At 43.7% G+C, this 72,089-nt stretch overlaps 1 protein-coding gene across 1 annotated transcript; it reads left to right on the top strand.

The window, feature by feature from the left end:
* The first annotated feature begins 18,679 nt into the window (after window positions 1-18,679).
* LOC105695863 lies at window positions 18,680-45,619 on the top strand. Its single transcript, XM_023434831.1, has 4 exons — window positions 18,680-18,736; window positions 19,036-19,153; window positions 19,397-19,560; window positions 45,551-45,619. The coding sequence occupies exons 1-4, from the start codon at window positions 18,680-18,682 to the stop codon at window positions 45,617-45,619; spliced, it is 408 nt and encodes a 135-aa protein (XP_023290599.1).
* The last annotated feature ends 26,470 nt before the right edge of the window (window positions 45,620-72,089 follow it).

The following is a 72,089-nucleotide window of genomic DNA, read 5'->3' as shown; positions in this document are numbered from 1 at the left end:
GTGCACGGCCGACACCATGTTGGTTCTTCGGTTCTCTCGGAGTGAAAATTTAATTGACCTGGAAATCACAGATGGCGCAGGGGGTCCCTCTGCAGCCAATTACGGCCACAGAAAGCATGAATCCAGAGGATTTCTGGAGTTTTACTTCGATCTCTTGATATTTATTGTATGAAAACGACAGGTGGAGTATGCCACTTGCTACAATATCCAAAACAATACGACACAGCAGTCAATATAAAAACGGACGTCGGCAACGTAGGTATTTAGAAAAATCTCTATCGACGTAGATCAAGTTCCTCGACGTGTTTCACTTCACGTGAAGAAGTTTCCGATGCACCGTTATCAATCGATTCCTCAAACGGGTCGTTATCCAGCGGAAGTGGAATACGACGTCTTCGACGCGGCCATATTGTTCCGGCCATTACCTGCAGGCCGAGCCGTAGAGACGCGGACATAATCGTAAATATAAACACAGGTTTAGACTTATCGGGGACGCAACGAGGCGGCCTGGGCATCGGATCGGTGCGAATCGCACAATCGAATTACGGACGCGTGCAGACTAACGAGATTTCCGTTGTAACGCGACCAGCCGGAGCCCCTGTTGGTGCCTTTCCCTGTAGCCTGATGGAGATCCTCTTAGTTCGGCCAATGGCGACGTTCGCGACGGCCAATTAGGCGGCGGGCCCTGAAAAGGCGTCGCGTTAAACGGGCCGAAGGCACTTCCGGTCACGTACCGGCTCCCTTCTTCCCGGACTTTCGGACAAAATGAGAATTAACTCCGGCATTAGCATATTAAGGGTCACTTGGCGCGGCCCGCCGGAAATTTATGCGATAGTTAGCCCGGTCCTGACCGCCTGCAGGTTAACGCGGCCCCGGGATGTATGCATTTATGGTTAGGCCAACTATACCAGCCAGGCTCGGAGTGGACCGAAATTTAACGTCTTCGACGACCCGATGAAAGCGCCTAACTGTTGGCTAATTAATGGACCACTCTGTGATTAACTCGGGAAAATGCGCGGCTGCCCTGTACCACATCTCCCGTGAAAATTTGCCGTACTTTTAGAGAGAGATGAGGATATACTATCTGGAAAGGGGTGGTCCGTCCCGGAAGAGCTACTTCTCCTGGCTGAAAGACTACACTGAAAAAAATTCATGGAAATTTGCATACATTTTTACCCCCTACATGATTGAAGTTTTACATAAAAGAAGCGTAAACTGGAAAAGTTGCAAATCACAATATGTATAAATGCCGGCGACACTGTATATTTGCTGCATTGCTGCATTATTACTCGAAAGGGAGACACACCGTGCAATGACTTTAGATCCCCTAAAGCAACGTAAGCGGGGAATCTTTTGCTACTTTTTAGGATCTTGTTAGCTTACGGATGTTACCGTTTAGCCTTCGTCGGAAGTGTCCTGGGCTCGGGTAAGGATCTCGTCTCGAGGTACGAGCGTAAGCGGGATGTAAGCGCACATGTAAGCACGCGTGCACGCGCAGATGCTCACTTCCGGGTGTCCCAGTGCACTCCCGTATGAAATAGTGGGAACGGAGCTTAAAGCTGCGTACGTCTCCGGTGCAGCCCGGCGAGCTTAATGTCTCATAAACAATTTTACGTCGTGCTGTATAGAAGTAACAACCCGTAAGTATACTCAGAGGCGTGTCGTAGGATTCTTCTCGCGAAAGGGGATGGTAAAAGTTTTACGGTAAACTGGTTGTAGAGTTAAAGGTGTTTTCGTGTGACCTCGTTCATCTTGTCTCTCGATGAGTAGGTGCTCTTTCGAGATGGAAACTTTACAATCCTCGCCCGTAAATAAACGTTAAAAGGTTCCCACCCAAAATCGCTTTATACAAATACCCGCGCCCCCTGTTAATGGATTCGTTGGCACTAAACATTTGTAAACTAGCCATCGACCCCGAGGCAGCTGTATATCAATCGACATATGAGACCTCGACGCCATTTTGGTTCTGGTGTAGACTAAGTTAAGAAATTTGTTTAAAAAATCCGAATTTTGATAGTGTCAGGATAATTCCTAGGTGCTCACGAATCATGTGTCAAAGTTTCAGACGTTACGATTCAATACCCTTAAAAAAAGCGTCTTATTCGAGTCGACTGCTCTGAGGAGGGTTTCACTTCACCTTAATTCCTGAAATTAGAAATCAACCTCAAATAATAAACGATGACATTCTATCGAATTTTGCTCATCGGTCCAAGACGTTGAGAAGGAAGAGAAACTGGAACACCGCGACCGACTCGTCAAAACGGAATTAAAATCCGCGTTTGAACGAGCCGGTTTTACTGTAACCATTTTATGAGCCACTTTTATACGCCCTGAAGAATTTAAAGGTGACAGTTATATTCCAGGGAATACTAAATCCCTCGGCGTATTTCCAATCCCCCTGTCACCGCGGATTCCCCCGTTCTCAGGGCGCAAAAAGCCGGCCGAAAATCTCTTAACGATCACTCCAGATGCAAGACACGACTTAAGCGATCAGTTAGCAAGCGTTCCCACGCAGAGGGAGGACGGTAAGCGACCCTCGCCATTTCCTTCAGTCGTCGGTCTTAAATCTCCCAGAAGACCCCCGAGGCCTCGGGCACCGATTTACTGGGAGAAAGAATTTTCCGTAGGTAATTCCTCGCCCTCCCCTCTACCTCTGCCGTAAGAAAGAGCCCGGCTGACTTTTTCACTTGACAATTAGCTAATGAAGAGGATGACGACTAGTTCTTCGTCGCGCCCTTCCGCGGACGTGGTCGCGGCTGATTCGGCGCGTTTCCACGGCGTTCTTCATCAGCGTCTACTCGTATCGCCACGTACTATTATCCGGGATCAAAGGACGAGTCGTGGAGAGCACTTGGGCCAGGTCCTGCCAGTTTGACGTTTTCATTTGCTCCATTAATCAACGTTACACAATGTGCTCGATAGACTTCCAGAAAGCGCGTCTGGGAGAGCCAAGCCATGGTAATTATTCCTCCAAGCCGAGTCGATCCTGGCACAATGAGACGTCTATGAAAAGGATCGATTCGGCACGTGGAACGGACAGGAAGCTCCTTCGACTACTTCAATTCCCTTGTATCCCGTTCTCAATCGACAGCCACGCTCTGCTACTTCCGTAATCTCAAAAGTTGATAACGTTAAGATGATACGAAAGGTGCTGAGACATTTAATCGAGGTCGATAAATTCAAATTCATCTACTCCCTTTTGTTGGTAACGCCATTTTGAATACTCAAGTGGGAACATAAGCTGGCGGGTCACGTTACTTTTGTTGCTCTTTTACAGCCTTCGTTGAGAATTACACGAACTGAAGCGATTCATGTGTCATTTCGGAACAATCATGATAAAAAGATCGACGTAAAACTGTCGAAATCCCACGAATTCATGACTATTTATATTTCGACGGACCAACGTCGCCATGTGTGACGTTTAGCTGTAACTCAATTTTTGCTCTAAAAACACGCGTTAGCCCCGAGAGAGACATCCTCTGGTAATCTTTAGTGAAAGTATTTTCAATATTTTCCCATATAACTCTGTAATGTTCCATTTCTATGGTAATCTAAATTGTTCGAGCTAGGTCCTGAAACTCATTTTCGATTCTAAGCCTCCAAGAAGCGTAAAACATTGAAAATGTGCACTGACTACACCATGTTGGTTCTAGCCGATGGTAAGTAAATCAATTTTTGATGAAAAATGAAATATCATGAGTTTCAGGACCTATTTTAGGGCCTCCATTTTCAGGCGGTAAAATTTGAAACGAATCGGTACATCTAATTCGGAGAATACTATCACCAGCGATTTGACTTCTCATATAAATAAATANATATCTTTTATATCACCTTAAGGTGACTTGAAAGTGGCACCTGAGAGGTCTCGTTTATAAAACTTTTCTCCGAACTGGATGTACCAAATGGTTTGACTTTTTATCACGTGAATATGGAGGTTCTAAGGAAGGGCCCATGAAATTGCAGTTTATAAAATTCGTTAATTAACATCTTGTACATTTTTTATTAAAAATGTACATTCATGAGTGACAGGACCTTTCTCAAGGCCTTCGTATTCACGTGGGCAGATTTCAAACGATTCGGGACAGTTCGCAGAAAAGTTTATAAACAATTGACTTCGCGCATGCCACTTTAATAACACTTTATATTTATCGAGGGAGAGATAAAAATTGTGTTCCTCTCTGTTGCATAATTTATTTCACGGTGTTCGTTAGCGCTCCATAGGAAATTGCATACGGCACGAGTTATTAATTCCGTATAAGTTATTTCGCCCACGTGTAGAGGCTTATCCTTTACGCGTTAAGTACGGCAAATTCCGGGTGACGTGGATGGCATAATTATTCGTTTGAAGTATTTGAATAAGTGAATTTTTGCTGGCCGTGCAAACGTTGCCGAGCGGGTGAAATTTGAAGAGCGAAAGGGAGATGAAGTTATCGTCATTATCGGGAAGGACGTAAATCCATTTCCGGCAGAAGAGGACGTCGTTAGCCCGAGATAAAATTCGTCATCGCGGGGTCGTTCCCGTTCGTTTTCGCGAGAACTGACCGGCATAAGGGTGAAAACCACGGAACGGGGAAAAAGCTTAATGACCCGTCATTTATATCGAGGGAAGGGGAGGAGCCCGGGCAGAAACAAAGAAAAGATAAATAGGTATGATCGATGGTCTCTCCCGGGGAGCCGAAAAGGCAGCTCCGACCTATTTTTCAATTCGCGTTAGCGTCTTCCACTATTCCTCTTTTCCGCGACGAGTAGATGTACCTCCGGAATGCGAAATGCCGTCCAATTCTGGACGGAATCGCAGGCAGTTCGATGTAAATATCGGTTTGAAGAGGGGACGGATGCTCCGAGAAATTTTCTATGAATTTTGATGCTTCGAGTGTTTGCCCTGCCGAGCGTAGAGAAATAAATATTTCCTTACGGTTAGGCGAGGTCGAGGATGTCTTCAGTCTCCCGTAGTCCGTCGAGGGAGACGAAAAATCAATTTTAGTTAAGGAACTTCCTGTTCTCCGAAGTACGGGGTGATAACGAAGGCGCCGTTCGAAAGGGTTGTCCCCATTTTTGCACCCTCCTCAAAGTGGTCATGCAAATGATTTCAACGAAATCTTTTCGTTGAACGTCATTAAGGTGATATGAAAGAGAGCCTGTATATATCTGAGAAGTCAAATCGTTGCGGAAAGTATTCTCCGAATTGGGGGTACCGATTCGTTTCAAATTTTACCACGCGAATATGGAGACCCTAAAGTAGGTCCTGAAATTCACGAAATTTCATTTTTCATCGACAATTTATTTATTTATCATGGACTAGAATCAATATGGCATAATCCGTGCACGTTTTCAGTGTGTACGCTTCTTGGAGGCTCAGAACCGAAAATGAAGCGTTTTAGGACCTAGCTGGAACAATTTAAAGTACCCTAGAAATGTCACACTACAAAGTTAGATGGAAAAATATGGAAAATACTTTCACCAACGATTGCAAGAGAATGATGGCTTGTCTCGAGACTAACACGTGTTCTTAGAGCAAAAATGTAATTGCAGCTTTCGACAGTTTTACGTCGATCTCTTCATCGTTACTTTACCGAAATGACATATGGAACGCTTCAGTTCGTATAATTCTCAAGGTAAACTGTAAAAGACTTGAACAATAATATAAATGTCGGTAACGGGACGCGCCAGCTAAGTTACGACTTGAGTGTCCGAAATAGCATTACTATCAAAAACAATATAGATGAATTTCATTTAATCAACGTCGATGATCTCAGCACCTTTCATATCATATTAAGAAAAGAGCACGTACATACTTCGCAACTAAGGGAAAGAAATGAAAAGAAAAAAGCAAACGACGGCCATACCGCAAAATTAGGTATGGCACGGAAATTCTGTATTTAGTACTACTACTAACAACAAGTTATATCGCATCTATTCAAAGAGATCAGGCTAAAAACAATAATAAGAAGAAGATAAGCGATTCCGCAACTTTTTGGTAGAAACGCCGAAATCTCTCGGCCACAGCTTCGACGAAGAAAGTACCAGAGGGCTGTCCGCAACTTAGGATCAACCTTGTAAACAGCGGGTCGAAATGAAAAGAAAAAAAAGCAATTTCACGGGAGCGACATCGGGAATACAGAAAAAGGGAATCATAGCTCATAAATAGAGTATCGCGTCCGCGGGAAGGGATCCCGGGATCGCGGGGGGCACTCTCGGTGGAAATGTTCCCCTCGGTTCGGGGATTTCGAAAGGCGCAAATCATTCCGCGAGAACAGTTCCCTTATTTGCGGAGGTAGGCCGGGACCAACGGAAAGAGGATTCTTTGATCGATCGGCGGACGAATCGGGATTCGATTTCGCGACCCTCCCGGCTCCAGGGGAAGTCCCCCCAGGATAACGCGTCGACTTGGGCAAACAAAATCAAGGAGCGTCGCATCTATGAGGCGACCTATATTCTCCGCTCGAGTCGCTCCATCGATGGGACACTAATCGGGTTGAAATCTGGTTTGCCTTAGCAAATACTGCGCGAGTGTATTCATGGGACGGCGATCGCGGATTTCGGGGATTACTTCGAAGGCGGGACTTCTTTCGCGACGAAGACGGATCTCAAGCGATAAATAACCACTCGGTCCTCCCCTTCCTGGTTCCTTTGCACGGATCTATTCCAACTTGACGTGTCATTTGACCAGAGAGAGTCGATTCGAGCTGGCTCGACTTCTGAGCAGCTGATGCACCGATGCCCAATTCCGTAGCAGGAAAGGAAGGAACACAAGGGAGCGAGAGATTACTGTCCAAAGGCCGGCGATTTATGAAAATCATCATGAACGAATGATCGATTCCCTCCGATAAATAATATTCTTAGTGGATATTACAAAATGGCGTCATCGACTTCGATCCTCCCGAGATTTATCTCTCTAAGGTGCTTATGTGGATGTGAGAGTGGCATCCGAAAGCTCAATCGTTCATAAAACTTTTCTACGAACTGGGTGTTTCAAATCGTTTCATACTTTAAAACGTGAATATGCAGACCCTAAGTAAGGTCCTGAAACTCGAGAAAATTCATTTTCTACAAACTATTTTTAAAATACCTATAAACAAATGTGAAAAGAATTTAAATTTCATGAGTTTCATGACCTTCCTTATAGTCTCCCTATTCACGTTGTAAAGTTTCAAACCATTCGGTAAACCGAGTTGGGAGAAAAGTTTTATCGCGTTATGTAATAAATAACGGAATAGAGGCTTTCTTGGGGATGATTAACCCCTTGCCTTACGATTTAAATTCCAATAGTGCGTGCCATAAACAACAAAAATGTCGGTCATACATCGGACCATTTCACAGTTTGGCTGAACGTTCAACATCTCTCATACGTTTTATTTACATTTGGCCCGATTGACATGCCACGTCTCTCACACGTTTTGTTCATGTTTGGCCCGATTGATTTACCACGTCTCTCACACGATATTGTAAGTTAAGAGGTTAAAATGGGTTATTATCTTGCAATTCGCGGTTTATTTTTTTTAACGCAGTCATTTCATCCGAGATCTTGAAATAGACAATACAGTAGGGATATAACTTTTAACGTTTCTTTATATTTATCTCGATTCGTGTATATCGCTTTCCGATGCGCGTTAAATTCCCGTCACGTCATCGACGGATAAGGTCGCAATCGGATGGGATGTGTTCTCGGACGGGTCCGATTAAGGAAAGACATTCTCGGGGCTGCGAATACGAAAGCGACTCCAGGGTCCTTATTCCGATCCTTGTGACAAGCTCGCCGAGGGGACGACTCGATCTCAATTCGCACTACTTCAATCACTGCTGTCATCCCGGTCGTGGGAATCGGAATGAGTGCCCTCGGGACCCTGGATGCGTCTTCGAGATATCGCTAATGTGACAGTCGAGTCTCTGGGAGGACTCGAACGGAGATAAAAGTAATAGAGATGACCATCGCCGCAGGGAGGCGGAAGAAATCTCCTTCGGAGGGGCTTTCGAAAAAATGTCTCGTCTCCTGGAGATTCCTTTTTTCTCTTCGCCTGTTGCGGGACGAGAACCGAAAATGCGTTCTAAATCGTAGCAACGTGCACTAAACGTTTCACATCTAGAAACTCTGCATTAAGGTGAAGTGAAACACCCTTCAAATCAGCAGATTCTAATACAACACTTTTCTTTAAGGGTATTAGACCAAACTGTCCGAAACTTTGACACATCACACCTGATCATCTAAGAATAGTCCTGACATATTCAAAATTTGGATTTTTAGAGAAAATTTTTTAACTTAGCCCAGACCAGAGTCAAAGTGGCGCCGAGTTCTCATATTTCGATCAATATACAATTATCGAAGGGTCTGATACGAGAAACGGAAGGGCCAGGACAATTTTATGACAATTTAGAACACTCTGGTAATCGATAAACTCGCATTTGAACGGAATAGAGGCAAAAAAGGTGTCGTATGCGCTTCTATGCTAAAACGATGGGAATACGAGGTCTCGGAGTGAAAATTTAATTGACCTGGAAATCACAGATGGCGCAGGGGGTCCCTCTGCAGTCAATTAGGGCCTCAGAAAAGCATGAATCCAGAGGATTTCTAGAGTTTTACTTCGATTTCTTGATGTTTATTGTACGGAAACGACAGGTGGAGTATATANTATATATATATATGCAGCATCGAGTAATGCCGCTCGTTTCTTCTCTCTGGCGTCATTTTTTCTCCGGCCCCCCAGAAGAACATAATTCAAGTCAAGGGAGCTGCCTCCCTTTCTCGGTGTAAACGGAATATCGTGTGAGCGTTAACGGCGATACCCGCGAATTTGCGGAAAGAATTTGTGGACGGATTTAAAGTAGCCGGCGAGAGGGTGAACGGGCCATTTTTCAAAGTTTAAGCATCGCGTTGGCGTAGGTGCGCCAAACTCCCTGGGATTCCTGTAACAATAACTTACCGGGAGAGTGCATTGTTTCGTGGGGCCATTTTACCCGGCGCTCGTGTTTCCTCGGCGTCTCGCCTATCGACTAATGGGGAATGTGCCCCATTGATTTTTCCCATTAAGCGGCTTTTAAAGCGCGCGTTACAACACCGCCGCCATTCTTCCCGGGCCAAATGGCCGCTAATCGCGGATTAATTCGACCTCGACGCGGATGAGCTTGCTTCATGCGGATTTTACGGAGTCCTGATTTCGAAAATGGGAAATCCGACCCTTCGCGTGTTTTTCGTCAAAGCTTTTTTCGGGCCGCGATTTTCGGGAACTCTTTCGCTGTTTTTACTTCGCTTTCTAATTACGCCTCCCATTAACATTTACCAGGGGCCAATCTGCGAAAGAGCGGCGATCAATTTGTGGGGAATGGAAAATCGAATTTGGAAAAAGAGGTGGTATAGCCCCTGACGGGGCTGATTTATGGGGAAACTGTCCTGCCGGTGGGTTTTTATTTTCTACATTCCCAGTTACAAGATCGTCAAATGCCCAGCAACGGGATTTACAGCCCGCTCGGCAACGACTGCTTTAATACTCGACGACGATTTGCACGCGTGCTTTATAGAGTGGGATCGATTGGAAATGTCGAAAGTTTACACGAGAGGACGAAGTGATCGTTCCAGGGCAAGACATTTCCGGGAAAAGTAGCTTATATATCGTCCCACAATCGGTTGACAGCCCGAATTAAATAACGCCAGATTATAAAGTACACCCCCGAAGAGATAGTGAACTTAACTTGTAATTCATTTGAATATTAATTGTCCCTTTAAACTTTTCCTAAAGTACCAAATTTTATGCAATTCATTTTTTCTCAGGCTCCTCATCACCTTTCCAGTTTCTAAGTCCTTAGCTCCTACAAATCACCCAAGTCTTTGCACATCTTCCTTCGTACGTCGTACAATGCACCGTTGACACGGTGCTTCTCGGGTAATTGCTAATTGGGGAAAAGTATCCTTGTTGAAGAAAAGAGCCGCGAGGCTCCTTGAATGGACATTGTAAATTCTTGGCGCGGTTTAGATTGCGAAAGTTTGATTGGCGACCACCTTTAAGCCCTGGAAGACTAACGAGTGAGCGGTCTTTACCGACTCCGTAATTCAGGGCTTCTAACAGCCGACTAAAGGTGTAATTGTCTTTGAAAGGAACAAAGCGAGTCGGCCGAGGAGGTGCCGGGAAATTTTCTAAAAGGCGCCAAACTTCCGGAACTACCAATTACTCAGCCAGCTTCAATTAGTAACCGCCGCCGCACTTAGGGGTCTAAGCCCCAAAAAGTACGCAATTGTTAAGAGCCGAATTGGTCCTCGTCGAGCTGAAGCAGGGAGGGGTGCAAGGTATAGTTCATCTGAGATGAAAGTTATTCGCTGTATTTTAACTTGAAGGCAACAATGGTACGTCAAAACGTGGACGTGTACAGATGAAGGTACATTGCCGAAGTTAGAGAGCTCGATTTGGGAGTTAAGATAAGTATAAAGGACTTTTGTACACTTTGTACGGTAGGGACTAATTATGGAATCCAGTTGGCAGCATTTCATCCGATTTAAGGCGATTACAATTCGTTATTTAATATGATATAATTTAATACCTGTTTCTGAGGCTCTCGCCGATGCATCGTTCTTTACGGCTTATACTTTTCGTTAGTAGTAAGGCACAGTGAGCGAAGGAGGGACGGGGAGGGAAAGGAAGAGCGGAAGATACTTTCGGGAGAAAAGGCGGAAAAACTTCTTCGCTACATCTTACAGGAGGCTAACAATAGTAACCCCAGCACAGATGTACTTGCATGAAGGCGGAATTACATCACGGAAGTTAGAGAGCTCGATCTGAGAGTTAACTTCGCTAAATAAAAAAGTTAGCGAGGGGAAGCTAAGTTTGACGTTTCAGAATAAAAGGAGGTCTAGTCGATCGGGCTTGAGACACCTCTGGGGAGATCCATCATTTTTCAGCAGTGCTCTCCATCTTGTCGCGAATATGGGAGAACCATAAAGACCTCCTTATAAGAACTCCTGCATAATCAATTCCCGCGGCAACCCTCGATCTTTGACGTGAAATCGGAAGAAAAAGGTCCTCGTAAAATTGATTTCTGACATGCAAAGGTCCATTCCTCGTCATAACCAGAGACCGTCTAATCCTCTGACCGGATCTTTTAACCCTTTCATTACGACAGTCCACTCCACCAGACAACCTCAAATGAACGCAACACCGAAAGGGTGCACATTGCACGTCTTCTACCCGAACAATGCCTCCTTGACATCCTTTCGTATGTACACTTATCTAAGGGTTAAATAACAACTACTTTGTCGTGTTACTCCGTCATTTAATTTCCAGATAAAAAGTCTAACCTTAAACTTTGAAGAGATTAAAAGTCATTCCAGTAGCTGGTCTTCTCGTCTCGTCTCGATGGCTAAACTGTGTTACGTATGTTCAAAATGTACTTTTAGGATGATTAATCCAGTACGGGTCAACACAATCAAAAGATACTGTACAGATATGGCAGAATTTCTCACCGACTAATGTTGGCGCTCGTATCCAAAGATCATCGCATTTGTGCCGACTATAGTCGGCGCTCGTAACGAAAGGGTTAAAGCCACCCAAAATGAAACTCCCCACTGCCAATTCGACAGTCTCCTTTCCCAGATTCTAATCCGCGGAGACTCGAATTAGCTGACCGGATCTTTATTCGAATAGCACATGTCAAGCAGGGATAGAAACAGCCTTTCGCTCCCGAGCGAATAAAAATACTTTCCTCACAGCCGTTTCCTTTGATCGCGACGCGGCCTTTCCTTCCTTTATCATTCCCTCATTTTCGACTTGAACGAACAGATATCCCTCTGCTTGTCAATGCGCAAATTCTTTTTCTCTCTATCAATTGCGAAAAATCAACAGTGCAGAAGCATTCGAGGAAGGCGGCACTTCGTTCGTCGAAGAGGCTCTTGACTCGACCGAATATCAATTTTTCATAAATTCAACCTGAATTGAATATCAGTGTTTGAAATAATTGCTCACCGAGCACGTAAACAATGTGTATCTGTCCCCGTTTTCGCATTTGCTAAATTTAATACATGAATATGCTCAAAAGCTGAGCGGGTTTGTTCCCGGGTTGTAAGTCAATAGGAGTAACGACTCATTTTCTACTTGGAGTCGCAAAGAATGAATTCCAACTGCTTTTAGTCATTTTTAATTCTGAAAGGCGGACTCTATAGTTAATGCTCGCTTAGATAAAAATGCGTACGGCATAGTGAGTCTCAATGATGGAACCCCAAGGGGATACATCATCGTCCACTCGGACGAAAGGATGAGATGGCTTGGCCTTTGTTTCGATTTCTCGACAGCGGAATCGAGTCTCACTTGATTGGATGGTGCCGGAGCCCTTGGGAGTGCTTTGTCGTAGTTTGTCGCATAAAGCGACATCTTCCCTAGCTATCACCCTAGTAGCACAAAATATTTGTCCTATATTTTCTATATATTTAACGACCATCCTACATTTTGTAAATATTTACCAGACATTTGAAATATTTGCAAAACGTTTACTTTAGAATATTATCTCTATAATATTTATATAATACCAGCTCCATGTGTTTTCATAATATTTTTTCTACCAGATATGCAAAACATTTCCTTTCATTTTAATACAAGTATTTTTTAAATATTATCTGCCGAATATATTATAAACGTTTTAGAAATATTTAAAATCAAAATCACATGTTTTGCTCCCATAATGAAATAGAGGAACGAAAATATTAGACAAATTTCTCGTGTCTTTTGATACCAAATGAAGTGTCCGATAATAATCGTGAAGTAAAAGAAATGTATTTTTATTATATGTTCATAAATTAAAAAATATAATCTCTATGTGTGTTTATAAATTATTGAAACTGAATATGTCATTGAGATTTTCGAGAAATATTTCAGATATCTTCGAATGAAATCTACAAGAAATCTTAAAAAATCTGTCGCTTGAGATATTTAGCAAAGATTACGAAGAAATATTTAGAAATTATTCTATGCTACTAGAGCAATGATACCGATAATCCGGAGCTGAAACCATAGAATTCTAGGGCACTTTTGAGAGCGGGATACGATAGTTGAGATACCGGCGCAACGTTACATTATTTCCTGTCGGGTATGTCGCCCTTCGGGGACGCTGCTTCTCTTGAGCTAAAAAGGCACCAGGTTTTCACGCATATCGCAGTCAGAAAGGCTGCACCCTCTAAAAGAGCATATTTGACGAGCAATGTATAACTTCCGCCATAGGAATAGGTGGAGAGGACGTTCCAGGCACATGTGAAGTTCCAAAAAATAGTACATATCGGCATCATAGACCATTTTCGGTACACAGAGTATCAGGGGTCCAGATATAAAAGTGGAGGAGAAGATCTCAAAGAATGGTATATCGGTCATGTTTACCCAACAATATTGATATCAGTTACGCAAGGCATGTAAAATGTAGAAAGCGAAATTCCATGAAATAGTACCGGGGTCCCGATCATGCATTTCTAATTCGGGGAAGGGAAGTGCTAAGAAATAGCCATGATGTCTATGTGCTCCATTTCCAATAAACATTTCATGTTACCAATATAAATATGCAAATTCGAAACTCGCATCTCAATGTACGATCCTATTGGGATGGACCAAGGGCCAGATGACAGGAAAAAAGATCTCGGGGAATACACTGGACCGACCGAGTTAATTACGACTCGTTTCCCAAACGAGGAGCTTCCGTCCAGCCTGGGCGGCCCAGACAGCGAATCGGATGTCTCGTTTTAATATTTTGAGTATGCAAACTAATATTCGGCCGGGCAAATTTAATTTCTCGGACGACGCTCGCGCTCATCTCGGATGCAGGGTAAATATACATAGCGAGCAGTAAATATACATAGGAGCGCGAGGAGCTCCAGAAAGGACGGAAAAATCGAAACACATTACAGGGACTTGCCCCGTCCATCGAAAAAAAAAAGAAGGAAAAAGTAGAAGAAAGAAAAAAATTTCACTTGTACCGGTTAGTTATGGCATAACGCGCGCGTTTCGATAGAGTTTCCACCTGAGAGTCTTCAAGAGGAAATATCGAGCAATCGAGAGAACAGACCTCGATCGTAAGAACCCACTTCCCACGAGAAAAATGAGATATAATTGAAGAATTTCCAGGAATATCTCTATAACTCGAACAGAATTTACCCGTCGAAATGACAGTTCATGTCCTCATCTAGTAGGTAGTATTCGTAATTATTTGATTAATTCCTTCGCCGAGTCGATAGACCTACTTTATAATCATCAACATTAAATTCTCTCCCTTCCCTTGGCATTTCTTCCTATTCATTATGTCTATCACTGACGATCCGTGGTAATTGTTGACATATTTAAGTTAACAGTGACCGTCACAGTGGCCAGCTAATCCGAGTTAATGTAATGACAATTGATCATCCTTCCAAAAGGTGACGGGAGATTTACGTTTTCCCGGCATAAATTGATTCCCACTGAAGGGATTAAATTATTTCCGATGAAAACGCGCTTCCTTTTTGGCCTACGCTGGTCGATAAACAGATCGGCCTGACGTAACTATTGATATTTGTTTTTCCGAGGGCGCCACGCAAAGGATTAACCCGGGGTGGCCATTAATCTCGATTGTCCTCGACTGGAAAATCGACCGGCGGACGCCCGATTTCTGCCCACGTTGAGCCTAATCGGTTTAATTAGATACAACGGCAGGTCCTAGGTTTGATCAGGTTCAAAGAATACCTTTAAGAGGATTAGAATCAATCGTGTCAATTAACCGGCACGTGCGACCGACAATCAATTCGAAACTCCCGGCATGCAGGAACGACGTACCTGTTAAATCCGATTTTCCCCGTGTGTATTCACCTACGCGTGGGATATTACGATTCCGAAGGTAGTTCGGTATATCTGATTGTCAATTGCAATATCAGATCAGAGACGTGAATTATATGCCACAACCTCTACATGAACCTCTTTCTATCGCGACGCGAAGCTCGATAATAATTCCTCGCGCTATGAAATGCGTGATTTTTATGTGAGAATATTTTCTAAAGAAATGTAGATTTAATTGGGAAAGACGTAACAATTATGTACGCAGAGTAGAGGGTTCAATTCATTTTAGGCGGAATTCAATGACGGATGCTGATAACCAAGCGCGGTTTCGGTCGATGCAAATATTTCGATGATACTTCAATGATTTCGACGATGTATGTCCCGATAATGGCCAACATCGACCAATTAAAGCGGCTGCGTTAATGTATCCCTCTGCGATTTAATTACTTACAAGTCATTTTGTTTATTGCAAGCTCCGTTCGTAACGCGAATTCATTTGGCTCGTTACCGGAGAAAATGTAATTCCATCCCGCCTGGTGTCGAGGAATGCTGACAGAAATTTCTGTGGTATTTTCTGCCGCTCTTTGGAATCGGTCATTATATATTAACAAGCATATGTATTAATGTACAGAAAGTTAAACAATTAAATCATTAAATTCCACGCGTGGTGAAATTAATTGCGGTAGCATTTGAACAGAATAATTGGAGTTAAAATCATTATTTAATTATGACTGAACCAATTTCACCTCTTAAGCAAATACGTTCTTTTATTCTTAAGAATATGAATTACTTTTCACATACATACACAATTACTATTGTTTCAGCACACGTGTCGTTTGGAACTTCCTCTGTAATATTGAACTCTAGATAGGCTAGACATAAAAATCTTGTAACTTTGTGAATGCCGTTTAACTTTGGGAAGCTAATTGAAATATCGAGTAATTCCCCAATTGTCAAGCTCCCATTTTATCGACATTTGCGTGCTGTCCCCGTTATCAAAAAGTCATTTCGCAGCAGTACCGAATTCTCCCGAACCCACTTCTAACAGTTGACCAAACATTTTCATACAAGTTTGCAAGAGAATTCGGTCGCGTCATCGGTGAACCCGTAAAACGCGGGAGCGGGAAACTTTACGAACGATCGCGTAATTTACGGTCGCGTAAAGCCCGATTATAGTCCGATTTGCGTTATAGTTACGGTGCAAGAATCGCTCGATAATCATAGATATTTCAGTGGGACTGGGATTTTCGTTTTCCTGTATAAATGCGAGCGACGACCGCGTCCATCGGGACATTATTCCCGCGTCCATGGTCGGGAATAAAAATGAGCCTCGCCATGAAAATCCAGATCGCTTTAATTGCTCGATAAGCACGATCAAAAGCCTCGCCCGGGGGGGAGGTGGAAATTTTCGGGGAATTTTTGCAAGAATTATTAACATCCCGGGTACCTCCATGGGTGGGGATCGCGTTCCGCGGTTTCGAGCACGTCAAATTTCTCCCCCGAAAAGTCCATCGGCGCTCGGGAATTAAAACCCCCGGTCGCTGTAAAACCGATCGCTCCTCGATTTAATAATCGCACAATAAGCGGTCCCGAAATTGTTATTTCTCCCTGAGAGGAGTACGCAATGAAATTCCTTATTCGGCGCATTGCCACCGAACAGGGCATCGATCGGATTGATCGGATCGACTTTTCTGATCAACCATCGCGCTCTGGTCCGCATATTTTCCGGGATTCGCGATTCTAGGTCCATCGCCGTGTCGCGAATCATAATTCCGCGCGATTCGCCCCAAACGCGGGACATTATTTCACCGGTTTTATTGACAAGCATGGATTATTTATCGCCCAAGTTTATATCGAGCGTGACCTGTCGCGGAATGGGAGCCGAACTCGTGCCGAGTGGTCCATCAACCTGGCCCAAGAAAATTGAATTGTCGTTCCTGCACTTGTCGTAGTGCACGTTATTATGCTTCTTCGACGGTAAAATATTTAATTCTAGTTGGGATTTTGGTACCGAATGCTCCTTCTCGCGTAATTCAAATCGAGAGATAGGTTGAAAAGCTGCTTAGCTTCCTTTTTGTAACAAAAGTCGGGGAGATTGTCACGATTTAATAAATATATACAATTAGACACCGAGGTAGATGATAGAGGATTAATTGGTAAGAATTAAAATTCCAGACATACCAGATTGTCCTCTTGATAGGCGAATCCTCTGATATGGCACTAATTGTGTCACTAATTGCACTTTTCTGGAACAAAGGTATAAGTGGCTATGAGAATCAGTTGGAAATTCAAACTTGAAATTATATATTTTTCAGATTTCTGGGATTAGAAGCAAAGGGATAATAATGGCAATTGTTAATGTTAATGTACGTTCCGGAAAGCGGACCTTCCTTACAGTCTTCCTATTCACGGTGTAAAGTTACAAACTATTCGGTAAATCGAGTTGAGAGAGAGGTTTTATAAACAAAACCTTTTCGATGCCACTTTTACATCGCCTTAAGTCGTTAAAGTCCCGAACTGTTCGAGACACAAAAGCCATCGAACAACTACGAGTTGTACAAACCGATTGAATTCGATGACTTACCTAATCGCGTGCTGGCCAAAGAGCTCAAAGCGAGTTTTCGATGCCTCCCGGACATTCGATTATCCCGATTTGATCAAAGGTTAAAGGCTGCTGGTCCCGCATTCGGCGGAACACGATTTACCCGTGGAGAGTGTTCTCTAAAATTCATTTGCTGTCCAACAGCGGCAACGTAAAGAGATACTAGGACTCCTTTAATTTCATCCCTGGACCCGGCCAGCGGCTGGAGTGGTCCTCAATAAATTTGCAAACCGAGCCCCACGATCACTGGAATCCGGTGATACCCGACTGGAATATCCCGATTTTTCATTCCTCTGTAATTTCTCCATCTCAAACGTACAACGTATACACCTTTGTAGTACCGGAAACGAATGAATCGATACGGGGCAAATATTCGCAGTTTTACTCCGAGGGATCCTTGGATAGATTCTGATTTTTAGGTAGATAGTTAACACTAGGTTTACGGGCGTTTTTTATATACCTGTTTCTACGAGCACCCGTCAAATTGACGGGTAAACGAAAACACGCATTTTCTTTAAAAAATCGATTTATTCGAATTAAGTCTGTATTAAACAACACTAGGCTTTACGTTTAAATAAATTATTAATAAGTAAAAAGTCCTTTTTTAAAAATGATCACGGAAATGATTGGAATGCTCGTCCTCTCATCCTCGGAGTCAGAACTAGAAAGAATGTGCATCCTTTTCTGCTACGACACCCTTTCAAGAAGTTTTCCTCTTCACTATCCGAAGATCCTTCTATTTCTCCATTTTCAATGCAAACTTTCACTCTCATCTTCACCTTACACTCAGTGCAACGAATACCAGCATACTCATACCAGTTTATGAACCGCCATGATAAACTTAATATTCCGTTATCATTGGGGAACTTAGTCACAATCGAATTAAAGGTCCGTGTTAGGATTTTGAACCAGACTGATAAAGGGGTTAAATTATTTCTCCCTTTATTTCCTGACACTTTAAATCTCCGCGCCACTTTACTCGCTGAGGGAAGAGATTTCTCAAGAAACGGCTTCATATCGGACCGTTTTCATTACCACTCTGACACCTCGGGGTTCTTATCGGTACGACGCATTATTCCTTGCTAACCTTATCATCCACGCGAATGCTTAGAAAGCGAAAATATATTGAAATCCAAGATTTTATAACAGACCACTCGGTTATTATGGATATATATCTACTTCGAATATTAAGATGTACCTTGTTCTTGAGATAGCAGGAATAATTCTGAACCATTGGGCTCAATTTCTGTATAATTGCATCGGTTTCATAATTACATCATTTCATTACATTCCCATAAAATGCATGCGCAAAATGTGGATAGTCGCAGGTACGTTGAAAATTTCTCTCAGGGTATATAGCACCGATTTCGTAAGAGATTTAAGCTGCATTTACATATTAGCTCGGATATTCGGAAAGGCCGGTCGATAACTAGAATTATTTAGCTGCGAATCGGCGTACGATTTGAAATTTAAATGCGGACGCGCCGGAATTTCATCCGAAAAAAGGTGACGGGCATAGTTAAAGATTAGAATAATTGTCGGAAGGAAAAGTGAATTCCCGTTCCACGCATTTTAACATAATCGTGCAATTTCGTACCTTCTTCCATTTATGTTGTGGACTGTTGTCGGGCGAATTCGAGCGGTTGCGGCAACGGGTTTTCTGGGTAGTCGGGAGGGCGAAGGGGGGATGTCTTTGTGTCCTGGCGAAAGAATTTTGTTTTGAGTCAGTCCAGTTTCGACACGCGCGCGAGGCGGAGCTCCTCATCCCTTTCGATCCATCTCCGAGGTAATAATACAGAATAATCACAATACAGAATATCCAATCCGTGATACGTCTACGATATATTAAATTGTGATACATTATCTAAATGTGTAATTCTCAGTAGAAGAAATATTATTCCGTTTTTAATGTATTTCATCGCTGGGGTTTTGGTGATTGGGTCTCATAATTCGTTGTAATTTCTTCTGTATAAATCAAACAGGGTGATATATATATTGAGAGTTACATTTATAACGTTTATTGTCGCAGGTTATTCAGAGCGTGATCCAAGCGTGTCCGTTGGAGGCGATGTTATCACGCACAACGTCAGCGATAGGCCGTACTTCGAGCTGAACGTACAACGTAATGTGACAACCGCTGTTGGTCAGACTGCTTTCCTGCATTGTTGGGTGCACGAAATCGGCGACAAGGAGGTGAGTCTCGTTACGCCGTCTGATAGCATTTTAATGCCTCGTCGTTGGCATAGAATGTCATCTTCCAGGACATAAAAATATTCCCTCTTCCCGGACGAAGTCGTTACTACCCTCGATATCGAACATTTATTTATGAAGGAATTTTAGCACAGCGTACCAGGGAAATACTTAAAGTAGTTCCTTTTCACCGAGGATTGGTTTTGGCCTTTTTGCATTCATTAGTCTCGACGCCGCTCGCGGTGTCGTTTTCATTCGGTGAAAAATATATCAACACCTAACGACCTTATCGAGTCTATACAGTTCCGCGGAGTTGACGTACTTCAGTACGTACTCTTTGCTGGTCGTTATACGATCAGTCGCCTTTTAAGAAAAACTCTTCAATTATACAGTCTCGAGATTGTAAGGGACACGAATGATAAGGGAGAATTTTGCGAGATTATTTACTTTTTACATTCAATTCAATTTATATTAAATTAATATCTCTGTTGTAGTTAAGGTGATGTGAAAGTGGCGTCAAAGAGGTATCGTTTATGAAACTTTTCTCCGAACTGGGTGTACCGAATTGTCTCAGACTTGACAATGTGAATGTGGAGGCTATAAGGAAGATCCTGAAACCCATGATATTTCAATTTTAAGATAATTTGTTTCTAGCTATTTTGAGCAATTTTAAGAAGAAATGTAGTTTCCCGAGTTTCAGGACCTACCTTAAGATTTGAAAGAAATTGGTACACCCAATTGGAAGAAAAGTTTCATGAACAATCGACCCCTAAGATTTTTACATCCCCTTAACGCACATGGAACTACTAAGGAACACCGGATGAACGACAATTAGAACGGGACGGTTGATCGGAGTATTTTATTAGAAGAATTTTTAAAGAACGTTGTACGAGTTCGTGCAATTTAGTAGTTTACAGTACACCGAGGTCTCGGGATTATTGAGGTAACAAGTGGTCGCTAATGACCCATAAAAGGAGCTCGGGTGGTCGTAAATAAGAAAAAGTCCCTGAAAGCTCTGTACGCACCATCGAGACCAATTCTATAGTCCTAGAAGAAATATCAGTTTTATTGGCGGAACCGAGGGGAAGTTGGGGGCGAATACTCAAAGGTAGCTTTTGCCGAGAGTTCTTGTTTCTCGGTAACACGAGGGTGGAAAATGTTGAACACGCCATCGACGGAAACTCGGTTCGATTCGGTTCGTCGCCTAAAGCCGCGGCAGTTGGCTGCTCGAAACTATACCGAACTATACGAAGTTACGAGCACCCGGAAAATTGGGTCGCGCCTGCTGTTTTCTCTGCGATACAAGAAATTTTATAGATGGGCCTCGTTCATCAATCACGCCGTAATATCCGTGGCATCGCGTTACATTTTCACGTGAGCGCACTTTTACGGTCGACCCTGTCATCGCGTTATCGACATTTTTTTCAGGGACTCCCGAATGTTCAGAATGCACTCACGAATTACCGAATTTGGGTCTATACCGAATTTTTCTATATAGCGAATATGATAAATATCAAATATCAATGACCCTGTCATCGCGTTATCGACATTTCTTTCAGGGACTCCCGAATGTTCAGAATGCACTCACGAATTACTGAATTTGGGTCTATGCCGAACTTTTCTACGTAGCGAATATGATAGATATCAATTGATAAATATCAATCAAATATCAATGACCCTGTCATCGCGTTATCGACCTATTTTTCAGGAACTCCCGAATGTTCAGAATGCACTCACGAATTACCGAATTTGGGTCTACGCCGAACTTTTCTATATAGCAAATATGATAAATATCAATATCATAAAAATAGTATTCTAAAGTGAAATACTTTTCGCCAAATATTTCAAATGTCCGCGAGATATTACGAAATGTACGATTTTTGTTAAACATATAGAAAATATAAGAGAAATATTTTCTGCTTCTACGGTTGTTTACGTTATATTTGTCAGATTATTGCACTCGGGAGGAACTAATAACTCATAACTCGGGAGCAAAGGTCTGCGACTTGAAATGGAAGCTACGCTGAAGTTTTAGGAAGTACTGCAATTAGCGAGTCGGAGAAGCTTTCACCGTTTAGCATCAGCCCAGGACAGGAGGACAAGTTAAAATTGAGAAGGTCCTTCGCCTTCGTTACTAAATGAACATTCGTAAAGAGCGGTCTTGGCTCCTACCGGAGGATCCGATATCGGTCTTGGTGGCGTATTCTTCAAATGCATTAATTACGAATCCATTAAACGCGGATCTTAGCTTCCGGCGTAAATTGACGAGTCTTCATCTTCCGGAAACCACTGACCTAACTTTCATATTGCTTGGAAGGACCTTTGAGATTTTCCACTTAAGGGGATGTGAAAGTGGAATCCGAAAGCTCAATCGTTACCGAAATGACATATCGAACGCTTCAGTTCGTATAAATCTCAACGTAGACTGTAAAAGACAACCATAATTAGAAATGTTGGTAACAGGACGCGCCAACATATGGTCCCGCTCGAGTATTCAAAATGGCATTATCGTCAAGTAGGGTACAGATGAATTTTATTTTATCGACCTCGATTAAATCTCTCAGTGCCTTCCATATCATCTTAAAAGTCTTTAAGCGAAATGAAAGAACCGCCTTTCACGTTGTTTGTTCACAAAGTAATTAAAATGACGCGTGGTACTCGTCCCGTCAGAAAATGTTAGGTACTTTTTCCTCAAGATTTTCTTGCATTACGTTTCATTCCATTAGCCGGAGGAGGCAACGATTCTCCTCGCTAGCTTCCCAAAATTGTGCTCTTCTCTGGATGTACTTTGAATGTAACGGGAGCGTTCCGTGTGTACAGAGCGACGTCTTAAGGTGCGTACACAGGGCAAGAGTCGACGTTTCTCGCGGAGTCGTCGTCTGGCACAACTTAGGGCGAAATACATGCGAGATTCAGCAAATAGCCGGAGTTCCGGCGCAAAGTGTTATGACGTCGTTCGCCAGGAAACGTTTCCCGTAATGTCGGGCCGGTGGATGAACGAAATTTGTATATCGGCCACCGAGAACAGGTCCAGGATAAAACCGCGCACTCGAGGAGTCTCGGTCACCTGGAACGCTTTCGGAGAGGTTAGGGACGATCCTGGCCGGGACGATGAAAGAGTTTTAACCCGACGCCCCGTAACCGAGACGTTCCTTCAACGGTTCGTTAAACCTTAACGCGTCTCCGGGGCGAAGATTACGCCCTCGCTTAATTCCTAATTCCATTACCGAGAAATTCCCGGCGTTTCGTCCCGACCAGCGTTTCTTCCGAAGAGCTGGGTTCACGACCCGCCCTAAGTATCGCGATCCGAAGTCTAGTACCTTCTTAGAAAATTACTCCTTACTCGCGACTTACGGAGACGTTCCGCCCCGTACTTGCCTCTGCCTTTTTCTTAAAGGCCCTCGCGAATTTCTTGATTACCCGAAGGAAACGGTCCCGCGGATCCTTTTGCAATTCCATCGCTGGTGGAGACTCCGTCGTCCCATCGCGGTTCCTGCGGAAAGGGACCACTCGACCTTAGGAAACGCTTCTCCACGCCAACGAAACGACGTTGATAGGTATATGTACAGATACATAGGTATTCTAGGTACATAGATACGCCTTGAATAAGGCCTCTTCACCCTGCGTGGGGTGTGATTTTCGTGATGCCCGGTGCGCACTCTAGGGTACGCTAATCCCGTTTCATCGTCAAGACTGTATTACAGACGGGACGATAGTCGGTACCATGTTGGTGGAATGGAAGGACGGTGTTATAGGGAGAAGGGGAAGAGTTTGTGCACTTTTTGAGTCGTAGGTGGGGAAAGCAAAAATGGGCTACAGTACACAAAAAGTACTTGACGGTACGAGTCCATGTTTTAGAATTTGAGATTTAAGTTATGGGCCAAGAGCGAGATGTACGCGAAGAAGAGAAAGCGAAGAGGGTCGCGGACAACGCGAACCATGTGGGAATTGATAGAAGGCAGACACGGACTAGAAAGAAAAGAACACCCGGGTCGCTGGGAAAGGATACCCTGCCCCGGGGGTTCGAGGGTCGCCTCTTACCCTTAACGGACGGCACGGCGCCAGGATGTCCGAAGGGTTGTCGGGTCCGCTCGAGTATCTCTATGACTCGATACGGTATTAACGGTCGTTAATTAATGTTGACGTATTGGCTTGAACAGGCTGCAAAATGGAGTTCCTCGTTGAATTCGGGGGTACAAGCTCGGAATTCGCAGTCGGGTCACGCGATGACTTGGACGGCCTCGCGGAGGTGACACTTCGCTTAAGTTTGGCCACTTCATAAACGGCTCGCAGTTGAGCTGGATGTTCGAAAAGCTCGCGGAACCGCGAACCGCCTTTAACGAGCCTCGCGAAATTTCTTGCTAATTGCTCAGGAGTTAGGTGCGAGAGACCGAGACCGAGACGGAGGCGACGAGGGGCGCGACCCGTTAACGACGTAATTATTCACCGGTGAGCCAATAACGCGAATTCGGGTTAATTCCAAACCGCGAGGAAGGCGATGGGAATTCGATCATGCCCGGCTCAATGGTGCCAACCGCAGACAGTGTTTTCGGCCCGGTAATTACCGAATCGCGGGAGAAGCCCGCTTCGGATGTCGCGACCCCCCGCGAACACCTCGCGACCCCCCCCGAGAGAGCCGAAAGCCTTTTATTCGATCCGAACTTCGGAGTGACCGATTCGATCGAGCTCTCGGCTTTGATTATGAATTCCCGTCGGCCGATTCGATATTGAGTCCGCGGACACATTTCGATCACGGGGATGATGGAAGTGCCGGGAGTGTGCTTGAAATTCGACGCATACTTCGTTCGGTACAAACTGTGTTAGCTTTGGTTTACATATGTTTAATTCGCTTCCCATTTAAATGCTATTTTATGGAAGTGAAGGATGACAAAATTAAAGTACCTGGCCTATCTATCTAATCTTCTTTAACCCTTTCGTTACGAGCGCCGACTATAGTCGGCACACATGCGACGACCTTTGGGTACGAGCGCGAAATTGAGTCGGTAAGAAATTCTGCCATATCTGCGGAGTATCTTTTGATTGTATTGACCCGTACTGGATTAATCATCCTAAGAGTACATTTTGAACATACGTAACACGGCTTGGCCATCGAGACGAGACGAGAAGACCAGCTATTGGGATAACTTTTAATCTCTTCGAAGTTTATGGTTAGACTTTTATTTGGAAATTTAATAATGGAATAGTACGATAAAACAGTTGTTATTTAACGCTTGGAAAGGTGTATGTACAAAAGGCAGTCAAGGAGGCGTTGTTCAGGTGGAAGACGTAAGTTCGAACAGCGAAGACTGCCGAAGCGCAATGTGCACCCTTTCTGGGCGGTGTTGCGTTCAGTGGTGGTTGTGTGGCGGAGCGGACTGCTGGAATGAAAGGGTTAAAAAGGAAATTTTGTTCCTCTCTTTGGGTAGAGGTTGTAGCCCGGTTTGAGACGAATCGCATGATTTGCGACTCCTGTTTGAATAATTGTTCGATGAACCCTTCGGAAAATGTCGTGACTGAAATTATGAGAATAACACGCCCTGCGTGACTTGGAATTCGCTTCCGCAACGCCACGGGGTGCGGCGCGTATTACTCTTCTACCTTCTATCGCGATATCTCGGGAATGATTCATGGAGAAGTTACTTAATCATATGTCGTTCGATTTGTCTCAATCCATTATCTAACTCTTATGAAGGGGAAGGAATCGATTTCCATGTAAAAAAATGTATTTTCGGTGCGAGACCGGGTCATCCGAGGTACGAAGTGGTACTTCAAAATTAATGATTTACTTAAATATTAATAATCCAGAATTAACCGGGCGGAATAACTCATTTAGAGGAGCAGTCACTTGGGAAGGGAAAGGGCTCGAATCCCGGACAAAGCTGAAATTTCGGTGCCAGATTTTCCCCTGGATTATGATACACTTCATAGCACGTTTACTCCTCAGTACTCACAGGAAATTTCACGTGGAAGGAAATATTCCTTTCAACGTTACATTTAGAAAATGCCCTAGTAGCACAGAATACTTGTCCTACGTTTTCAATATATCTAACGAATATCGTACATTTTGTAAATATATAACAGACATTCGAAATATTGGCAAAACATTTACTTAAGAATATTATTTTTATACTATCCGTATAATATTAGCTTCATGTGTTTTAGTAATATTTTTTCTCTCGTAGATGTAGAAAACATTACGATACATTTTAATATGATTATCTTTTAAATATCATCCGTCGAATAGATTATAAACGTTTTAAGAATATTTCAAAATCAAAATAACACGTTTCGCTCCCACAATGAAAATATTTCGAACATTTGTTGTGTTTTTTGATACCAAATGAAGTGTCCGATAATAATCATGAAGTAATTATATGATATCTTCGCACGAAATCTACGAGACATCTTAAGGGGATGTGAAAGTGGCATCCGAAAGCTCAATCGTTCATAAAACTTTTCTACGCACTGGATGTCTCAAATCATTTCATACTTTAAAACGAGAATACGGAGACCCTAAGGTAGGTCCTGAAACTCGCGAAATTTCCTTTTTTACAAACTATTTTTAAAATACCTATAAACAAATTTGAAAATAATTGAAATTTCATGAGTTTCATGACCTTCCTTATAGTCTCCCTATTCACGTTGTAAGGTTTCAAACTATTCGGTAAACCGAGTTGGGAGAAAAGTTTAATAAACAAAACCTTTTCGATGCCACTTCCACGTCACCTTAAAAAATCTATCACTTAAGATATTTAGGAAAGACTGCGAAAAAAATATTTATAAATTATTCCGTGCTGCTAGGGTAGCTACCGATGTAGAGCCCTAACCACGGATCGAATCAATTTCCCTTCCCAATGTATCGGAAGCAGATGACGCGCAACGACGGTTAACAAGGAGGAAAGACGAAACGGATAATCGGTCCGCTAGGCGAAGGGAAACTCACAGGAGCAGACGAAACTCGCCCAGAGGGTGCAAATGAACCCAAAACGACTGGCAGGAGTTTTTGACAGTTTCGGTCTGGCCGCCAGGAGCGGTATCTAAATTACCTGCACTTCGGCTTGCACTTCGCATCGCGGTTTAGCGCCGGATGGTGAAATTTCGCCACTTCAGCGGAACTCCCGCCCTCTAGGCCCGAGGCGCAAGAACCGCGTCATCCGAGGGATTTTCAATTTTCTGGTTAACGACGTAGCCTCGAGCCGAAGTAAACCTCGGGTGGGTGTTCAATGGCGTTCGATGATTGGCACTGACGAGTCGGGGGAGCTTACGCGAGAGTTCCGACCAGAATTCTCCCGCTTTTATCACCCCAAAATGCGCCCCTCGCTTCCCGCCTGCCGAGCCGGTGGGGGCGGCGCGTATTAATCGCCTGAAAATCGGCAAGGGAAAAGAAAAGATAAAAAAAATACAAAAAGCAGGGAAACGCCGAGCGCGAGTACTCGTTTGGGTAATTAAAAAAAAAAAAGGCAAAGTCGAAAGGAAATCCTTCCTTTGGAGCGAATCGAGAACAGGTGGGAGGCCGGCTCGGTGGGGCGGGGAGGGGAATCGATATCCGGCTCATTATCCGTATCGGCTCGCGATATCCATACGCGACTTTGACCCAAATTTCCGGCGCGCTGGCCCTGGCGATGAAGGTACGTTTTGGATTCTGAACCCTACTTTTTTTCTCTTTTTTTCCTTATCGGTGGTACTTATCTGGGCCTTCGGAAACGCTCCCGGCTAGAACTCCGGTTTTCTATCTCGTGTTTTATCGCAGTTGGCTCGATAACGAGATCGGCGCTCGTCGATGTCTGCTCGAAGCTAACTCTTGAAGACAATGGCCGACGACTCGTCCACTTGCGTTAACTCGAGGGGCCTTCGACGACGCTAATGATGGTAATGATCGAGCGCGAAACGAAGCACGCCCGACCTGGTATAATTACCCTCTCGATCTCCGGAAACTCCTGCCGACCTGACATACACATCGTTTCGTTCTAATCTCGAGTTAACTCGGGAAGTCGCGCCTTCTGCGGACGAAGAAACTGGGAACTCCTGGCCAGGGATCAGGAGTTGCGAGCGGAAAGGTGGAATCGGCGCCACTCTCTGTTAATTAGTCGCTGATCGGAAGAGAGGTAGATAAGGGTTCTCGTCACGCGGGAAAAAAATAATTTGGTTACAATTACTATAGGGGCATGGTTAAAATACCGTGGGAAGTAAAGCCACACAAACGGTGAAATTCACTACATGGAGTGAGAAGTGTAACCTTGCGAATAGGTACTGTATCCATGGCGCTGCGCTTAAAAGGTGCAGGAGGTGATCACCATTTGGAAATGTAATATTAACTTCGCGAAGAGGTTGCGATACGCACAGGAAAATGGAAGGTTTATCTGGGAGCTGTAAACACATATTGTAGGAAGGTTTTACCCGTTGGTAGGTTATTCTAAACTTGCCTATACGATTGCAAAAACAATGGTTTGGTCCCATTAGTTTCGATAGTGCCTCCAGGTGGCGACACTGGGCACATTGGTCTTGGGAAGTAGCTTTTTATTATCGATATTCCTAACGATTGCAATGATTCTTTGTATCTCATAAACAAGGAATAAACCCTAGTAGCATAGAAAAATTTCTAAATATTTGTTTGCAATCTTTGTTAAATATCTCAAGCGACAGATTTTTTAAGATTTCTTGTAGATTTCATTCGAAGATTTGTTGAAAATCTCAATGACATATTTAGTTTCAATAATTTATAAACACATATGGAGATTATATTTTTTAATTTATGAACATATAATAAAAATACATTTCTTTTACTTCACGATTATTATCGGACACTTCATTTGGTATAAAAAAACACGAGAAATGTTTCTAATATTTTCGTTACGCTTTTTCATTATGGGAGCAAAACGTGTGATTTTGATTTTAAATATTTTTAATACGTTTATAATATATTCGGCAGATAATATTTAAAAAATACTTGTATTAAAATGAAACGAAATGTTTTGTATTTCTGGTAGAAAAATATCATGAAAACACATGGAGCTAATATCATATAAATATTATATAGGTAATATTCTAAAGTAAACGTCTTGCAAATATTTCAAATGTCTGGTAAATATTTACAAAATGTACGATATTCGTTAAATATATAGAAAATTCAGGACAAATATTTTGTGCCACTAGGGAAGATGTAGAAAAATACGTTAGGAAGGGACAAATGTACTTCATACGTTCGCCTTAAAAAAAAGTCGAGGAGGGATCGGCGTCGCAGTCGAAGGAAAAGCGTTTCGTTTTCCTCCAAGGTGGAAACGAGATTCATCAGCCAGGGTAAATTCACTTGCACGGATCCGTACACGGTTCAAGATTCGCACGTACAGACGTACGTGCGATTCGCGCGAGGAATGACGAATGAAAGTGGGAACTAGTCGAGACGTCGACCGATGCATCTTCCAAAGTGTAGATGACGAAGCATGTGTTCGGTCGCGCAAGACCTCCTGCCAGGAATGATTGTTGGCTGGAACAGTCCACGCCGTGAACATTTCCCATCTCTCGGGAATATTTTCCTGATCGCGTTTGACATCGCTCGGCAGAACTTGCACCGAGTACTTTCCTGCGGGACGGTCGGGTTAATATAGTCGTTAATTACCTGGGCGAAATTACGGTTGGAAATTGTCACCATGAAAGGTACAGGCGGCACGGTTAATATACCTCTAGGAGGAATGTAGAGAAATTTTGCCCCTAGGGAGGCTCCGACGATGAAACGTTAGGGATAATCCGAGCAAACTAAAACTACTTGCGGTATATTGTTATTCTTGCTCGGGCGCTTTACCCAAGTCGAGGAACTCCTGCCAAATCCTTGCCACTTTGCTCCTTTCGCGTCCAACGCGACGCGTAAACTTAGACACTCCTTGATGTATTTTCCACTCTGAATTTCGGCATTTCGGTGGCGGTCGGATCCGTCCAATGCCTGTGAAATTGATGTTAACGCTTGCCGTTGAAATTATTTACCGGTTAAATTAATCGTTTGTCATCTTGCGCACGTCCACTCGCGAAGATCCACTTTAACCCCGGGGAATTCCTTACCTTAGGCGAAACAAATAACGCGACACCCTATGTCTCACCCGAATTCTACTCCAACAAATTGAACCGTAGGTCTTTACTCCTCTGAATCCACTCCCCCGACGCGTGTAGCTCCAATATACACCCTGAAACATCATTGGAGCGCTTCCCCCAAATCCAGCGTCTCAATTTCGGAGTTCACCCCTCCGCCGCGATGTCTCCGACGTCGCTTACTCGGGCGCGATTTCGCATTTTCCACCTCGAGGATCTCCACCTCGTAGACCTCGTAAGGGAGGATCTTGAACCCGGAAATTCCAAAAGGTAAAAGAAAAAAGAGAGAGGGGGAGAGACAGTAACCTGTAGAGCCTGTCGGATAAATCTTAAGATGATACGAAAGGCGCAGAGAAATTTAATCGAGGTCGATAAATTAAAATTCATCTATACCCTTTTTGGTGGTAACGTCATTTTGAATACTCAAGTGGGAACATAAGCTCTCGCGGCATGTTACCGACATTTATATTTATGTTGAAGCGCTTCACAATCTACGTGAAAAGTCACGAGGGCCATTTTGAAGTCTCCGGAGCGCCCGACTCGGAATTAAGGGAGTCGGTTTAATTCATCTTGCGTCCCAGGCAGAACGTACAACTTTCATCCCACCTGCGCGCTCAAGCAGGAACAATAACCTCGAGGTAAATGAGGGGTGGTAATTCCACGTGCCCCACCCGGAGCATCCCCCAAAACATGTCGCGGCATTTTCCCCCGAATCGCGCCCCAATTTCCATGGTGCGCCCTTCGTCGCGTCGTCTCCGTAGTCGTCCTGGCGTCATCCTGGGCTCTGGTTCCCTCCAGCAGGAAACCCAGAGTCCATTGGGGCGAACGTTAAAAGCTCTCCTCCTGGAGGAGCGTTTACGGTCGGGGACGCATTCCAGGATGGCCGGGGGTCCAGGTCTTCCCGGAGGAGGGGCGCTAGGGGAAACGGCGGGTCTCGTCGCCGCGATAGCCCGGGACAGGCGGTAACTTGTTGTCCAACACTACGTTCCCTGGGATAATGGCGGGATTGCGGTCGTTCCCGGGAGCTGGTCCTCCGGAAGACCGGTCGCCGTCCTCCCGGGTAACGACAGGGAACGAGAGTCCCGTCCTTTTCCAGGGCTTACCTCGGCCCGCTCCCTAAGGGATTCCCCGAGCGATGTCGGGCATTAGCGGCAGCGCCACCTCGCGCCGATTCCCACCACTAGGCAGGACCGGGAGTCGACCGGGACCGCAGCCACCCACCTCCGGGAGGGACCCCTTTGTCATCCGGGAAAGAGTCCGCCTCTAACAAGCGTCCGCCGGAAACTCGAAAAATACTCGGCCGTTCGGGGGATGCTCCGAGATGGTCGCGTCCGGTTAAAAATGCTTGGGGAAACTTCCTAGGAATTTCACAACTGTGGGAGATGTACTCTTTTTAGATCGGCTCGGATGCCATTTCTTGGTTCATGAATACTAGGCTCATCCGCCTTGTTTTTTTTTTCAATGTAATTTTTTACTGCAGGCATTACGTGTTAGGTTTAGATACATGCAGTAGCGTGGGAAATTTGATAGAAATTTTATATCTGTGAAGGATAAGCTCTTTATCGATCGGCTCTGCGGGGGATCGAACGCTATCGGATACCGGATGACATTTCTTGGTTCATGGATACTAGGCTCACTCGCCTTGTTTTTTTTTAATGTAATATTTTAATGCAGCCATTACGTGTTAGGTTTAAATACTTGCAGTAGCGTGGGAAATTTGCTAGAAATTTAACAACCGTGAAAGATAAGTTCTTTATCGATCGGCTCTGCGGGGGATCGAACGCTATCGGATACCGGATGACATTTCTTGGTTCATGGATACTAGGCTCACCCGCCTTGTTTTTTTTTTCAATGTAATTTTTTACTGCAGACATTACGTGTTAGGTTTAAATACTTGCAGTAGCGTGGGAAATTTGCTAGAAATTTTACAACCGTGAAAGATAAGTTCTTTATCGATCGGCTCTGTGGGGGATTGAACGCTATCGGTCGTCGGATGCAATTTCTTGGTTCACGGATGATAGGTTCACTCGCGTTGCTTTTTTTTTTAATGTGACTTTTCATGTTACATTCAGACACGGTATACTAATTTCAAACCATATTTCCAATTAAATTCGCAACGTGTTATAAATTTAGCTTGTGTCATATTTCTCTATAAAATTTCACAAAATTATAACACGATGTTATAAAATTATAAACTCGGTTAGAGGTTCACAATAAATGTAAGCTAATTCCCTTTGAAGTAACGAATTTTATAATTTTACTGCAACCCTATATACTAAAAGTGGGTGAATTTTATGAATATTTTTAACCGGCTAGCAGACAATCTGAATAGTGACCGATTTTCGGGAGAAACTCGAGATGTCACCCGAGAAAAACGTCCACTTTTAACAAGCAACCTCCTGAAACTCGACACTCGCACTTTAAGGGAAGGTGGGAGTGAGTTTTGACCCCTTCTTAGGTTTTCTCCCTTGTTGATACACCACGCGATAAAAATAATTCTTCAGCCGCTCGCGAATATCCGCGGGACAAGGAAAAGTCATTCTCCGGTACACAGTCATTCCTTTTCCAAACTCGTTGATGTCATTTCGTGGTCGGAATTTGAGGGATGCCGCCACCCAGGAAAATGCCGCGGATATTATATTCAGCGCCTGAGATATTAGTTCTCTCACGTAGGGGAGGAAAATCGATACGTACAGCCCAGGGGAGTTCTTTCTCGCAATTTATTCCCTGGCCTCGGTTGCAATCTCTCCAGGGGCTTAACGTTGAGACGTAATGAGGCAGAACGCACGCCGTGGAATTACCAAGTACAACGAAGGAGGGAAGGAAAAAAAGGAAGGACTCGGCTGCACGAAATTGAGAAAATTGTCCTTGCCCCGGAAGAATCGGAAAGGAGCGGAAAACTCATAGAAAATATATAATTCGAGTGACCTGAAACCGAGGAAATTCCGCTCTGACGGCAATTCCAGATCGATTTATTCAATTTCCGACAGATCGAGGATCCGAAGGGTACCGATATAAATAATCGCGTTAAAGTGGCTGCAGCTCCTTCCCTCTATGGGGTTGGGAAAATTGACCGGAGAGATTCGTCCCCGGATAAATGTCCGATTCGCGAAGGACCGGCTCTCAAAGCTGAAAGCCGCTCTCTCATCTTTCGAGTAGCCCGAAGAGATCGAACCTCCCCGGGCGCGAAAATGTTTGCAAGCTCGGGCACACATCCGCCTCCGAAGCTTCCGGACGATCCTCGAGATGGCTTAGGGGCAGCAGGAGGCTCGGGGGAAGTTTCCACGGGGAACTTTTATGATTTCCCCTCTCTGCGCCGCCTTCCTGGCCTCTGGGACGACGCTTTCGGACCAATGGCGGGAGAGCTCGACCCGAGGATCTCTGCAAGCTCGCGCAAAGTGAATTTTTCAAGGTGACGCCGGTCAATCGGGAGAGGTCCCAAGGGTCCTTTGACAATGCACCCCGACGAGCTTTCCGCTGGAACTTTCCGGTAGAAGGCGTCCGACGAATGGGGAGGCTCATCCCCGTTTAACGAGTCCCCACTTCCCACTTCCATTGGCCGATTGAAGTCGGCTCTCCCCTTTCCGGCGATTTAGGGAGATCCCCTAAAGGAACCTTCCCCTTGTGGTGTCCCAGACTTCGGTGATCCGTCTCAGCTCCCCATTGAAAATTCCGCGATAACGAATTGAGAACTGCGAATTTTTTTCCAAAAACCGAGCTAGCACGAAATTTGCGAATGTAGCGCATAATTAGCACATAAAGAGCCCAAAATGTTAATACAAAGAAATTTGAATTTTGTGAAAGTGGGGGTGCCAGCTTTACGCACCTCTTTCCTATCATCTTAATAGCGAAGTAGTTCGGTTGTGTACGCTTTTAATTGTAGCGTATAATCACGGAGCTTGAATGTAAATTGTTATCAGAGGGAGGGTTGCCGATAGTCCAGGGTGGAGTCGAATATGGCGTCAAGTGCGAGGTCCGTGGAAGTTGTACGTGGTGACTTGTTGTTCTTGCGAACTACTCCAGGACTCGACAGAGATATGTTACGTCCCGATACGGCGCAAACATTTTTACTCCGGAGAGACCCGGAGCAGACTTTGACAAGGTGTTTCAACGAACTTCCCTTTGTGGAACTTCCCAACGGAGTTTTCCATCCGAAAGCTTCCAGCGAATGAGCAAGTGGCTAAGAGGTTCCCTCCGTCTTTAGCGAATCCAGACCCCTCCCCCATTTCCATCCGTCGATTGAGGTCTGTCCTCTCCCGCGACTTTGAGGAGGACTTCGAGAAAGATAGGAGAGGCTGCGAAAGGAAATGAATACTCCTGTCTCCGCACTTTCTGTCTCGGCGAGGTGTACGGCGAAAACCTGCCCCGCGTAATAAATTGAGAGCTGGGATAGGAGCATAAATTCGATGTATTTTAGATGAAACCAGCGCTCTTATTCCGACTACAGGTACGTGCGAATACGCGGGGAAGCGAGCTGTTTCTGTTGCGGATGTTCGAAAGAAAGTCCGAACGCGGGTTGCACTGGACGCGAAAGCCAAATTTAGGAGAAACGTCAATTCTCGTCGAAATCTCGCGTCAGGTCGCTTTTACGATTTCGAGCACATGACTTTGATCCGTAACAAAGATAATTGACTAAGGTGAAGTGAAACACCCTTCAAATCCGTCGATTCGAATACAACCCTTTTTTTTAAGGGTATTAGACCAAACTGTCCGAAACTTTGACACATCACTCCTGATCATCTAAGAATTGTCCTGACACGTTCAAAATTTGGATTTTTTAACAAAATTTTTTAACTCAGCCCAAACCAGAACCAAAAGGAACTTTCCTCCTCTCTGGCTACGAACGAAAACGGCTCGCTTCCGAAGCTTCCGGCCAACATGGCGGGTTGTGCGAAGCTTGCGAGTCTTCGCAATAAATTGCGGGCGCGGTCCACTTTTTACGTTTCCGCTTCTTACCCGGGTGGTCGCGTTTACATAAACGGGCTAAACGGGCCGGCGGTTTTAAAGAGCTTTCGTCACGCGGGCAAATTTATAACCTCCTGCTTGTAATCCGGGGACGCAGGCCTTGCGCGATTCGCGAAAGCTCGCCCGGCGAAAGGCTAGGGAATAAATGTGCGCCCTCTTGGAAACGCCGCGAGCTTTAGCGGAGGAGCGAGAAAGTACCCCCATTTCTCGCCTCTTTTTGAATTCCGAATTCGAATTATCTCGCCGAGCTTTTCCCCGGACGCTCCTTGTTATTAATCCCATAAATCGGCTTTAGAGGTGTATGAAGTCGCGCTTTTCCAGCTCCTTCTGGAATCCCGAAGTCATTTCGCCAGAGGAGATTGATGGCAGCCTCGCGTTGGCGATAATCCTCGTACAGTTTGACGATATTTTTGGAAAAAATTCATCTCCGTCACCCAATAAATGTTTACGTTCACTGACGACGTTAATCGGATACCTAGAGAGAAAAAATATGAATACCGAATTGGATACTATTTTATTTTTAATGAACATACGGACGAATTAGAATGATTGTTCTTCGTGAGTGGTTTTAAGGTGACATGAAAGAGTCAGCCTGAGAAGTCAAATCGTTTGGGGAAAGTATTCTTGGAATTGTGTGTTCCGATTCGTTTGAAATTTTACCACGGGAAGAAGGAGGCCCTAAAGTAGGTCCTGCAACTTATGAAATTTCATTTGTCTTACAAGATTTATTTATTTATCATGGACTAGAGCCAACATGGCGAGGCCCGTGCACCATGAGCATCCATGACACAGTTTGAGAGTGCCCCGGTCGTTACACGCGACCGGGCAAAAAGTTCCACTTGGGGAGAAGCGAAGTGGCCCGAGTTAAAATTTCGGCCAGAAAACTAATAGTTATCTGGAAAAGTCCGCATAACTAGGAGCAAGTTTGCCACTTAAGCCGTTACGTACATCTGGGGATAATAATTATTATATCCGGCTCCACGATCTGCCCTAACGCTACGTAATGACCCTGGAAAACCTGTTATAATACCTACGCCCAGGAAAATAGGAACTTTCCTCGAGGACTTTGCATCTCGTTAAATTCGTAACGATCGTTCCTGCTACTTATTTCCCCCGGAAACAATTAAAGTGGGACAAAGTTTACCGGATGAATTTTAATACGGGTTCGAAGCCTCGAAATCGAGATTGTCAAGATGATATGAAAGGCGCTGAGAAATTTAATCGAGGTCGATTAATTTATTATTCCTCTGTGACGTTTAGCTGCAACGAAATTTTTGCTCTAAAACACGTCTTAGCCACTAGACAAGCCAACGTTCCCTTCAATCGTTGGTGAAAGTATTTTCCATACTTTCCTATCTGACTCTGTAATATTCCACTTCTATGGTGTTCTAAATTGTTCGAGGTAGGTCCTGAAATCAACAATATCGATAACTCTGTAAATGCATGACATATGTTAACAATTGCGGAAATGTACGTAACCGTGAACATTTTCACAGAATTTTGACAGGTGTGACTTGCATTGACAATATCTCGAGTAACGTGAAAATTGACTATGTTCATGATTCATATTAAATCTGCGGCGGTACTTTAGGGCAGAAAATGTAATATGCGCGAAAGCACTCAAACGGCTAAGGTGCCGTCACAAATGCCCCCAAAAGGGAGCATTCATTACGCTCGGCTCACTTCATTACACCCCCGAAGTAGTTTCTCATGCACGCGGAAAATTTTCTAGTTTGAGGGCCGCGTATTCTCCGGCGCTTTCGAAATTTCAGTGATTTTTACGAGGCATTTTCCGCCGAGTGAACCCAATTCCGTGAATTATCTCGCAGTTGACTCGTTAACACGTCCCTTGGTATACAGCCGCTCCTAAAGGTGCACGGAGATTTTCATCAGGGCATAAAACTCGTCTCGCTAGATCGGCCAACTCATCTTTGCGAGCTTTCGAAACTTTGGCTCTCCCGGCTCTACGAGAGTACACCGAAATTTATTCGGCGCGAGCTTTATCGTCGTTACGAGAGCTTTTCGACTCCGTGTAAATCCGACTCGTTCGAGATTTATCGACGGCTCGTCTCGTTACTGCTAGGGTGCGACTCGACGTCGAGGGCATTTTCGAAAAATGCCCGGTGCGTCTCGTTACGATGTGTACGGAATACGTCGGGTCGTGACGCGTCTCTTAAATCCCACTGGGGTAACTGTCAGAACCCGAGGAAAATCATGCACGATTTTGGCCCATAGTGGTGGATTAAAAGTTTCATGGGAGCGGAAAAACACCCCTCTGGGGGTTGCCGCGAGCGTATGAGTTAGCGGCGAGCGGATTTTCAAAAAGGGCCCGATGTATTTCGCTTCCATGCGAACGGAAAAGCGTCGAGTCGTGTGGCTGACAATTTTCCAATCTTTCAACCAATACCGGAAACATCGAACTCGTGCTCGAAAGAATGTCCGGTGCGTCTCGTTACTCCTAGCACGGAAAACATGGGGTAATGAAGGAGCTATTAAGGTGATATGAAAGAGACATCCTATATATACCTGAGAGGTTAAATCATTGGGAAAAGCATTCTCCGAATTGGATGTACCGATTCGTTTCAAATTTTACCACGTGGATACGGAGGCCTTAAAGTAGGTCCTGAAACTCATGAAATTTCGTTTTTCAGCAAAAATATATTTATTTATCATGGACTAGAACCGATATGACGTGGTCCGAGCACGTTTTCGATGTTTTACGCTTCTTGGACGCTTATAATCGAGAATGAAGAGTTTCAGGACCTAGCTCGAACAATTCAGAACACCGCAGTGTAATAATTCGAGTTGGAACGGCACGAATTAGAAAGCGTCGCGTACAAGTAAACGGTCGTTTATTTGCGAGGAACCGCGGCGTGTCGGTCGGTAATATAAATATCATACAAATTCTCCTTCTGTATTATATTTGTCCCTATTTCATCGAACTCGCCCTACCGTGTCTAAAGAAGTTCCACTTAAGGGTATGTGAAAGTGGCATCTGAAAAGTCAATCGTTTATGAAATTGTTCTCCGAACTGGGGGTGCCGAATCGTTTCAAACTTTACAATGTGAATGTGGAGGCTATAAAGAAGGTCTTGACCCTCGTGACATTTTTTTTTTATAACAAATTTTAAACATTTATGAACAAATGCTGCAAAAATGTTAGTGTCATGAGTTTCAGAACCTTTCTTATACCCTCTATATCCGTATTGTAAAGTCTGCACCGATTTGGTACACCCAGTTTGGGGAAAAGTTCATAAACGAGAACTTTTCGACGCCACTTTCAGATCACCTTAACACTTTCGTTACCTTGGACGAGATATCTCGCGACCCAATACTGGCCGATTAACGCTTTTGACGAGATATCTCGCGATCCGGTAGTAGGGGATTAACGCTTTTGACGATAATCTAGCTTTCTAGCACCAATATTTTGACATTCTAGATGAATATATTTTATAACTAATTCCATTCGTATAGCTAAAAGGAAGAAATAAATACAGCTACTACCGGATCGCGAGATATCTCGTCAAAAGCGTTGATCGGCCAGTATCGGGTCGCGAGATATCTCGTCAAAAGCGTTAATCGGCCAGTATTGGGTCGCGAGATATCTCGTCCAAGGTAACGAAAGGGTTAAAGGATGTTTCAGCTTTTGAGGATAGGGGATACTCAAGTCTTATGTCGAAATCTTGGCTTGGTGGAGGGATCGAAGCATCACGTGCCGATGCACGGAGGTCGCGAGTCCGCCCCAGAGGAGGCTCGTGAATGATTTTCCAATCTCGGTGTCGGGTGCAGATAGCAGCGGTTAATGCGTCGAGTGGCCTTAACGGGGGAATTGGCGGGGAACCCCTGGAAAAGCTACTTTCCGCGAGTTTGACCGATCGGCGTTAACGGGGACACGTGACACAGGGTGGAGGCCCGTTTGCGGGACGAACGTTCGCTTAACCCCGGAGTAATTACTCCGGCAGGGGTGCGGCCTCGTGTACGTAGAGGTACGGCGCACGTAGTGTCGGGACGTGCCCCAGGTCAGGGCAGGCCCTGCTGGACCGCTTCGTGGCCCGGTCAGTGGCCGGAGCTTTTAAGGACTCCTTAATTCCCCCCAGGGACTCGGGCCTTTAAGCTTTCCCTCGCGCGGCCCAACTTCCGCCGACTAAGCCACTTTTATCTGCCGGATGACGGCCGCCAACTTTGCGCCTTTCATATTTCGGAAGACATACGCTCGACCCACTCCTCCGGAAGCGGATCCGGCCGAGCCTCCGGACTCGCGACCTTCCGGGGTCGCGACCCGCAACTCCCCCGGGACGTTAAAGGGAGCTCTTCCTCGAGACTCCCCGGATTTCGCGACTGGGGAGCTCCGGCAAAACCGAGTCGCGACTCGGGCTTACGCGGCCTTGTCGTATTTTCGGCTTTCCGGGGTCTAGAGTCGCTTGCATCGGAAGCCGAAGACGCGAGCCCGGAAATATGGACGGGCTGAAATCGGAGGAGAGTCGGTGCCGCTTTGACGAACTTCGGGAAGTTAGTCTTTGATGTCCTGGACGTGGTCGCACGTGAGAATAAAAAGTTAATGTCGTCGGAAAACATCTCGCCATCTCATCGAGACCTTTAAAATCCCCGAGGGAGAATAATAGTTTTACGATAAACGTGATAACTTTGGGTAATGACACCCACCACAACTTGAAAGGCCTGTAATAATGGGCACATTAATTTACAGAGGTAGGGCAAGTTATGTCATCGAGAGCCTCGAATGTTGTCTTAGAGCATTCTTCGTAGAGTCATTTCTTGCACAGGGCAAATCTTGTCCGTCCGACGGGATAATAACCATCACGTATGCTATGAAAGTGAATCACATGGTTAATGCAAACAATAAAAAAGCGTTGTTCGAAGCACGATCATTAGGATGCCCTGAATGGCGGCCGGTGGTGGTAACAAATTTATGGTATACATTTACGTTGGCGTCGATTAATTTGCTCTCACAAGAGAAGATCCTTTCTGGACTTTTTGGAGAATTCTGATTTTTCGAATTTCCGCTGTTTGGCCGATTTACCCCGAGACCGAGAGAGGCCGAAAGGGGACTAATTTCCGATGGATTTTCAAATTTGGAAGGTACGTCGCGTGCTCGCCGATGCGGCGACGCTCATTATCGCGAATGCACTTTTCTAACTCTAAATGCATTTGTTTACGAGTTTGCCTCTACCTAGTGGGTCGTAGGGGGTGCCAATGTGCAACCAAACGCGTCCAGTGGGCATTCGATACCGATTCGTCGTTCAAATCGATCCCGATATCGTCGCAACGATTGCGCACCGGCACGCAGTTTCCGGCGGAGCATATCGGGACCGATAGGAGCCGCGGCTTCCCGCCGGAATCCGCCAGTTATATTTATGAGCTAACAGTTAATTAAGGTAAAAATCTGGCGATAAAACACGGAAAAAGGTACGTGCTCTCTGGTCGCGCAAACATTCCGCTGCGTTTCTGTTTGCTTTGCTCTTTCTCTTGCGCGGGGATATCGGGAGATCTCCGGACGGCTCCGCCCGCTGGAACTTCGACCGGAGGAAATATTAATTTATTATCCGGAAAAATATATCCCAAGGGATGAAATGCGACCGGGGCGGTCCTCCGTAAATGTGTGTTCGGGACTTTATGGTTGCACTCGACGTAATGGACCGAACTATCGTGGGAGTAATTAAGAATTCCGTTTGAGGACTGCCGGGTTTCCGCGTTATGGGCGGCCCTTATTTATTAATAACGGTATTGTTATCGGAATCGTTAGGGACATGTTTTGTGGCTTTTAAGTTTGACCTACTTTGGAAGTCCCGTCTTTTGGGGTTTTACTTTGTCATTGGGAAGAAATGCAGAAGGACGGTACTTAAGGTGATGTGAAAGGCGCTGAGAAATTTAATCGGGCTCGATAAAGTACAATTGAACTATACCCTTTTTGTTGGTAACGTCATTTTAAACACTCAAGTGGGAGCATAAGGTAGCGCGTCCCGTTACCGACATTTATATTCATGTTCAAGTCTTTTACAGTTTATGTTAAGAATTATGCGAACTGAAGTGTTCCATAGTGTCATTTCGGTAAAGTAATGATAAAATGATCGATGTAGAACTGTCGAAATCCCGTGAATTAAATATTCTAACAACTGCTTAGGACGCGGTTGCGCAGTGAAGAATACCTTTTAGTTTTAGTAGTCTAAGTCTCTTTAGCTTCACTCCTTTTAAAGTGTTGCATTTTTCGGATAAATAATCGAAATGGAGAAATTCTAGTTTGGAATGGATTTGCGGGATTTTGTTACGAAGTAAATGTATTTCTTGGATATTTGGGTTACTGGGGGAAGTTTTGTTAACTAATGAGGTGTACGTATTTAGAATGGAACGAAAGTAAGCGATCTGGGGGGTGCAAGTTACGGCGTTTTTCTTCCTGGGAGAAATTTGTTCTTTACTCGCGTTGACGAGAAGTGTACGATTGTTATGTCGACATGAATTTGAAGCCACGGGCACAAGTCCAATTTAATTGTGACTGTACTCCGGGAAAGCGTTCCGTGCCCTCCTTTTCGAGAACAATTCTCTGTCCTCCCTCCACCTCGTTCCTGGACTTCTGAGAGTCCTGATAATTCAATGTGAAAATCTTCCGCTCTCGGTGGTCAGCACGAAAGTTGGTCTGCTTTATTTCGGGCTTCCAAAATAAACCAGCGGATCTGGAAAAATGACAGGAAGAACTTCTAATTCTCTGATCCCGCCCAATTCGGGATTCTTGAAGTATCGCCTCGAAGTGGCGAAGTTCGTGCCCCCGGAAAAAGTAAATCCGAACTTCGGGAAATCTTGGTAATTCAACGGGAAGATCTTCGTCCTCGTTGGTCAGCACGAATGTTGACCCGGTGTATTTTCGTCTCCGAAAGAAAATAAGGGAATGTGATAAACGATATTTTGATATCGTTGTATCTGGTGAGTTTAACATACTTCGAGGATCGATCCTCTACGCGGCAAAGTTTATCCTTGTTAAAGAGGGAAAAGGAGGGTCAGCCAGTGGGGATGAAAAGGACGAAAATGGACGGGTGCATTTAATTCGGTGAATTGCTTTTCCAATACTGATTTTTTTCCGCCCCCTCCTGGTTGCATCCGAGTTCCCCGTTAATTCTCATTACCGCATTGAGGCCAAAAAACTCAGGTGATGAAGGTGCACAATTACTGCACCTCGAAATGCATACCCGTAGCTCCCCGAACAAGGCCCTATTTCAATTTTGGAGCAATAGTAATTATGAACTTATATTGCATGTAATTGTCAGCAGAACGAATTGACACAATCTCCTTTAAAAGATACTCCCCCAATTTCTCAAGAGGAAATTGTTATTTCCAAATGAAATCTTATTCCCTAATTGACAGTAACAATTAATTCTCGAGGTTCAGGCCCATTAATCAACGGTTCGATTTCACCATAATTGAACTTCTTTCATTTATCTTGACATAAAGTTACGTTCTTTTGGGTTGGCATCTAAGTGACTGCGGATTTTTTAATACCATCTATCGACAAAATCCGCAATCATTTAATTGCTGAGCCAATGGTACATATAGTCAGTCAGCGTTAAACAGGAGCACCGTTCATAAATAGAAAATAAATAAATAAATGACGGACTTCCTTCAACTATTGTCCCAGGAAAAATCCATTTGGAATGGAGCTTCGAGGGCAACATATTTTCCACAGAGGTTTCCTGCCCAGCCTAAAAAGGGAAACACATCAGCCGAGTATCTTTCACGTGTTTTCGATCGGCTCTCGGCTCGAATGCATCAACGACACAGAAGAAATCTCCAAGGGAATCAACGGTACGATGCATTTCAGCCATTACTCGGTTCCCTGCTAACGTATCCCCGGTTCTTATTCGCGTGTACGTTTGAACCGGCAACCCTTGCTTTGTGCCGCGCACCCCCTTTGATGTCGACATAATCTTTATACGACAAAAATCCACTTCGAAAGGAGGATGCAAGGCGGAAGTTCTTTCTTAGCTCGATCGGTCCAAGAGTCGCGGACAAAGGACCCGAAGAACGAGGCTGCTCCAAAATATCCACCCAAAGGGACGATCCCACCATCGGTGACGTTATCGGCGACAGTTTGTCCTGATAAAGCCACCTATCTGGGCTCCCAGGAAATTACCTGCGTCGCTTTTCAACACATCTTCCGTGAAACCCGGCTGTAACTTAATTTTCTCGCTGATTAAAACGCGCTGCGTTTCGCTTAAATGGATGCTGCGAAACGTTTCATTGAATGAAATTTCTGGATTTAACCGCGCTTCTACAAATCAGTAAGTGCTTGCAGTGCACTCCGATTCGGGCTTCTAAAAAGCGCCGGCGATGCTTCACGCGGAACAGAGGGTGGGTAAATATTTGGTGAAACAACTCGTTTTGAAAAATGTTAAGGTGACATGAAAGAGTAAGCCCATATATATCTGAGAGGTCAAATCGTTGGGGAAAGTATTCTCCGAATTGGATGTACCGATTCGTTTCCAAATTTACCACGAGAATATGGAGTCCCTAAAGTAGGTCCTGGAACTGACGAAATTTCATTTTTCGTCAAAAATTAATCTACTTATCATGTACGTTTTCGATGTTTTACGCTTCTTGGAGGCTTAGAATCCAAAAGGAAGAGTTTCAGGACCTAGCTCGAACCATTTAGAATACCAAAGAAATGTCATATTACAAAGTCAGATTGGAAAATATGGAAAATACTTTCGCCAACGATTGCAAGAGAATGTTAGCTTGTCTCGGGTTAACACGTGTTTTTAGAGCAAAAATTTAGTTGCAGCTAAACGTCAAAGATGGCGACGTTGGTCCTAAACAGTCGTTAAAATAATGAATTCACGAGATTTCGACAGTTTTACATCGATGTCTTCATCATTACTTTACCGAAATGACATATAGAATGCTTCAGTTCGTATAATTCTCAACATAGACTGTAAAAGACTTCAACATAAATATAAATGTCTGTAACATGACGCGCCAGCTTATGTTCCCATCTGAGTGTTCAAAATGACGTTGCCAATAAAATGGGTATAGATGAATTTTAATTTATCGAGCCTGATTAAATTTCTCAGCGCCTTTCATGTCTTAAGGCGGAGAGGACGAAGTCGTTCGATATTTAAAGGGAGGAGCGGGATCTGCTCTTTGTGGTCGGCGCAGATATGACCGAGGGATCGCGTCGATTATCCACCGAGTCACTCTTAAACCGCGGTTACGACCGTATTTAACCATCCACGACCGCCATCGAATTTTCTGCATGGTCCATCGGCTGCGCCCTTAACCCGGTGTATCTGGTTATAATGGCCCACGGTGGACGTCCATAATACTTCCGGTGATATATTTTATTTGTTACGACAAAATGTAGGCGAGTGGGCCGCTGGCGGGGTGGGGTGTTCGGGCGGATGTGCCAAGATGAGTCATTAAGATTTTACTAACTACATTTCATAAAGTGGATTATAATGGAGCCCTGTGCGCGGTTCCAACTACCGACGACTACGGCTCAAAGTAACGGAGGTACGCTGTGTGTGCGTTTCCTATTAGCGAATCATTGCGCCAGGGATTGCGCATAGATACGGGGATAGTAACTATGCAGTTTTCGATATTTCCCCAGAAATTGCAGTTATACGCTAGAATTTAAGCACATAGTTAGATATTAAATGCTTCCAACTGCACAATTTCTACTTTCTTACATAATTCACTTGTTTGCGGGCGATTGCTAAAATGACATCTAATGTGCGGTGATCGTGTATTATCGTTCACATCTTGTACTTTGATGTATTAAAAGGCCGTTTTCGAAGGATTACAATTTTCCCTGATTTTTGTACCGGCTTTTGCTCGAGGTTAGCCCTGAAATACGATCGCGTCGTTTGGCGAAGAAAATTGCGAATTCAGCCGGGCGGTTTCGGGGGCGCTTAACAAAGTGTTTATTTTCCGCATCCTTTCGCACGCACTTCCCGCCAAGAGGAGGGCTTTCGCGTGGGCGATTTTATCCCTGTGTTATCGGCCGCAGCGGGCCCTGCCATCCGGAAAAATCCGCCCGTCTGAAAGCTCAAAGGTGTGGCGGCGCCTGTTAAAGGCCGCCCTGATTATGGGGTCGGAGAAACCCCCTCTGATAAATCCGCCCGGTCGAAAAGGCCCCCCAGTGGCGCATTCGGATGGAGCTTAGGGCGCCGCCCTCCCCTCGGAATTATTATTCGATTTATGTTTCCCTTTAAGCGCCCCCGGTTTCGTCGATCTTGCCAGGTCCCTCGCGAGTATTCCGGCATTTTGCCTTAACGGGGCCTTAAGGTGAAGTGAAACACGTCGAGGAACTTGATCAACATCGATAAAGAAGACTTTTCTAAATGCCTACGTTGCCGACGTTCGTTTTTATATCCACAGCTATGTCGAATTATATTGGGTATTGTACCAAATGGCATACTCCACCTGTCGTTTTTCTACAATAATTATAAAGAAATCGAAGTTAAACTCCAGAAATCCTCTGGATTCGTGCTTTCTGGGGCCCTAATTGACTGCAGAGAGACCCCCTGCGCCATCTGTGATTTCCAGGTCAATTAAATTTTCACTCCGAGACCTCGTGTTCCCATCGTTTTAGCATAGAAGCGTAGACAACACTTTCTTTTGCCCTTATCCCGTTCTGATGCGAGTTCATCGATTACTAGAGTGTTCTAAATTGTCGACAAATTGTTTCGCACCAAAGCACCAAAATGCTGCATACTCGTTTTTTTTTCGTGAATCTTTCCCTTAACGTAGTATGCACTGTGGGGGTGTTGAGTGAACATTTACTCAGAACCACCACCGATTTTCGGTGTAAGGGGTGGATCACTAAAATTGAGGTTGTAGCACTAAAAAAGCACTAAATTCTCCAATAGGTTTCATTTCATATTTCCGATGTGGGGGTGCCTACTGTACATATATGTTTCAACTACTCTTGTTTAACAATTCCCTAGGTTATTTGGAATGCGAGAGTACCGGCAAGTACCGGCACAAGCAATTGTCCCACCAGTCACATTTGCTGACGGAACACGTTTTTACAAGGCGGACTTGGCACAGTTAACGGCAAGCAAGCCGGATCGCGAAATGCAACTATGTCGAAACGCTTTTCGTTGAGTGGCAGCCAAGACAGAGCGACCTCGCCGTATCTCTACACATATGAACCCTCGAGTAGAACTGCAGAAATTCAAGAAAGTGCAAAAAATATAGGAACTCTCGCAAGCCACGTGGGACAGGAATTGCAAAGGCAACCTTTCTTCTAAACGTATCCATCGGGTTCAAAGTAAGCCCTCGAAGTTTCTTCATTTTTTCTAAATAATGTGTAATATACCTCCGGAAGGGAAAATATGTAAATGGTTCACCTCCCGTTTCATACATAACGTGTAATAACGTCAGGTACAGGAAATATGTAAATTGAATCACCCCCTATTTTCTTGTGCAACAATGAAAAGCTATTAAGTGTAGAAATACCTCCCGGCCCCCAAGTTTCCAGCTGTTAGTGACTTTAAAGTGAGCGTGTAACGATCACTTTAACAATTTAGGTACCATTAGGTTTTGAGATGCTCGCGCTGAAAGCTCGAGAAGAGCTTTCGTCATTTCTGGAGATGAATTTGCTGCCAGGCAGGAATTCCATGGGAATACTTTTCTGGTAAATTGTGGAAACGATTCGACCGCAATTAAAATTGTAAGGGTTGCCATTTAATCGTTTCCCCAACGCCGAACCATTTTCCTCCATTTTTGAAGAAGAACAGCAATCGCGCGCGAGGAGAAAAGCGTGGGTGGAAATTTTAAATTGTACCGTGTCAACCCATGACCACTTCAATGGGCAAAAAAAGGCAATTCATCATCCTTTGACACAACATGCACCCTACACGCTTTCGATATATTCATCAATTTATATAAATTGATATCTATCGGGCGGACGAAATCGAACGGTTATTAAAGCATTTTTTGATCACGAGTTGCGATGAATTCCCCGAGGCCCTTCGGGAATAAAATACCGGCATCTCGTAAACGATGGCACTTTATTAAACCCTCCATGAGATAGGGGCTGCTGCGAATTTCCGGAGTGTTTCTTTATAAAGTAATCTTCATTTCGGTAAGAAGTATCCGCATAACTTGGCCGAGTTTATGGACGTGGGGGAAGGCGGTCAGGTTTTCGGAGGGCTGTCCATGGTTTTCACTTTTCCGGGCTTAAGACCACGGTCCCGGGGATATGCGGCTGCATTTATATCTAACCAACGTGGCAGCCACATTTTCCTTATATTCCGTACATATATGCGAGGCCGTACCTACATAAAGTACGTCCATGTAATACACGACGTACCTCATACTCGGGCTCGATGCACGTTGTTCGTCCTACGAGATATTTAAGGCCGGGGGAGCGATGCACCCGAGAGGATGCACGTCGCCCTTGGATATTCCCCGTGATCCGCCGTGTTATGGGGTTCGATCATTGGCTATTACCGAAACGAGGGCAGACCTTACGAACCCACCTCATATCCTTGAAAAGGTGCCCGCAAGCCTCGGCCAAGGACTGCCGGAAGATCGGAGCGACGCCTCGAGGTACCATTTGGCAAGGAACTCGTTCGTCCTGATCGCCATATTCCACGGCATTTTAACCGTGAGTCTAATGGCTCTACCCTATCATTGGTTAAACAAATAATAGCCACGCATCGGGGAAGGTTAAAAATGAATTTACGTTGTTGAGTCCCGAAAGAGAAAGAGACAAAAAAAAAGATTAATATTTACAACGGCTCTCCTGCGGGACGTTATGTCTCAAGAAATTCAAATTGGGAGAGAGGGCAGAGGGACGACATGGAAAATATATCTGACATTAGAAGGAGGTCCAAGATGTTTGCCGCCCAGTCCAATCCGTGGTTTTCTCTGCGATGAACTTTTCTCTACCCACTGAGGCCTCAAATCAGTATTTTTAAAACCCTCATCAATCCAGGCCAACTTGAGTTCAACCCGCGATGTCGACGCGAATAGCTTTCGAATGTTCTGTTAAATAAACTAATAAAATACAACATCCCGAGTGAAATTAATTTCTAACTCGGAGGTATCGCCCATGCGATACATACGTCGAAATTCGATTCAGGCTGACAATACGAGTTCCCTAATCGTGGCCTTATAGCAGGACGACATGGATCGAGACCGTGTTTAAATGTTGTCCTTGTTCAAACTATTCCTAGGATTTTCTTGTGCAATGTTTCCTCGGGGCATTTTGAAAATATCTGGAAACGTTCGTTCGATTCCTTCGTCTCGAGGGTCCTCGTCGATGGCCACGCCCTGAAGACGCTCCTCAGGGAAGATAGTCGAAGAGTCCCCAAGTTTCCGCTACTCCTTGCTTATCGCACTAATTGAAACTCGACTCTTAATTTAACTTGGCCAGGAGTTCCCCTTTTGCGTCTTTGGGAGGACGCGCCGGGGACTTTTGTTCGTCGAAAGAAGAGCAGAGGCCGAGTCTCCGGGTGGGCTTCAAAAGGCCAGACTGCTCGGAAAGATGCAAAGCGTGCCCACCTAAGGGAAGGGAAGACTTTTTGGAAAATTACTGTCCCGCTTCCTTACGCCCTCTTTGCTTCACCCTTCCTGGTTTTTCCCTCCTTCTCTTCCTCTATCGCGACCTGTCTCTCTTCTCGCGCTCCGCCTGCATTGGTCCAGCGCGATAAAACTGTCGCGAATGTCGCAGCCTCTCGTTGCTTCCGCTGAATTTACTCGCTTCGCCTTTCTTCGGTCGAACTTTCTTCCCTCCCTCGGGATCCGAGATCTGGCCGTAAGTTCATCCGTGGAAGGATTTCATTCGCATCTACCATGGACGAGAGGACAGCTCGAGACGATCGCGAAAGCTTCGTTATGGGATCGGTCCTTTGACGCGAGAAGCTGCTTCGAGTCAATTTTGCTTCATAAGGTGATATGAAAGTGTGATATATGCATACCAAAAAGCCGAGATATTTAGAAAACTTTTCTCCAAACTGGGTGCACCAAATTATCGAAAACTTTAACACGTGATCATGGAGGCTCTAAGGAAGAACGCGCTGCTCTTGAAATTTCATATTTCGAAAGAAAAAAAATTTTCTTTAGTTCTCGACCGAGATAAGTACATTTTTTTCGGAAAGAAATTTTATGAGCAGCGCGTTATTCCTTAGAGCCTCCACAATCACGTGTTAAAGTTTCAGATAATTCGGTGCACCCAGTTTGGAGAAAAGTTTTAGAAATATTTTGACTTTTTGTTATGTATATATCATAATTTCATATCACCTTAAGGTGATTTTATTTTATCGACGTCGATTAAATTTCTCAGCACCTTTCATATCATCTTAAACTCGATGAATGTCAATTTTATCCATCGTATCTGCAATACGTATCTGTTATTTCCTACTAATACCCTGAGAATGAAGAAAAAATCTCTTTGAACCAGAAAAGCATTTCTTCGAATAGCATCGAGGAAATATTTTGTTAATTCAAAGAATAATTATTTGACTCGAATAAACGCGAACAAATTCGACGCAACGTTTCTTCCGCATGATGACAATTTATTTGAGTTTATTTCAGTCAAATAATCATTCTTTAAATTAACGAAATATTTCTGTGGCACTATTCAATGAAATGTTTATTTGGTTCGATAGATCTCACTTTCTCATCGCATGAACGATTAAATCTAAAGACTTTCCGTACATTTGTTAGGAGTATTTTTCCATCTCGATATTACTGAATATTTTTAAATTTTCATGCTGAAATATCGCGTGACATAAATGGTAATTTTTAGTCGTCGAAGGTTTCGTAACGTTTTTATACTTTAATAAGAGGTAACCGAGTTATGTAAGGATTCACCGAACTCGTCGGTTACCTCCGGATGAGTGAATTAGAACTGATTAACTTTTGGTACATTAACTTTTATTTTTCACCGACTCTATTGTTTGAAATGCGCAAAAATTCTTCTTGTTCCTTTAGGAATGAGACTTTAAAGCGCGAGGGGAACTTTTTTATGAGTTTTATGAGGACGATAACGGTGTCGTTCGCCTTCCTGGCATCAAACTTTTTTTCCCTCGGAGGGAGTATCTTTGGAGCGGAATCTCTCCGGGACGGAATTCCTTCGGATTTCTCCCCGACGAGAAAGGAGTTAAAGCCCAGTTTCCTCTCCTCGGGAGAAAAAACCCGCCACGATCCCTCCTTCTCTTCAAGTACCGAAGGGGTTGTGTCAAGTACGACACTTACGGCTGCCCGACATTCGCGAAAAGCGTTCCTTCCTCCTTTGTTTCTCGAGGGTCTCAATATGCTGGATTTATTTTTGTCCTCTCGCCTTTTTTTGCTATTTCAGTTCAATAAATGCACCTCGCCTCTCCCGAGTGCGCCGTATCTAGAACACTAAAAACTGGGCCGAGAACCTCGCGGGTCTTATCGGTAAAAATAATATTAAAAGGGCAAAATCACGCAATTCGCGCCACCTCCGCGGCTCCCATCTACGAGGCGAGCCGAGAGTGGCAATGAAATTTAACCCGGACCCAGGAAAGAGGATTTATTCCCTCGAAACCTCCCATAGGGTCCTGTTTTCCTTCCCCACCGATTTCGATTTTTTCCTCCCCCATTTCCGGTTGCTTTTCCGTGTACCTCCCGTAAACAAACCCTATTTTTCAGCCATGTTCCCCGGGTGCGAGGGGACTCGTTCGTACCTCTGAAATCTCCTTTTCCTCCCTGTCCCCGAGATGGACTTCCCTTGAACCTCTTCTGGAAAAGAAAGGAATTGAAGTCGCGAGACTCTGGGGCAAAAAGCTGCGCGATGATTCTTACCCCCTGCGAGCTCCGAAGGGGTGTGTCAAGTGCAACACTTCCGGCTGCTCAACATCCACGAGAAGCGCTCTTCCTCCCTCCCTTCCCGCGAATCTTAATATTTTAGATATGCGCAGCTTTCGCTATTTCTGCCCCGAGCTTGTTCTCTTTCTCGAGTCTTTTTGTCCGCCAACCGGGCGTTTTCGTGTAACATCTGAACATTTCCAGGATTTCTTACTTAACGTCGATTTGAGTCCGAATCATTTTTTTCCTCGGGGTTGGAGGTTGCAATTTATATTTATATTCGGGTAAATATACGGCATAAAAGTGGACAGAATCTTAACTCGTCTTTTTAACACTTGCGAGGCGGCAGGATTAAGCATTCTTCAAAAAGACGAGTCACAACATCCCAGCAAAAGGGGCATTTTGAGGAGCTATTGTTGCTCTCCTTTGGCGGAAACATTCGCAAATAATAAAGCGCACGGGATTTCTAGCATTCTCTGGTAGCGGGTTTCTGGGTTTCCGCCAGAGACGGAATAATGTATTTTCATAAAAATCCCCAGAGGATTATTCAGGTTTCGCAAAAAACCAAATGCGGACATTCATTAAGAACTGGGGGATATTTCGAGCCTTGAGTAGGGCACTTCGCTTATAAAATACAGGGTCGTTTTCGGAAGCACGTGTACTCGCGAGTACACCACGAATCTGGTCGGATTTCATCGAAACCTAGTGTCAAAAGTATCATAGTCTATGGCTACGGTCGTATGCGAAACCGCGCGGGAAAAAGCATTCCGCAGTGCACACTTTTCACTGCCATTCGTTTTTTCAGTTCTGAAAAAAGGAAAGAGGGAAAATCCCGGCACCGGACAAATCGACGTGTAACGAAATATCCGCGATAGGTATCACCTATGGCCATATTCTGTAACACCTCTCCGTCGTTAAGCCATCGGCGATCGATCGTGCAAATCGATATCCTAAAAATCCCCAATAAGACGGTGCCGATAGTTTAACCAAATCGCCATTTACCGATAACGGATTACGGGGTACGGTCGCCGAACAATCCAATTTTTTTTTTTTTAATCAAATAGTACCGTTTTCGCTTTTTTCCATCGTCGGGTCTTCAGGGATGTCAACGATTTCATCCGTCCTGACGCTTTTTGAAGGCCGATAACGGATAATACGATTATCAACGATACCACGCGATAATTCCAGAGATAGCCCATCCCCTAGTAGCATAGAATAAGTTTTAAATATTTCTTTGTAATCATTACTAAATATCTCAAGCGGCAGATTTCTTAAGATTTCTTGTAGATTTCATTCGAAGATATTTGAAATATTTGTTGAAAATCTCTTTTTTAAATATTACCTGCCGAAGATATTATAAACGTTTTAAAGGTATTTAAAATCAAAATCATACGTTTTGCTCCCATAATGAAATAGCGGGACGAAAATATTAGAAAAATTTCTCGTGTTTCTTGATACCAAACGAAGTGTCCGATAATAGTCGTGAAGTAAAAAATGTATTTTCTCTATATGTTTATAAATTACTGAAACTAAATATGTCATTGAGATTTTCAAGAAATATTTCAGACATCTTCGAATGAAATCTACATGAAATCTTGAAAGATCTGTCGCTTGAGATATTTAGCAAAGATTACAAAGAAATATTTCGAAATTATTCTATGCTACTAGGGTTGGGACGGTAAAACGAATATCGAAATTCCCGCTGTCGATATTTCCGCTTTGGAGGAGGTATGTAGGCGTAATGGCGGCTTTATATGTTCTCCTTATCCGCAAAATGCGATCGACAATTTTTCGCTCGCTTTCGTCCGATCTTGCCGATAGTTTTGTCCTTATTACCCCATTGGCTGAGCTACTCCGCCGGCCATATTTTTCCCACGGCCATGGCAGTGCATGTACTTCCGCGACAGTCGGCATTGCCGATAAGCGAGTGAAACAAGTAAATTCCAGAAGCCAGGGGCTCCATTCGATACCTCCCATACGACTCGATGTACATAAATCCTGCGACCGATAACGCCTCGTGCACACGTATCTCGACGTGTGCGTGTTACGATTCCACATGCAAGAATCGAGCCCATTTATGAGCCAGTGCCCATCGGTGCATGCATATATATTGAGATGTACACGCGTACATGCGTCTACATGTCTATAAGTACGTCGTCAGAAATGGACGATTCCTCGTAATATACAAACATAGCCATGAAAGTTGAGTCTCGCCGATATAAATACGACCAGATGATATGGAAATGATATTCCAAGCTCAATTTCTTACTTCTGCACAAACTCAGAATTTTGATATAGCTGAAAATCCCGAGAAGAACATTAGGGATCGGATCCACTCACAAGTCAAACTTCAAAAGATGCTGTCGGAGAGTTCTCGAATTCACGGGATTTCATCATTTTTACATCGATCTCTAGATCATTGCTTTACCGAAATGACATATGGAACGCTTCAATTCGTATAATTCTCAACGTAGACTGTGAAAGACTTCGCATAAATATAAATGTTGGTAACGTGACGCGCCAACTGATGTTCCCACTTGAGTATTCGAAATGATGTTACCACCAAAAATGGTATGGATTAAATTTATTTTATCGACCTCGATTAAATGTCTCAGCGCCCTTCATATCATCTTAATATAATGACTCTCCGTTAAGTAATGTCCTCCATTGCCCTGCACGTCGTTATATCGGTACATCTGGTACCTACTTGACGTATTGAACATTCACAATGGCACATGTCCGTGACACAATGGCTAGACCTCGTTTAGTCGTGTGCATCGATGCAAATTGTACACGTAGCGTACACGTGCATATGCGAGTACCCGAAACTGGATACAGGACATGTCCCGGAATTTCGGTCGTCATCGTCAAGGATGCCGACGACGCGATGTCTGGTGTCTGAGACCAGCATGGTGAGTGGGCGAATATTACCGGGACAAGTGCTGAACGTCAAACGCCATCAGGGAAGATGACGTCGACGTCGTTGACGTCGCGACGCCAAGGGATCTCATTTAGAATCGATCGCCTCTCAGCTTTCATTCGATTACGTCAATTCAGTTGAGCCTCGAGTGTACTTGCAGCAACCCCGGTAATTCAAATTGTTCACATTTTCAATCGATTATCTGCTCGAGGATTGCGCGGAACGTGACCTCCTCTGTCTACCGTAAAATGCCGATAATCCAAAAGTCTCTACAACCGCTGAAAAATCCCGACGAGACGGAACGCAACTCGACGAGTGATCGATTAAATCCACATCGAGGTATTATTCCAGTCATAATTACCCGTTGAGAGATTTTACCATTCTAAACATTTTGAGCCGGTTGCCCTAACCGTGATTAGCGGGAAATTTCGTAACTATGATTAGTTAATTTTGAATAAGTGAAATTCTTATAGTGCCGACAAAAATTAAGCTAAACTGAGTTGAAGATGATTAACCCTTTCGTTACCTTGGACGAGATATCTCGCGACCCAGTACTGGCCGATTAACCCTTTCGTTACCTTGGACGAGATATCTCGCGACCCAATACTGGCCGACCAACGCTTTTGACGAGATATCTCGCGATCCGGTAGTAGCTGTATTTATTTCTTCCTTTTAGCTATACGAATAGAATTAGTTATAAAATATATTCATCTAGAATGTCAAAATATTGGTGCTTGAAAGCTAGATTATCGTCAAAAGCGTTAATCCGCTACTTCCGGATCGCGAGATATCTCGTCAAAAGCGTTAATCGGCCAGTATTGGGTCGCGAGATATCTCGCCCAAGGTAACGAAAGGGTTAAAATCCATTGTTTGGTCGCCATCCGGAATCAGCTGATCAGCTTGAATCCTGCGCTAAGTAATCTTTCATTATGGATTTCAACTAGAATGTTGACGTAATCAGCCCTTTGAGTAACGAGAGACCGACATTTATTTCAGACCTTGTTCAAACGCTTCCACCTTTTTTGAAAGCATTTCCCGTCGTAAAGAATTGACGACTTCAGTCGTTACATTAATATCGCGAAAATTGGCGAAAGTTCCCAAGTGGCCGCGAAATATTTGGATTAACGATCGATTAGGTCGAGGTCGTAATGTAAAGTTCGAGGAGCTATGGCGGCGTTCCTCGATTAGTTTGCTCACATTTTCAGCGCCGAGGCACGAACTTCAGTTAGGAGTTTAGTGGAGTTGCTTCTACTTATTTCACCGCTGCTCTTGGTCACTTCATGGCTTCGTTCATCTCCAATTAGGCGACGAAGATCGAGGCTAACCGGGACATCGGTTTAAGCTGTTATATCGCGAAACGCTATTGGCTCTAAACTTTACCGTGTCGTGAGAGTTTAAGATGATATGAAAGAATCAGCCTATATATATCTGACCACTCAAATCGTTGGGAAAACTATTTTTCGAATTGGGTGTCCCGATTCGTTTCCAATTTTACCACGGGAATATGGAGACCCTAAGATCGGTCCTGAAACCCATGAAATTACATTTAACATACGAAATTTATTTATTTATCACGAACTGGAACCAGCATGGCGTGGTCCGTGCACGTTTTCGATGTTTTCCGCTTCTTGTAGACTTAGAGTACATTAAAATATTATTAATGCAAACGTTTTGAACGTGTCGGGGGGAGTTCTAAAATGTTACAACAATTGACTGGGGACACCATGTTAGAACAATTAACGATTCTCACAGACTGGCACGAGAAAGGACCAAATTATGGTTCATGATTATGCATATAGTAATCTGCAAGAATTAGGCCTCATTATTGGTAGGAAATAGGACTTTGCCAACTACGGCGCAGCTGTCGCTTCATTATTAGTATACTAAGTCGATAAATATTACACTGTTCACTTGTACCCCATTATACCTACCGAATGAATATTTTTTCAAGTCTCGATAATTATTTCTAATTGATTTTTTATCAATTCAATGTGCCTGAATGGACAGGTGTAATGTAGGTATCCGGGATACGATGCAAATGTGCTTTAAAGTAATGAAAAAAGAGACAGGAAATATATTATTTTTTCATTCGCACCCGCTCTTTTCAGGCCCCACCCGACCAGTCCTTCATCCTTTCAAATTCTTTTCCGTCTTCTCTCACCTCTTTTACGAGAAATATATATTTTTACACGTGCTCCTTCCATTCGTGTGCACGTAACACATTCACGTGCGGCAGTATCTCCATTTTACCGGCACATCCGCTCCGCCACATTTTCACTACCTAATCTGTCTTCCTTCCTTCCTGATTTAGCGTGCAAAATAATTTGTTACCAGGATATATTCCGGCATTTTTCGTCTCTTCGTTTTGCGAGCTAGAATGCGGTGGAGAAGCCTTAAGCATAAATATGAAGCATAAGACCCGAAGACATGGCTTGCGAGATGCACGAGGAAATAATTGTATCGACACCCTCAATCTACAATGAATATCATTCCGTAAAATATACCAGAAATATGCAAATAAATTTGCCTTCCGTCGTACCAAATTTTATGGGATGCCCATTTTTCCATTATTAGCGGTTAAAAAATGTTAGTACATTTTCTCGGCGAGTTAAGGTGGTATGAAAGAGTCAGCCTATATATTGCTATGTCGTGAGGTATTTGTCTTCTTGAGGAATCACGGCAATTTTATCCCACTAACTTTCATAATCAATTCTTTATTAATTTTTCATGCCGAATACTATTACTTCATGACGACATTTCGATTCAGAAAGACAGTTACGACTGACTCTCCTCAGGAGCCGAGAGAGCAGGGCTAAAGATGAGTCGAGGGATATTCCTATGAAGAGATACAATTTTTCTGACATAGAAGTAACGCTGTGAAGCGGTATCCGTCAATTTTCCCTGGATCAGGCGAGTGGTAAATGATTAAAAGGGAGTTATGATGTTAGGGCATAACAATATATCTGAGAGGTCAAATCGTTGGTGAAAGTATTATCCGAATTGGGTGTACCAATTCGTTTCCGATTTTACCACGGGAATACGGAGGCCCTAAAGTAGGTCCTGAAACTCGCGAAATTTCATTTTTCATAAAACTTTTATTCATTTATCATGGACTAGAACCAACATGGCGTGGTCCGTGCACGTTTTTAACGTTTTACGCTTCTTGGAGGCTTAGAATTGAAAATTAAGAATTTCAAAAACTAGCTCGAACCACTTAGAATACCGTAGAAATGGGATATTACAGAGTCAGATGGGAAAATATGGATAATACTTTTACTGACGTTTGCAAGAGAATGCTCCCTTGTTCCGCAGCTAACACGTGATTTTAGAGGAAAAATTTAGTTGCGGCTAAACGTCACAGATGGCGACCTTGGTCCTAAACAGTCGTTAGAATAATGAATTCCCGGGATTTCGACAGTTTTACATCGATCTCTTCATCATTACTTTACCGAAATGACATATGGAACGCTTCAATTCGTATAATTCTCAACGTAGACTGTAGAAGACTTTAACAAAAATATAAATGTCGGTAACGGGGCGCGCCAGCTTATGTTGTTCCCACTTGAGTGTTCAAAGGAGCATTACCACCTAAAAGGGTACATATGAATTTCATTTTATCGACGTCGATTAAATTTCTCAACACCTTTCCTAGCATCTTAACATCCCAACAGATCTTGACAGAGCCCAGATTTAATAGGGATAAAGCCGCAGTTCGATTGAAAAAGTATCGCCTTGAGTCAACAGGAAATTGTAGAATCGCGAAAGAAGCGGAATTCGAACGAGCGGGAGAAGAGGTCGATCTCGCTCAATCGAAGCCTTTTCCCGGGGTTTCCTTCGGAAGTACTTGTCGGGGACTTGTCGAGAACTAACTCATTTTTTAATTATCGACTGTCGGGAGCACGACGTGTCGCTCGATAGTCGGTAATCGCGAAAGTCAATATCGCCGAAGGGATCGCAGCTCCGGAACAATCGCAGTCCCCGGGATATTGGAACGAAAAGAGTGAAACGTCATTTTCTTCGACGCTGCCGGAGATTGCGCCGTCCAGAGGCATTCTCGCCGATCGTAACTAGGGTTACATTAACGTTCATTTCAACCTCCATTGCGGCTCCCGGACATCAATCGACAGGCTCGCACGATTTCTTTTTTGAATAACTGCGGGGTAACGCTTTTCAGAAGATTCCCCTAGTAGGACAAAATATTTGTCCTATATTTTCTATATATTTAACGAATATTGTACATTTTGTAAATATTTACCATATATCTGAAATATTTGCAAAACGTTTACTTTAGAATATTATCTCGATAGTATTTATATAATATATTAGCTCCATGTGTTTTCATAATATTTTTCTACCAGACATACAAAACGTTTCGTTTCATTTTAATACAAGTATTTTTTTTTTTAATATTATCTGCCGAAATCACGCGTTTTGCTCCCATAATGAAATAGCGGAACGATAATAGAAACATTTCTCGTGTTTTTTAATACCAAATGAAGTGTCAGATAATAATCGTGAAGTAAAAGAAATGTATTTTTATTATATGTTCATAAATTATTGAAACTAAATATGTCATTGAGATTTTCAAGAAATATTTCAGATATCTTCGAATGAAATTTATTCAGCCATTATTCAGAGTTTGGGTCGGATATTTGGGGCGTGGAATAAAAGTCCATGTTAATAAACAGATGCATTTAAAATAATACTTTTCGTATATCCAGGAGGAATTAGAGGATGCCATTATTCAGAATTTGTGTCGGGTACTTGGGGCATGGAATAAAAGTCAATGTTAATAAACAGATGCATTTAAAATAATACTTTTCGTATATCCAGGAGGAATTAGAGGATGCCGCGCAAGACAGAGTAATCCTCTGCCAAAACTGTTTTGCGAGGTGGTTTGCGAGCGACCACGCCTCGTAATGGTACCAAAAAAGCCTCGATGACAAATGGGTTTGCCAACTAATACGAGCGGCGATTGTTTCGCGAGTTCCTCCCAAATTTCGGAACTATCTGGCCAGGGCACGGTTGCACCGAAACTTGGACTTTTTGCGAGAGCCGTTGTTCCTCGTTCTCCCTTCCTGCCCTGGGACATTTTCTGCGACTTCCAAAATGTCTTCGAGAAAATGAAAACTTTGGAAAGATCTTGGCACCGTCAAGTTCCACCGTAGAGATTCGTTATCTGTTTTCTGATCCTCTCTGGTTCACAGGAAAACGAGATTCTTTTTATTTATGGAATAACGAGTCTGAAGATTAAGGTGAAGTGAAACCCCCTTCACATCAGTCGACTCGAATAAGACACTTTTTTTCAAGAGCATTGGATCGAACCGTCTGAAACTTTAACACATGACTCGGGAGCACCTAGTGATTATCCTGACACTATCAACATTTGGATTTTTCAAACAAATTTTTTTAACTTAGCCCATGCTGTATAAAGAAGTTATAATTTTATAACATTTTTCTTGGAAGTTTCATTTAGACATGGTATACCAACTTTATAACATATTTTCAAATAAAATGTATAACATATGTAATAAACTTAGTACTTATGTGTAATACATTTATAATATATGTTAGAAATTTGTGTTGATTGGAATTTGGTATTAAACGTTTCTTCTGTAAACAAACAAATTTGACATATGTCCCGGGCACGTTTCATGGACGATTTTAGAGACAGCCCTACCTTAAATGCCGAAAAAAATCTTTTTGCAATTATCGCGAGGTTACTGGGATGTACGAAATTCGACATTCTCGGGGACGGTGCTTTGAATATAGATGCACGAGGGCAGTTGTAGCACTTGAGGATTTGGCTTAAGGCCAAGAATTTCGAGGCCCGCTTTTATCGTACCTCTATGAGCCGGCCGTATCTCCTCCGGACTTTTCGAGTGGTTTTTTTCCTCTCCCCGATATAAGCTGCCGCATCATTTGACTTTCTTGGGTAATAAAGAGTCCAGATCTAGAGAAAGAAAACTTTCCGAGGAACATTCGCGACACGCGTTTTCTGCCACAGCCGCCTTCACGATCCTATTTCAATTATAAACGTGATCTTGAAAAACTTTATTTACGGCTGTATAAAGCATTTTCACCGTATATGTGTACGCTGCAGCTGAGTAAGTCGCAATGTAAGCGTGCTACAGGATTTAATATTCCGAAGTCAGTGGAGGGCTCTGAATCTTGCCGAAACGGCCGTTAATTTTCCGAAATATTCTCCATACTTTGTCACGTATCTCGAGAAGAGTAATATTTGCGGCGGAACATTACGGGAATATTAACACGAGACAAGGTGTAAGCAGGTTAATGGGGCGGATTTCGGAGGAAATTATGCGGCGGACGGTAACTGAGGGAAGCCTGGCGAAAACTTCTCGGGATCTGCCCGGTGATACGGTCAAGACTTTAAATCTGCATTTTCTTAACGACCTCCCCAGACTTATGGCCTCTCTCGGCGTTTTCGCGATTTCCCTTCGGGCCGGACTCGCGAATACGACTTTCCCACTATCCGAGAGGACTCGAAGCGATGTGCAAACTTTTTCAAACGGCTTCGATTTTCCGCCTCGGGGCCACGACACGACACGAAACTCTCGTTACCTCGATGTCCCATGTCTATAAAGCTGAGCGATATGTTAGCAATAAATTTTGCAACAAATTTTATTGAATTGTGCTAAAGTCACGGTGACAACCGGGGGAAGGTAAATTCGATTCTTTCCCTAACGGCCTGAGTTTTCCTCAAATTGAAAAACCACAAACCAAATCAGTCACGGTGACAACCGATGGTAGGTAACTTCGATTCGATTAGAACGAAGGACCGTTCTTATTTAATTAGAAAGACAAAAGAGAAAAAAAAATTGTACGGGCCAAACGAATTAGGGAAAATTTTATTTGGAAATTCAACGATGGAATGATACGACAAAACAGTTGTTATTTAACTGTTAGAAAAGTGTACGTACACAAGGATGCCAAGGAGGGGTTGTTCAAGGGGTTGTTCAACGAAGACTGTCGACGCGCAATGTGCACCCTTTTGGCGCGGTGTCGCGACTGCCGTTACGAAAGGGGTAAAATCAATGATTTCCTGAGCGAATAACCCCTCGATTTAAATGTTATCATAACGCTACATATACCGTATACAGGGCGTAACGTCCTATTTTAAAATTAATTCCTACAGGCAAATCGTGCGCCATTTGACACCACTTCCAACGAGAATAGCGACGTGTAGACCATGGCCGTGAATTTCGCTCCGCCCTGTATATTGCTCCATTCCTATGCCAAGAGAACGTCCTATCTTCAGTCTGTCGGTTTTTGACAAAGGGAGGCACAGGTTGGGATCAGTTATTTCTTTAAAACCTCTGTTTGTACGTTTTCGATGTCATCGACTAACCCAACGCGACACGATTCGCTCGCCGAGGGGAACTCACGACGGCGGGTTGCGACATCTTGATTCCGTTTCGATCCGTCACCGGCATGGAAGAGGGCTGTCTTTTTGTCGGGATATACGGGAACTGGAGCGTGACGTATTAATATTCCTTTCTTCGACCGGAAACGAAGGCGGAGGGGACGAACGTGCCGAAGATTATTCTTTGCCTCGCGAGTCCCACCTCTCCGCGTTCCACCCTCCACCGCGGCCATTATTAGAAGGCACGCTTTCGAGATCCGGAGGGAAGGTTCATGCCTCCCCCGTAAATTGCTAAGTAATTTGCCTCGGTCGACAGATCGCCAAAAAGACGGAGTTCCGCGGATCGAGTATCCGGGAATTCTGCGAGACCCTTGACTTCGAATTCGATTGTAATCTGGGAGAAACTGGAAGTTAAAATAAATGCAGGAATTTTTATGAAATTTGGTGGCTTGGGGAAATTGAATATTGCGGTAACATCCCTAGATCTGTGGTAGAGGGTTCAGTGTCAAGAGATTTAAATGCAAGTGGATTCGCGCATAAAGTGAAATAGGAATATATACCGAGAAAATGTAGTCCTTGAAAATTATGAAAGAAAATATCTCCGCGGTGCAGGCATTGAAGAGCCTTTTTCGTGAAGATGGAAGAATCAAGTTTTCTTAGATATGATGTTGATCGTAAGTTGTACCGAGCCATACCACCGAAACCGAGGTAAATCCTGCGACTCGAGTTTGCGGAAATTCAACGAGGCCTCTGTCTGATATTCCGCTGGTAATTCTTTCGCGGGTAATTCAAAATGAAAATAAACAGTGGTACATCTACAGAGGCAAGTTGTTCAAACCTAATCATTAGGACTGCCTTTCTCGGCCGTATTTCTTGCTAACGTAGTATGTTTTTAACAGCTGAATATATCAAGGAGCAATAATAAACCGGAATAATGGAAAAGAAACAAGGATTCCGAGGAGAAATTTTAATTTAATGCCCTGAAATCCGTATAACCGGCGCCGGCCAACCCTCTGCGGCGCCATTATTGCAGTCACGCTTTCCAGATCGAGCGGGAAGGTTCATGCCTTCCTCGTAAATTGCTAAGTAATTTACCTAGGTCGGCAGATCGCCAAAAGCCCCAGGAATTCTGAGCATCGGGACTGCCGAAATTCAGAGAAATCTTGGGTTCTGATTACGGGAGCGTTATCACATCTAAAAGTGGTTGAAAAAGAGTATCAAAGTGAATCCATTCACCGAGCCTGGATGATGGAATAAAGGCAACTAAACGTGACGTACAATCGGTGACAGACTTCTTTGTAGTAAAGTTCCATACACGACCGGCAATTTGTCAGACACCTGAAGCCGACCTCCGGTGAAAAAGGAAACATTTCCCGTCTCTTTTGTCAGTCCTCCATTATACTCCTTTTCGTGCTATTCCCTATAAGGATCCACTACGAACATTTTGACTAACGATATTGTCAACGACTGTTTATCATTGGTAGTTAATTGTTGCGTACGTAGTTACATCAGATATTTTATGTAGTAATAATCATATGATCACACCCCGTATCGAATTAAGTCGCGAATAATTTCGAATACACGGTAAGGAATCAATAAAAGAATGTTGTCTCGTATTCAAAGATGCGAGAGTATTGGATCCAACCAGGATATGATTATTATCATATGTAATGTCTGATATAACTACGTACGCAACAACCTCGTGAAATGTATTCCCATGGCGTGTGTCAGCCCAATTTACCGCGAGAGGCATTTGAATTTGTCGTCTCCGTTGACATCGAAAGCATTGTTCCTAGACAAAACTGGGTAATACCCTCGCATCCTTGGGTACGAAACAACATTATTCTTTACCTTTAGAAACGGGAGTAACCGACGGATAATTTTTAGAAGATTAAAACCGAAGAAATAACAATGGAACTTGGCGTAGAAACACAAATAACCAGTATTAGGGAATAAATTAATTCCGTGAAATCCCCAGGGCCGTTGGAAACAAATTCTGGACGGCGCCATTGTTAGAAATCGGGCTCTAGAAGTCCGAAAGAAAGATTCGCGACTCCGCCATGAATTACTAAGTAACTTAGCCCACTCGACCGACTGTCAAAAATTAAATTCCGCGAGCTGAATTTGTCGAAATTCCGTGAACTCCGCATTTCGTGGTTCACCGAAAGTAGTTGGAAATGGAAAGAGGAAAATTCATTATGTCAGGTAAGGGGGACAAATGAGCGACTCTCAGCAGGGAGCCCCTGGGAACCTCATATTTCAAAGGGCTCGAGATAAAAAAATAAAACAATGAGTCCGCCGGAAAAATATCCAGAAATCCTTATAAGCACTCGAGACGACGCCGAGACAAAAAAATATCCTATTTTCCTGTCCTTTTGTAGGGTGTCGAAATGATATACGTATTCGGAGCAACGTGAAGGTAAGGGACGGTGATGAAACATGAAACTGGTGGTACGTTAATTTTCACATTGCTCATCCTAACTTGATTTAGTTCTTTGCGAAATATTTCAATGATCACCCCATGCTATTCGCCAGAAATTCTTTATCAAGAAGTTGCAAAAGTATGACCTTCCGAAGAGAAATAAAATGCGTTCTCCCAGTGGACGTGGCCACTAAAAACATCGAACTTGAACCCTCCGAGAGAAACTTCCTCCTCTCTTTAAGACTTTCTCTAATATAATCCTCGTGACGGAAAGCCTTCTCGTAAACTTTTAGACGTGGGCCACGCAGGTGCCCAAAATGTCCTATAGGCGTATAAAACATTTCATAATAAAAAAAGGAGGTATTAAAATTACGCGCCGGCGACGTAACCTCGATTATGAACCATGAAACCCAAAATTTCAATTTCGGCCCGAAGGACGTCGCAAAATTCCTCTTTACGATTCGCGCGTCGACATGCGGAGGCCGTGGGGAGGAAACCTGAAATTCGGGGCTCGGTCCCGATACACGAGAAAATACACGAAAAAATACACGTGTATATTCCCTGAGCGGAAAACGGCTGCAGTTACGTCGAGGATCGGTTCGATCCGGTATAGTAGTTCGGTCGGATTCGGATATCGAGCTCCTCGGCGAATAAATTCGTTCTCGGCAGACACGGCATAGAAGGACGAGATTTGGACAGGGGGTGTATATCAGTTTGTACCATATAATAGCCAGTATCCAGCGACCAGTGACACAGACATGGCGTAATCGATGCTTCCGTCCGGTGGCCTTCCTATAGACCGACTTTCTGCCTTGAATGGTGTTCACCGTTTCGACGGTAGATCTTCTGGTTAGTCTCGACCGGTCCAGCTGCTCATGGTTACTCCACCTTGCTTTAGCTCGCTTCCAGCTGCTCCAGCTTGTTTCAATTGGCTCCAATTTGCTTTAGCTTGTTTCAATTCGCGCCCGGCTGTTCCAGCTTGCTTCAACTTGTTCCAACTTTCTTCACCTTGCTCCAGTACATTACCGTACATTTCTATGGTGGAGGGGAAATTTTGGTTTTGCTGCACACCACAATTTCCTATGTACCGAATTAGCCAATTAATTACAATTTTTAATCCTCATTATCAGAAATCGTTTATTAATCATTACTTCCAACAATTCGTAAATTTGCACGATTTTCGTAGGTATGCACATTCCGTACATTTCTACGGTGGAGGGGAAATTTTGGTTTTGCTGCACACCACAATTTCCTATGTACCGAATTAGCCCACAAAATCAAGGCGAGGATTGTAGAGTCTGCTCCTGCCTACGCGAACGATTCATATTCCATTCGCTTTGCCTCGCAGGGTAATGTGTATGCCAAATACATAGGGAGGCGCATGTTTCCCGCCCCTTCGAGCCCCCTCTCGCTCACTCTCTCTCTCTTAGGTTTAGCACAGTCAGCACGTCAACCCTTTGATCAACTGCATGGTCTACGGTCTCGACCGTTGGTCTAGACAATACCGCCACTTTGTATGACGTGCGAGCCTCTACAATTGTACCCAGAATTTCACAGCAGCCCCTTAAAGCTTGGATAATATCGTTCACGATAGTTATCTCGATACATTCGATGAAGAAAGAGATAGGTGCTAACCAAACCTGACGATTATACTATGATTACTACGACTTACTACGATTATACTATGTGCCAACTTATGTTACTAAAGTATTCAGAATGGCATTCCCATCAAAAAGGGTATTGATGAATTTCATTTTATTCGACCTCATATCATCTTAAATGTTGCCTTATATTTGCCGTTAGAAAGGTGTGCGTTTGATGTGGAACCTAATTTAAGATACAAGAACGTAAGAAAGAAGCGCCGTGGAAGGTGCAGTAGAATTTTCTTTTTGAGTTTCTCCTGCACATATTCCGTATTCTGAGTCTTGAGTGTGCACCTTTTGTCTTTTGAGTCCTCAAAGTACATCTCTCGTTTTAGTCGGTTTGTAATCGTCCGGTGCATGAATTTTCTATACGGTGGTACTATGCTTGGTTTTACTCAAACAGATAGTTCTTTTTTATCTCCTTGGAGCTTTTCTTTCAGTACATACCTAAAACTTTTCCTACGACGCACACGGTGCATTTATGATTTATGAACCTAGGATTGTAAATCGTAGCTCAGCGTGGTACTCGATGGAAAGAAACATTGATACACTGGCTAAAATTTGCATTATTGCAGCTATCATTAGATCAATGATTAAAAGAAAAGGAATTGAACGTATCACCCAATGTTCTATGTATCATTCAATTACCAATAAGCTGAGTCGGCTTCCTATATTTGTAACTGGAATCAAATTTTGAAATTTCACGACGGCACGGTCAATGATGGTTAACCGTACATTGGGAGGTTATTGTTTAAATTGAAATATCGAGAGGAAACATCTCCTCGTTACCTCCATAAAAGCCAACAGTCTAACACCGATCGATTTGTACAGCAATTCGCGAAATCTCCCAATGCATAGACTAGGACCTATTCGGTGCACTTCGGCAACAGTGAAAAACTGCGGGAAAACTTTTCCAATCTGCTGAAATCACCCCCAAGGAGGGAATCGCGTTCGATCTCCCATCAATGAATAATTCCCCTAATCGCACATCTCCCTCAAGATTCGCCAGCCGAAGAATTCCGACAGTGAGCGGATTTTATCAATTGCTCCCTCATTTATATATCCTTACATCGAGACTTATACAGATTATTGGGGGAAATTTTCTCGTTAAGAGGTGGAAAACTTATCAGAGGAAATCCTCACTTTCTGAAGAATCTACAACACGGATTGGATTCAAGGTAATTTTCATTTAAATGAAACTTGTCCGCCCTTTTATATTTATTACAAAAGTTTGGATGGTAATAATACAAATTTGCTGCGTGTAAGATTTAATTCGGCTTCCAGTAATTACATCGAGATTAAATTAAATTCAGGAGACAAGAGTTACAATGTATACAGCGTGTTATTTACGAAGTTTCTTTCCATATTAGCTCTCATTACTTTCCCGTGGTTTCTTTCCCCTAGTAGCATAGAATATTTTAAGTCTGCTAAATATTTAAAAAATGTGCGATGTTCGTTAAATATATAGAAAATATAGGACAAATATTTTGTGCTGTTAGGGTCGATTGTAGATACAAGGCACTTTTCCCCTTTCAAGTGAACAATCCCGCACTCGTTCGCACTCACACAATTTGGGGAGCAGAAGTGAATATCCATCTTTGCAGCCTCGACTTGTCCAGCCGGTCGATGGGGCATCGATTTCCCGGCAAATAGGAAACGCGATCGATCTTTTTTTCCCCGAACGGTGAGCTTTCGCTCCGGCGATTCGGCAGGAGCGCTTTTCGCGGCGAGCTGTGCGGAATTCCCCGAGACTCGTAAAAAAGTTCGATCGCTGGCGAAATGTGAAAGTTAAATTACATTCGGCCCGATAGTCGGCAATCGCATTGTTCGCGGCGCTTAGTGGAATCAATCGCTAATCGAGGGACGCGGGCAAATGCCGGAAATGAAAAAATTTTACACGGAAAGGACGCTTTGAGTTCAGAAATTGGGCCGCGGCTGGAAACCGAGGAAGATGTTACTTTTTGACCAATGGCTGCGGCCCGTGTAATGTCGACCGAGTACTCCATTGAATGGTGAGTAGAAAGTTTAACGAGGGGGTATTCAGTCAGGAAACAGGAGATTCAATTCGAACGGAGGGGGGATCGATAATTAATGTCAAGGGTGCAAGCTTCAAAAGTATTTGGGAAAGTATTCCGAGTTAGGGTCGAGGGAAACTCGTTACGCAAACGACCGAAATCAGCGGCGCGTATTGGAATCCCGTTTAATACGCGAACGATATCTCAAACTCATTTTGAATATCATATTAAACGGTTTTCACCCGGCGGTGTCGCGTGAACTTTCCGAAGTCGTTTACTGGGACGATCGTTCCATTTCATCCGTAATGGAATTTCTTCCTGCAGTTCGTCGGTCACCGGTGCGCCGTGCCGGGCCGAAACTCTTCGATTTTCCAATCGGAATCGACAAATCGCAATTTTCGTCATGCCGGGTTTACATTCCCGTCAAGCCTTTCACCTCCGACATTTCTTGAAATAGGTTCGTTCGTCTTAAGTTATTCTGCACACTGAGGGTCCCAGCAACTCCTACAAAAGCGTCGCAGCAACGTCGCGTCCCCTACGAAAATGTCCCTTAAGCGATATTTATTCCCATTTAAGACGAACTTCCGAACACTCCGAAATTGAATTAATAGCGCCATATATCCTACGTCGGCGATTCACCCAAGGGGTGAAATCGAGAACATGTTTTGCTTCTAGAACTCGTCGGTTGAATTGTTGAATGGGATTAAATCGGGGGAGTATATCAGCCATTCCTATGGATTGGAGAAACGTCGAAAATTGCTTTTTTTTACCATATCTGAGTCTTCGCTCGCTACGCCGCCTCTTCTGAATTTTGATGAAACGTCCATGGATGGTTTCCAAAATAGTTCCCAATCCACGATGCAGCAGGATCTTACCGATACAGTCATTCGTAGAAGATAAAGGAAGACAATGAAACGATGCAAGATCTCAGGCTTCTCCGCCCAAGAAACATAAATATTAAAAAGACGTTCAGATTTTACATTCAAGCGACTAAGTGGAATATTCACCATCTAGAGCTTTATTCGTCTTGCGGAGACCATTCTACAGAACGCGAATATATTCCCTGGACGCAAGATAAAAGTGGCCTAATGATACACTCCGAATTAACCGAAAGGGTACATTTTTTTCATGCAGGTGTATATTATCTCTTCGATAGAGCTTCATTCGTCTTGCGGAGACCATTTGATAGAATGCGAATATATTCCCTGGACGCAAGATAAAAGTGGCCTAATGATACACTCCGAATTAACCGAAAGCACCGGCGGAAAAGTTCCAGGCGAAACGGGGGCGCAGGAGAATCGGGCAAGAGGCTAATTAATCGTCTCTTTATTCGTCGGTAAAAAGAGGCCGCGATAAATTGAGCGAAAGCCCCGCGAGGTTTTTTGCGCCCTGACCGCGGCTAAAAGGGGCCGACATATTTCCCGACTTACCTAGGGGGCGGAAAGGGGAAAGGCGTGAAAAAGAGATCCCCTCAAAGATCCGCATATTTTAAGGTGATATGAAAGAGCCAGCCTATATATATCCGAGAACTCAAATCGTTGGGGAAGGTATTCTCCGAATTGAGTGTACCGATTCGTTTTAAATCTTATCACGTGATTATCAAGGCCCTAAAGTAGATTAAGAAACTCACGGAATTTCATTTGTCATAAAGAATGTAATTAATTATCATGGATTAGAACCAACATGGCGTGGTCCGGGCACGTTTTCGATGTTTTACGCTTCTCGGAGGCTTAGAATCGAAAAGGAAGAGTTTCAGGGCCTAGCTCGAGCAATTTAGAATACCGTAGAAATGGAATATTAGAGAGTCAGATGGGAAAATATAGAAAAAAAACTTTTACCATCCGATTGCAAGATCCAATGCTGGCTTGTCTCGGGGCTAACCCGTCTTTTTAGAGGAAAAATTTAGCTGCAGCTAAACGTCACAGATGGCGACTGTGGTCCTAAACAGTCGTTAGAATAATGAATCCCCGGGATTTCGACAGTTTTACATCGATCTCTTCATCATTACTTTATTTAAATGACATATGGAACGCTGCAGTTCGTATAATTATCTACGTAGACTGTAAAAGACTTCAACATAAATATAAATGTCCGTAATTATTTATGTTACCACGTGAGTATTCAAAATGACCTTACCACCAAAAAGGGTACAGATAAATTTTAATTTATCGATCTGGATTAAATTTCTCAGCGCCTTTCATATCATCTCAAGAGTAGCCGCTTACGTAGTCCGCCCCTTCAACGCGGAAATCGTGCTATCTCTGAAGAGAACGCATTCCGCGACTTCGTGGCGCGAAGACTAAATGGCCCTAGTGCAAGGATGCAGACAGCTTTGTATAATCTTCATGACCTCACGTAGGTGAACTATGCATTCGAGATAATAGGCTGCGAAAGAGTTACTTCACCCGCGCCCTGAATCGGGAATGATTTCTGAAATGGTGCTCTTTGGGGAATTTTTGGAGGAACTCCTATACATGCATTTCTTCTCTACTCGCCCACACTGAGAAAAAATAATAGCGATACGTGTTACTATTACAGTTGTAAGGTAAGCGCCAGCTCCTGCAAGTGTTATGTTATACAACCTGTTCTGCCCGGCTAGTTTGTAGGGCATTTGTTATATGAATCCCGATTGTTTTTGTAAGTAGATTTGCAAAATGGGATATTCGAACAAATGCTCCCGTGAAAGAGGGACGTACCCGAATGAAGTGAGACTTGTCGTGAACAAACAAACTTGAATTTATTATAATATTAAATATACGAATGACTTGTTGAATTGTGTCAGCTCTTCACGCGTGAACACCGATAACAGTTGCAGAAGCGTTGGTGAAGGCTAACAAGAGACGTTGAATTCTAGCGAGAGACGGAGACTGACGTACTTACAGAAAAGATACAGGATTCCTCCTCCGGTCGCATTACATTTTTTGAGGTGGTAAACCGAGTTGGGATAAAAGTTTTATAAACGAAACCTCTTCGACGCCACTTTCACCTCACCTTAAAAACGTCAAGCAATTTGGAGGATATCAGCTATCCAGTTAGTATATAGATCAGTGGTCGTATCGCTTGTAGAGATTGCTGTTTATTTTACAGCTACCTCTTTTTCAGTGGAGTCTTTCATAAAAACGAAATGCGACGGATAATGCAGGATATTTAGGACAAGATTTTTGTATAAATTCCTAAATTGAAACGGAGTGATAGCGACGACGTTAACCGGTGCCGTATCGCGTTCAACGGTTGCCCTTCGTTTTGTGGATTTGCAAGCACAAACCGCGAAGCATCGTTGAGTTTTTCTAAAGCTGGTATCACAGGATATCCTCGGAAAGCACGAGCCTTATGCAGGATGAAATTGTTCCACTTGGCGTGCTGACGGTTTATACGTTCGCAAAGAAATCTGCGCGCCCTATTGTTCCTCAACGACCATGTCATCTCACGAAGGGGTAGATGCATGTATTCCTCGAAAAAAACAAAAAAAGCACGCATCTCCTGAAAATCATCGCATTTCGCTCCGGCGATGCAGACCAGCAAAAGGTACTCTCGTATAAAGGTATCGCATCCGAGGGACGAAAGAAGCGAAATAAAAATATGATTTTTAACGAACGGTAGGTAGAGTTCCTTTCCCTCGGAGGGAATTTCAAGATCTCGCGGTGAGACCTACGGTAAGTTGCACTTGTACGGACCCCTTGTCCCATTTCCGGAATGCGCGCATTACAAGGAGCAGTCGAAAAATATAACTCTTCCATAAAATGGAATTACCGCACTCGGGGAGATTGCGACTCGAGTGCTCGCACGGAAATCCACTCCTCTCGTGGCCCACTGTTTCCGAAGGACTATCTCGTTGCACGAGCTGGTGGACATGATTTCCCGAAAAGGAGGGAATCCCCGAAATCCCCCGATCCCGGATCATAGGTTGCACGACAGCTGGGCTTTCCCAGGGAAGTTTTATCCGTCCATCCGACCTTGTAAGTCGCCAGTGCCCCGAGACTTGCCAGGAAAGGAGTTCGTTTACTCTTCGGCTACATCTTCGCGATCGGATCCTCCCTTTCTCGCGAAACCGTCCCGCTAAATGTAGACCTCGTTTCGGAGGTAACGACATTAGGGACACCGCGGAATAGCGCGTCGGGGAGGTGTGAAAACTTCCACCCCTTGGCTGGAGACTCGATTGTAAGCCGAAAAGCTCGTTACGAGAGTTTAGCTTCGAATCTGCGGTAACGGGCGACAACGGACGTTGTTAAGCCACTACAGAACCGCTTAGATGTCGCCTTCTATTAGGAACTTAGGGCCTTGAATAGGCGAATTGTCGGGTCGATACAATTCGCAACGACGTTTAAAAAATATTCAACCTAAGATTTTCTCCTGAAACGTCGGCAGATATCGATCAGCCGTGGAATATGAGCGAAGCTTTATTAATGTACGGGCTCGAAAACGTTTCGTTAAACTTGTATAATGGAATCTTCCCGAGTAGACAGACAATATTGCTTGAACGTTGGCTTTCGTACGTATAAATATTGGCCGTATAACGAATTCGAATATTTACCCAATAAAATTTGTGCAAATTTTGGGAAATTATACCAATCATGTTTGAACATTGAACAGCTTTTAGAAAAACTATGTCTAAGAAATAGTATTATATTATAGAGATAATATTCTAAAGTAAACGTTTTGCAAATATTTCAAATGTCTGCTAAATATTTACAAAATGTACGATATTTGTTAAATATATAGAAAATATAACACAAATATTTTGTGCTACTAGGGTTAATATGTGGTTATACTATTCACCTCACTTCATCATTAGGAAATTTGTTATTATTCCTGCCTAGTCTTCCAAGTTTGTTTCGACGTTCTATATCAGTCTTTTGACTCCATGTTCGTGAAGCATTTATTTCTCATTTCCTCGTCCGGAATACCCAAGCGGTCAAAATTTGTCTGGAGACTTTCGACAATATCCGCATTTGAAAGTTTCCAGTCGGAAGCGGGTCCTCGGATGAATTTCCCAGCAATTTACGGCACACGTAAAAAGAGTAGTTACGGTGAAATTATCCAACTTTCTGTCTCCAATAATCGAGTTAAATCTCTCCAATGTCTCGAAGGGATCTCCAGCCGTCGACGGAGTTGATGCGCTATTTCACCCGGCGGACTTTATTCGAAACTTTATTCAGAGGGTAAACAGTACTTTGGACTGATCGAAGCCCGATAATACACTTTATTCGATGAATAAAGTTTTCACGAGCCGAAGATGCGCAACTTCGGCGAACTGTCGACGGAGTCTGTAGACGCGAGCGACACCCGGAAATCGCGGAAACCGAGAGAATATTTTTTCT

This window comes from Orussus abietinus, unplaced genomic scaffold, assembly GCF_000612105.2.
Source record: "Orussus abietinus isolate OABI.00-Male unplaced genomic scaffold, Oabi_2.0 scaffold111, whole genome shotgun sequence".
Taxonomy (NCBI): Eukaryota; Metazoa; Arthropoda; class Insecta; order Hymenoptera; family Orussidae; genus Orussus; species Orussus abietinus.
Note: the sequence above shows the minus strand (reverse complement) of the source record. Positions and strands in the feature narration are given on the sequence as shown.

What these genes read in the sequence shown, in the direction of transcription:
- LOC105695863 (XM_023434831.1), top strand. Translation starts at nt 18,680, where the DNA reads ATGTGGATAGTCGCAGGTACGTTGAAAATTTCTCTCAGGGTATATAGC. An exon ending in GGGTATATAGCACCGATTTC is followed by an intron (nt 18,737 to 19,035) that starts GTAAGAGATTTA and finishes TTTTCTGGGTAG; the next exon opens with TCGGGAGGGCGAAGGGGGGA. An exon ending in CCTTTCGATCCATCTCCGAG is followed by an intron (nt 19,154 to 19,396) that starts GTAATAATACAG and finishes TTATTGTCGCAG; the next exon opens with GTTATTCAGAGCGTGATCCA.